Below are 71747 nucleotides of genomic sequence, written 5' to 3' on the forward strand. Positions count from 1 at the left end.
TTTAAAGCAATGGAAACGTACTACTAAGATATTGAGATAGATTCACCAACCTTTTTATTTTTTCCTGTAGTCTTTTTCCAAGCTGTCTACACAGCTTTTATAATTCTCACCACCGAATTCAGATCCTTTGACCTCACTCTATTGCCTTTCACTGCTTACACTGGGATCAGAGATGGTAACACCACTGTCACCTTGACAATATTACTTTAGATGCCTCTAGTAATCATCAAGTAGCGTCCAATATTTTAGCCCTGAGATTTAGATCATACAGATAATAAAGGCATGAAGAAAAGTTTGCAAAGACTCTTTAGCAGTGAGAAAACTTTTCATCGCTCCACCCACCGTTCTTAATCAAATAAAATTCCCAATTAAATACACAGATAAAAAGCTTGAGGGATATGTGATGTGAAAAGACTGGTGTTTAGCTAAAGAACAGCTCATATTTAAGAACTCCATACAGCAGTCAGTTTGCATTTATTCTTACTTGCCAAGTGTACCTTACAAATAGAACATTTTAGGCTTCAAGAGCCAAAGACAAATATCCAAACCCACTTAATGGATTAAATGCCTACAGAGGAACAACTGAATGGCAACAGAAGTAGCAAAGGCCACATGTTTTTCTCTATCTTACTAAAGCGGTCTGGATTTTACTAACCTAATCTTTTACAAAAATGACTTGAACAGTAAGTACTAAATGCAGCTACCCTAGCTGGCTGCGTACGAACACACATCTGTTTCAGTGACTGAGGTTCAAACTGCAGAGGGATACTGTCTACAAAAACAGAGTTCACTTATCCTTTAAATGGGTCAGGTTTTTTGAGTCAAGCCATCACAAAAGCCTTCGTAGAACCCCCCCCCAGTATTTGAAAGCAGTGAGATGTGTTGCTTGAGGAAAGGAGAAGCTGGACAACAATGGTACTTCACTTTATTTTATTGTTCAATTTTCATACTTGGGCAAGTCAGCATTCTTATTCAAAATGAAGTTGTACAGAAACTATTTAGAAACAAAGTTAACTAAAAAATCATTACGTTTGATTTAGGCCAATTCCTGACTTCAGTGGGATTATCTGCCTGAGTAAGGAACACAGGATATGGCCTTCTATTTGAAGGAATCTCATTTTCTCCAGCACACAGTCAACCAAGGAATCCCATTTCAGTTATTCTAAAGAGTTGCTTCTAAAATCACAATTAAAATCAGCCAGTATGAAGCTCACCGAAAGCTTGATCCTCTTAAATAACCTCTTTAACGTGCCACACAAATTCACACTAACAGTGAAGGCAGACTAACAGTGTATATCTTTTGCACAGAAGGAAAAAGAAAAAAAATCCCAAAAAATCCCAATCAGCCACATTTGTGTTTGTTTGTGAAATACTCCAATTGTACTACATGCAAAAAAAAATCGTTGTTGGTATTTCGTTTTGTTTTATACTTCCAAATGCTTGAAATGCTTAGGAAAACTGCAGGCTCGCTATACATATTGCACTTTCCTGGTGAGTTGGGCTTCTAGGCTTCAGGGCCAAAACCATCCAAGTACAGCTATTGAGTAAAACAAGCGTTTTTTCTAACCTCAAAAATGAACTGAATTCTTTCCCCGCAGTTTTCCTTAAAACACCGTTCTTTGCAAATTCTCCTATGCTTTGCTCCTGAAGGACTGTTTCACTTGTTAGAAAATCCAGATGCGTTAGGAAAAATAAATCACCAAAACGGTAAGCAATTAATAGGTTTAACATACAGTGCACTATCCGCCTTCAGTCACAAACAAAATGAAGACAACGCAGGTCATTAATATAGTTACACTTAGGCTTCAAGATTACTCTTCAAAATATAAAAATCACTTTTAATGGCAAGCCACAATTTACTCAAAGCAAACCAAACCAGTAATGAACTACTTGTTTTGAGTGGACAGTGTTACCCTTCTGCAGCTTGGTTTAACATTTGATTCCTTACACCGAGAAATCTTAGTACATTTGCTCCAGCGTCAGAGAAAATGATGCAGTTTTAAAGAATAAACTTCCAAAATGCTTGACACAAACAAGCTATTTACTCTTCAAGTTCTTTGTCAAAGATGGTCTTAAAAAAAATTCTGTCCATTTCATGAACACAGGAAAGATCCCAGGATGTCTTGAGTCAAAGTGGTCCGTAAAGAAGTTCTTTGGAATGTCTTAAGATTGGCTATAACTAGAGTTCTGGCTACCGTTTGGACCCTGTTCTCCTTCACTGTTTGAAAGGAAAACAAACACGTCTCAAAACAGCAGCACCTACTGCATTTCTGTCTGTTGCAAACGGAAAACATTTATTCATGTATTTGATCAGCGATTTCAAAATATCCCAATGCGGCTCCATTCTGAATTCACTCCTGAAATCAACGTTTCAAAGTTCCCATAACGGAAGCTCACGCATAGGAATTTGCATGTGCAGATTCCACATAGTGATATTTAATCACAGCAATTAAACATGACATCAAACAGGCACCGTTCTAAAGAATTGTGCCCTTTCATCGGGCCTCACACTGCTCTTTTTAAACTGTATCGATCAGATTCTAACCACATTACTGCTTTCCATGAAAGAACAAATATTCTCCTCCTGAGGAGCCTGACTGGGTACTTACAGGAAAGCCTGCAGCGCAGTCATACACTATGGCTCAAACTTAACATTGCACATAAGATAATACTTTATTTTTTCCCCATATGAAAGGTGCAGTAAATAACGGAGGTACGGTACCTGTTTGGAGGTGGTTTTGGTTTAGGCATTTTGCTAAGAATAGTAGCCATCTCTTTTCTCTCATCAAAGTTCTTCCACTGCTCATACAGCTTCAGAATAACCCTGATTATTTCTAAAATCTGATTTGAAAGAAAGTACATTTTAGGTCAATCACAAGAGTGATTTTTTGTATTTATATCATCATTTGCAGTGTACAGTTAATTATCCATTCCTCAAACTCAAATTAAGAAGCACAATTCTCATATTAGAAACAGAGCTGTCTCCTATATAATCCGGTCAGGCAATCAACCATTTCTGTAAAGAGTTTTTTGGCTTAACTGTTGAACTGAAACCTGAACAGAACCATTATCTCTCTCTCCCACTCCATTTCCCTCCCACTTTATCAACCATTTCTCCTCCCAGAGTCAAACAGCTGCTTATACTTGATGCTACTGGGAAAACAAGGACACTCGGCAACACGTTTGTAGCTAAATGATCATGGATTATGAATGAAGTAACTGATTATTGTCTGCATTCTATACCAGCCAGGGGGGCACAGTATTAAAAACAAATGAAACCAACCAACGCTGCTCTGAATTCTTTACTTCCAAAATAATAATAAAAATAAATTTAAAAAAAATCAAGAGCTAAGAAGTGTCTCAATATTTTATAATAAGAACTGTAGAACTTTCAAACTCAATTTCCAGGAGTATAAATATTCTCTACCAGTTTGGAGGCTACATTAATTTCCTGTTAATTTTCTAGCGCAATATTCTATGTAAAAGGTGGATAAATACTGAATAACCTCACTTGCAAGGAACCCAACATGGATCAGGTCCAACTCCAGCTTCACAAAGGTCCACCCAAAAATCAAACCATGTTTGCTTCATTATTTGTTTCACCACTTACTAAATTAATTAATGAAGTAAACTTCTTTCCAGTTTACGGACTTTGATCAAACGCTAGAACAATATACATCCTTGAAACAGCAGCTACGTTTGGCTATGAAGTTCCATGGTGTTAAAGGTTAAAAATAATAATAATAATCTAAAAATTAATTAAAAAAATCAAGCTTAGATGTAATCACTGGTAATGGGAACAGAGACATTTAAACATTCAAACACATTCAACACCAAACCTATGGTAACCTTACATGTCAAACACAGGTTGTTTCTCCTGCATCTAAGTTATTACTACTCTGCTCTTGCATGCCTGGCAGTGTAGTTCACAGAGATTTGATTCACCATAGCATTCACACTGTGCTTAGATACAAAACAAACTCTGGAATACAGTTCTGAAGCCAGAATACCACCAGTGGATGAAGGGCAATAACCAAAGGGCACAGAGAACAATCATAAACCTTATCTGAAATTTGCCATTCCATCTTGAACACTCATGATCAAAAAAGGTAAACTTAGACTGAAAAATACATGTAGAGTGACACAGTGTGATAAGGAGAATGAGAATGAGCATACAAATTGAGTATGACTTCTTTGCCTAAGCAAAACATGTTACAGGAAGTCAACTAAAGACTTAAAAGGAACTAGTGAAGCTGAAGAACATTTCTGGTATGAGAACAACTGCACTTTAAATATCTAATAAATTTATGAAGTGGATTATTTGACGTGCAACTCGCAGGGTCAGGGAACTCATCTGAACAACCTTGGAATACCTTTGCTTAACACTGAATAAAGTCAGTCCCTGTCATCCTGAAACTGTCAATGTTTTATACATACGATGAAAGGAAGAAAAGGACAATAGATAGGCACAATGCTGAACAGCAAATCAGAAAATTACGTGCATTAAAATTTAAAGATTAGAATACTGTTCAATCTTGAACAATAAATATTGGCAATTCTTTTTTCCTCTAGCAAAATAAATAAATAAATAAACAAAATACTGGTTTGCTATTTCAGTCTGTAAAATGGCAACACCAGCAATGCTCTGCCCTTATGTCTTGTCTTTCAGTGCAGGGTGATACCCAAATGCCCTGACGTTTCCTCTCTCCTACCTAATTTCAATAGTCCATAATGCGATTGCTGAATTAAGTTCAAATCGGTATTACACACATGCAAAACAGGTTCAAACCACAGCTAACATTTTTAGTCAGTCCATAGAAGAGAGCAGGAAGTAAAAAGAGAGTACCTTTTCCATATCAACAGATAGCTCAGCAAACCATTGCCTCGCATCCTTCTGCTGGACAACACAGGCCACATGTAGGCAAGCTGCAAAGATCAGGTGATAAGAGCAAATCATTGTTGAGTGTCTCTTAATACATTTAAAAATATTCTATTTTTTTTATAAGTCAGGCACTTTTCTATGGAGTTCAGAGTCCTTCACTTCCCCTGCAAACAATCTCAGCCAGTTTTCAATGAAGAAATCTGTGGATTAATTATCTGATTTTTCTTCAAGACTCTCTAAGTTGCAAGGTTATACTGTCAGTACTGTATGAAATACAAACTGGAGAAGCTTAAGAGAGGGTACTAAGGAATGCTTGTTGATGGGACAAAGTACAGAAGGCATCTATTTAAAGGTGACAGTGACGTTACTTGTGTTACTTACCTAGAGCTATCATGAAAGGAGGGTACAGCAGACAAAGATCAGTTCTATACGTGTCATTCACTATCCTCCTGTGCAAAACAAAGAGAGCAGAATAACTCCTTTAGAATAAACATTTTGCCAGTTACACACGTGGTAGAAACAGCGAGTCTGCAGGGCAAAATAGAGAAAGTGAGATCCCTCCCTCTTTAAAAGTCTATTAAAGACATTCATTGTTTTCCTTGCAATCACTGCAGGAGTCTGTTTGGAAACACTATTATAACATCATCAGTGCCATTCTACAGAGTGTGTTCACCTCTACCATAAAATAATTATCCCTGCTCCGCAAATAAGCAAGTTGAAGCAAAAATAACGGTAGTATTTTTACTGTCTGTATTCCAAAAACAAAGTGTTTAAGGAGTTCTGTTTAACCAATCTAAGAAACAAAACCACGTACTGCTTTTACTGAAAGCTGATGCTAACAGAAAGATAGCAGTGCCTACACAAAGTCACCGTTTAACAGTGTAAAAATGGTGCTTTTGGAGCTGTTCTAAAAATAAAAACCAGAGCATTTCAAAGTAAAAACCATTACAGGGTTAAAAACAATCATTTAAGCCAGTGACACGTGTGCATAGGTTAACTAGTATACCCTTTGTATTATTTAGCCTGCTAAGCCATCTCTGAGGCATAACTGTTAAACACTCGCTCTCTTGCTGAAAGGAAGCACTAAACTCAACCGCTGTCTTCATTACCAAGCAAGAGGTAGCAGCATGTCTTCTTGGCCCATATCTTGCACATATTGGAGCAAAGGTCTATAAGGATGATACACTATCAAACAGCAGTCCTAGGAAAAATGGCAACAGAATGAAACTTAAGATTACAATGCAGAACGTGTTGTCAGTTCACGTTAAAAACCATTTGATTTACAAATCAATTACTGTACTTTTAAAGCAGCATTATGACACCTAACCCTGCCATAATGAGGGCACTGCTCTCTCTAGAATACCATTATACAGCATGGATGCCAGTCTGTCAATGTCTTTTCCTCAAGAGACACAGAAAGCCACATCTGCAGCACAGTGAAACCTCATTTGCTTACAAACCCATAATTCCCACTTGGAAATACAAAACACTGCCAGAAAGCAGTCTGTCGATAAATACCATACATGGAAAGCATGCCAAAATAATTGACACTAGTTTGGAAAGCGGAAAAAAATTTTCCAGGTCTTTGAATTCCTCCTTTCCGAGCCCAGGTTGGTGTATGCAAGAAGGAACAACCCTCACTGAAAGCAGCCAACTGTATGTACGTTACAGGGAAAAGATGCATTCAAATACAACTGTGGAAACTTGGTGCTACTTTATCTGAGCTGCATCCCTTCAGCTTCCACATGAGAAAGAGCGATGGGATAGTAACCCTTATTAAAAGCAGGCATAGCTCCTTTCCTTTAAAGTGCCTGCAAGAAAACATAACATTGTACTCCTTTCATGCACTGCTCTAATAGGTACAGCACCACCTCAGAAAGCACGAGGACCTACATTCAGTTTCTTGCTCACAGCATTCAAACCCACATCTGACTTGCTAGCAGGGTACTCTGATTACCAAGTTACAGACCAGCCTGAGTGGCAACTGTCCACACCTTCTGCTGAAGCTGGACTCCTGCATAAGTCTTTTTTTTTTCCAAGCAAGAAGAGAGCACAGCAGGAATACAATACAATTACCACTCCTAAATAAAAAGCAGTTCTGGAAACAGAATTCATGCTTCACTCTTCCCAATAGCGAGCAATACATACTCCTATCCCCACTACTCCTGCAGTGCGTGTTATTTCTGTTGAGTGACTGTCGCATTCTGATTAAAATGTTACATGTAAGACTTTCATGAGCACCATTCTAAAATTAGAGCAGGGGAGAAAAAAAGATGACGACAGCATAATGCACATCCCATAGTAAAAAAATCCCATCTTCAATAAAGAGTAAACCGAGGTGTCAGTGAAAGTAAATAAACTCACCTACCATTAATTCTAAGAGATAGAATTCACATTCTAGTATCTGCAAAGAAATAAAATCACAATTAAACAGCAGCATCTCATAGACAGCAGCAAGAACAAACTGGCATCTGGCTTAACAACACGAATGCAAAGGAATTCTCAGCACCTGTAATTTCATATGAAATGCATTCAGGAGTCTTGGATGCACAAAAGCAAGCAAAATGAAATTATGAAGCACTGCCTTACCACCAATACAATTTAACCCCAGTCATAATAATAATCCATTTGAATTTTTTCACGTTAGGTCTCCTGTGAATGACTGTTTTATTGGCTGCAGTTGTCTGACTTGCTTTAACACCTTGCAGCAGACATTTGTTCACAGTTTATAAATACTTAACAGCAATACAAGAAGTTCTCTTATAGAATTAGAGTCTCCTCAGCAGGCTACTAATGTGCCAAATGGCCTTTTCATATTTAATTTCACGTGAAATATTCTGTCCGATTGTAGCAATTAAATTCATTAGTACTGAGACTGAAAATGCCTTGAAAACCACCAGTACATCTAAATTCTGAATAATAGATAAAAGTTACTTTTAAAAAAACATTTCACTTTACAAGCAAAAACAAAACAGTTGCCTGTAAGCCAAACATTCCTATGTGTAAGCTTGGAAGCATCTCCAGATGCAAGGACTATTTACCTTTCCTGAAGCAATATGTTTGTAAATAAGAATATTTTGGGGAGGCAAGGCTAAATATCTTTTATCATCGTACTATATAACACTGGTATTTTAAACACTAAGTCACTTCATGGCACTCCGTTCAGCAACTTAAAGAAGTTTCATACAGAATTGATTAGAGAATCTTTCTTGATAATCTACCCAAACTTAATTACAAGCAACTCCATATATCAGTGTAAAAATAGTTCCTTCACAGAATTTAAAGGGACAGGAGTTCCTCCTAAGAATTACTGGTCTTTTGATTTATTTTGATCAAGTTATAGTTTGTACAGCATACTTACATGGTTCATCCTATAAGGAAACTCCTTCGGGAAGGCGTATGAAAACCTAGTTTTCACTACAGTAAAGACAAAATATGTTAGAAATGATGCACTTCAACATCTTTCCCAATTTCATTAATCCACGTGCAGGGAGCCCTTCAAATCCACCTGGAAACACAACTGCTTGCAATATAAAAACATGCTTTTGAAAGAGAAACATTAAGTCATAAGATTTAAGGTTCTGAAAGGGAAAGAGAAATAGATCTCAAACCCACATTTTCATGGGTACTCAGCCAGACATTTGTCTAATGTTTGGGGCACAATTAAACCCTCTCATCAACCTCTGCTGGTTGTACGAGTTAATTAACTTCTGCCAAGTTACCATTCACAGGGCTGCCTGCTCCAAGACTAAATCCAAATGGAATTTTCCTGTGGGATTTTTTTGATCCTTCAACAAGCAAGATTGTAATCCACACGCCAAAGTCTTAAGGAAGTAAGACAGGGCATGGAAAAGGAAGAAGAGAGCCCAGCTGAGGGATCTTGCACAAGCTTAACAGAAAGACGTTCATATGCAAAAAAACAGGCTCAAATTCAAATCAAAAAGCCAATTAAACACACTGCAGATAAATGCCTTAGGCACTGGACTATCACTATTTAAGGGTGTTTTTCTCCTTGAGCTATCCCGCTCAAAAGCAGCTATTTAGGCATATAACACAATTCAAAAAGCTCTCGCCTTCAAGACAATATCCAAATAATATCCGTATCCTAAGTGTTCTAGCTGATGATGGTCCCCAATTAAGACATTAAGTAACCTCATGTATTTTACAAGAAGATATATACAAGGTATTCAGTGCACTATCAGGAATTATGCTAAATAGCAAAAACAGAGTAAAATCAGATTACTATGTAGAGAAAAGTAAGCACAGTTGAAGATGTAGATTTGAAATGTCAATAAATGAAACATCAAAACTATGTGAAGTCCCTATCCCTGACAGAAAAACAAGTAACATTTAACGTCCTGGGAATGGACAGTACTGCTTATGTTAATGACAGACAGTCAACTATGAATTGATGCTTCTTCCAGGGAATCCATACGCCAGTCACTTCAAAAGACAACATCAGTCCTCTGGATGGAAAGCTTCAATATGTAGATCTATGGTGGATTTCACTAGGAAAGTTGCTGCAGGGTAGTAAGACTAATCCACTGGTTGCAAATCTTAATTATCTCAAGATAACAGAAGAAGGAATCAAGCAGACATCTCGAGTCGCATACAAGTTAAAGAGATAAATAGTGAAAAAATAAACTACTTTGAAGGGGAAAAAATGGAAACATTTTTTCCCAATACAGCAAGCTGGAGACAACCATATGAAATTGGCCTCTCAGTCAGCTGTGCAAACAGAGGGAAAAGCTTCTGAAGAGCTTGCAAGTAATTTGAGATATCTTCCTTACAAAGGAAGCACGTGCTACTAGTTCCAATGTTCTTACTTAACAAAAAGCAAATTAACCACAACTACGCTATTTTCCCTTTTGCTAGCTTCCTTCAACTATTCTCATCTTCTTACTCCTTTTCTGTTCCAAATAAATGGATGTGTACTGAAGCAGCAGCTATTGTACAGAAAGAATAGGTAGAATAAAAGCATAAAAATGCAAGGAAAAAGCCTGTTGCTTTTTTGTCCCCCACTTCCAAGAAATACTGAGTGCCCATCAGGACACACAGGAACCCTAGGTATGAAGGAAGAACCATGAGGGTAAACTTCTACAGGACTCTGAGCCTTGGAATTTCCAGAAACAACACAACTCAACAGTAGACGACTAAGTAAAATCAACTAAAATCCATCTAAGTTTCTCATTCATGCATCAAAATAGCTACACAGATCTGTGCTTGGAGATGCTTCTGCTATAATAATAGCAACACTTACTGCTAAATCTAGTACTGGTCTTGGTCAGGCTGGCACTGAAGACGTGTTTTAGTTTCTGGTGGTGGAACTGTCATACAGCCAGCCCCTTGGACTGATATAGTTACCACATGTGCAGGCTACAGATGCAGCCAGTCACCTGTCCCCTCAGCAGCTAAGAGCTATTTTGAAAGCATTGACCTACATTTTGAAGAGCATAATGAGGAACTGCCTTTTGAGAGCAGCTGGACCTTCTGGGTCAAATTACAGCATTTAGATAAGGAAGCCATTGCTTTAAGACCTTGATGGTTGACATGAAATTTACAGTAGCAGGAAATATAAGGCAAGGGGGAAAGAGGGAAAATAAAGTAATTACAGTGTGATTTTGTTGCATCTTCGCTTGTGAACAATATGTAAGTTATAAAACATATATTTAGAAATAAATCATAGTACCATAGCATTACTTAGGTTGGAAAAGACCTCAAAGATCAAGTCCAACCGCAGCCTAACCATAGTACCCTAACTCTAATATCGTGGGAAAATTAATTTTATGATTGGGGGAAAAAAAGGATTAAAAAAAATCAGGAGGCATGAAGCCTACCAAAAATTCTACAAACAGGTACTTCCATGGAAATATACCTGATAGAATTAATAAATAAAGCCCTAAGTTCCAGCTCTATCTTTGAGTAGCTCAGAAGTCTATTTACTACTCTAGACTATGAATTAGCCTCGGTATCTAATTTTCATTTTTATTTGTGGTTCTTACAAGCTTCAATCAGAATCAACAAGAACTAATAAGGGATAGAGCCTTCTGTTTCCATATTTAAAAACAGAAGTTATTCATGCTAAATGGATTTAACTGGCTCCAAGCAGTCAACATGTAACCACCCGTGACTTAATAAAAATAGCTATCATAAAAAAGTCTAACTTCCCTCCAGAGATACTGAACTATGGTATAATGAAAACCACTAATACTTACACACAGAAGTAGCAGCAGAAATCAACCTTGTATTTGAAACAACACCAAACTCCTGAAGAAAAAGAGGGTTAAATGAGGTGAACCACCAGAAATACTGCTTATCCACACTATTATCAAATTAAAATAGCCTCTTACTTAAATGGAATTCTTTATGCAGCATTTCATTTTTTTCCCCACCCCCTTTTTTTTTTTATTACTATTATTTTTATAGGTAAACAGAGTAGATTACACAATTTAGGTAAAAAAGATTATTTTCTTTTTTTTATAACTTTGTTGTTTGAGTTATAAAGAATGAAGAATAGTCAATGTCCAAGAAAGGTACTACAGCCATAATACCTGAAGATTAGTTTGCTAACAACCTACAAGTAAAAGTCAAAAAAGCTTCACTAAGGTGTGCTGGTTTTTATCCTAGTTGGACAGAAAACCACATTAATAAAGCTGTCATTAACTAACTTTTAAAATTATGTTTCCATGAAGCCATCGGTTCTCCACTGAGGCAGCCAGCAAGTCAAAAATTTCTACTTAGAACTTCCTTTTGGAGATGCACATACCAGAATCATTACCGCTACATCTGCCTTCTGAAGATGCAGAAGCTTTAGCATCAGGAAGGCTGCACTGCCTTCTAACTCCTGCTCTAATATAGTGTGTAAGTGGACAGATTTTCCTGATATGAGTAGACTTCAAAGGCTTAATCAACAAGCTGATAAAAACCAAACTCTATCCAATGTCTTGTCTTTCTCCTTTCCTTTATCTCTTCCAAACACCGGAATGTATGAGAGCTTTAAGAGTATCACACATAAACATCAGTTCAGTAGGACTGCTTCTAGGTATTTAGGTTCCTCCCATAAAATTAATGAGCGCGAATATAGCACAGATTTGCCAATATGATTTTTCTTTCCCCCCCATTATGTAGATTTTCCTCAAACTACTGAAAAACTCCCATTTCTTAGAAAACTGGGAACAGGGCCTAGCTGACGGTAACTTTTAGCCACCTCCAAAGAGGACCTTCACCTCCACTTGTGGAGGACTCGGGCCTTCTCACCACTATCCCTAATGGACCAGTTCCTTCTCAAACACAGCACATGAGCTACAACATGCTTTTAATTCAAGTAATGAAAGTGTGGTAAACTCTGAGGATCCCTCACTATAAGAAAAGGAAAAAGACAATTAGGAAAAAAAAATCAGATTTGTTTTGAAATTTGAGTAAGCATAAGAAGGAAAAGCACACGAGAAAGGAGAATCAAGCAAAAACTGCACAATTTAAGATACATTGTATGTAAGTACGTAAACACTGTGACAGCAAAACAGACATTTAAAAGTAATCTTTCCAATTTCCAGAGGCTCTTCAGGGTTAGTAATTCAGACAAAAATGTGAAAGATCAAATATTAAATGTTTGAAGGCCTTCTGTCTCCTTCTCTTAAACTGTGATAGAAATCCATACCAAAAAAATACCCAGCAGGTTTAACCCCCACAGCATGAAGAATGACAAAAAATGTTCAAAGTCCTGAACGTTTTTCCACTCTCATACATCACATAATTTCACATTAAAAAATTGTAATACTTCATACCTCTACTTTGGATGCCAAAAACACACACGTAGGAGCCATTAATACTGGATCTATACTTTTTAGGGAATATCTGAAATGTTATAACAAAATTATAATATGTTGTTTCACACACGTAGAACGATTAAGCTATTAAGAGCACCACACTTCCTTTTGAAAACCAAAACTTAAGTTAACTTTTACTAACATAAAAGCTTTACACCATCCAGAAAACAAAAGTGGCACTATTTTTTTTTAATACGACATTTAAAAGGGCTACCAAAATGTGCCTGACACGTTTTATTCCTGTACCATCATAATAAACAGTCCTACCTGGCATAGAATCTCTTGAAGTAGACTGTAGCAGTGGCAATAACTTGTTGTCTTAATTTAAGATGTTCACCTAAAGCCTGGATAACTTAAAAGAAAAAAAAAGCTTGAGTTGTGTTTTTACAAAAATTTGACACCAAATAGCAAAGGATTTCAAAACATGGGGAGCACTGAGGATCCTAAGGAGCAGCAACACAGCTTTCTCCTTGTGTTCTGATACACTGCTCAGGTGAGGCAACATGTGGCTGCAAACCTACAGACCTGCAAGCAAAGAAGTACTACTGCATTGTGAAGCTTGTGGACACCTTTAAAGAAGAAAAAGCAACTTGACTTAAACATATACAAAGCGAGCATGAACTTTAAGTAGATGGCAATACAAATCTAAAAGGGCAAAATATTGAATATTTCATTTTATAGCAAGAGAAATCCAAATACTTGACATGTAAGTCTACGGCTTTTCAGGGCCATGCAAAATGGATGCGTTTTTCAAACAACTAAAGCTGCCAACACAAACATGGTCATTAAATTTGGCAGAGGCAGCAGGTGTTAAAGAAATGACATATTTAGTCTAGGGAGAGGGGGTGGGAGACCAGAGGATGCAGTCAGCTGCTCCATCACAGTGGTCCTCTGCCAGTTGGCCAAGAAACAACCCTGGTGTCATCTGTGCAGGTAGCTCTTGTTTGGCCTCCCAGGCAAAGGAAAGGTGCCAAGCAAATTAGATGCATCAAGCTGGGATTAAGAGCTGGGGCTGGATATAGAGAATGACAGAGAGAAACATCGACAAACATAAGGTTGGTACTTATTATTTTTCCCATACTTATTCACAGCCATTACTCTGAGAAAGGCTTGGCTCTGTCTAAAACCTCTTGTTTTCCTCCCTCACCAGAAATGTCCAAAAAGATCCTTGAATATACACTTAAGTACAAGTCATATACAAGTATACAAGCGTATATGCAAGCGTCTATCCAGGAAGCAACCACTGATGGAAAAAGCAACAATTCCATTATCAATAAACACTACAGTTAGTCTCCCCTTAAGCATACAAAAAACACCAAAAAGTCTTTTTTTCTCCCCCCATGCTACTACCCATTGTTTCCTCCTTGGGAATATCCAAGTACACACTGTGCTCTCATTTAATGAGCACTGCAGCAATTTAAAACATTCAAATACTGAGGGCACTGTTGGCTGGAAAATGGACCAACGTAGGAGAAGGACCACCTCGACCAACAGACTATTGGCAACATAGTTTGGGTTTTGTTTTGTTTTCTTAAACACAAAAATGAATTTGTTACCCATCACTATTACTCAAGGCCACTTAATTTAAGTTCCTTTCATTGTCATATCACTCTTCTCCTAAAAATAAAAGCCAAACTGAGACTAGCTTGCCACTGACAACAGGACTCAAAGCAATAACCTCCTTTCTGCGGTAAGTCCACTACAGAATGCCTGTACAAATATTAAAATATTTATCAGCATATTCTGGGAGGTCTTAAAGGATTTTCCACTTGGATTTGACCACAGGGCTACAAAGCTGTCCTACTAGGAGGGCATCAGAAAAATCCAAATACTAAGCTAAACAGAATTCTCCAAATATGTTTCTTGTTCCCATGGGATTTTCAGGAGCAGTTAGGCCATCTGCTGTCAGAGAAAAATCAAGTGAGGCTTAGGGGAAAAAAATGGGCAAAAGCCTAGAGAGATTTAATGAAATGGAAGCTTCTATATGCCAGGAAAAATTCCAGCACTTGTAATAAAATTTTGAAACAAAAATAAAGGAAGCTATCGGATTATTTATTCCCTTACGATTACCAAATAAGTCGTTTCAGGGTTTTTATTTGTTTGGTTCTTAAGTAAATAAAAACAAAATGTTGGCTTCAATCCAGAAGTCTTGAGTAACCCATAATGCAAACACTACAGCATCTGCACCAAACCAGAAAGTCATTTAATAGGCCTTTCACCCAAAAACTCAGTTAAAACTCTGTGATCCAAAGAAAGAAGTCAACATTAATTTCTCATGTTTGAATTGGTTTAGAAGATGATAGTTCTCCCTCTTAACAGCTCTAATGGCCACAGAACCAGTTATTGATCTACAGCAACTGCTTTCAAATGAGGAGGCAGCACAAAAATACCCCTTCAAATAATTCAGGTTGCTTTGGGAAACGACCATCTCCTGAGGCAAATACAGCATGTCACAGCCAAGTCTCAGAGCCATATCAAGATAGTGCAGAACACGGGAGAGGCTCAATATATCTAAAATAGGGTCCCCAATTCAGACGCAGGTAAAGGAACACAACACTCACCGAGGGCTCAAGTATGGCAACTGCTATTGAGTTCCCATCAGCACAGTACACCCCCAGACTGTCCTCTCCACAAAAGTATCCCTCTTGGCCACAGAAGGGGCAACATCCTAGCAACACCATCCCCTCCAGGGCATGCAATGTTCATACATGCACACACAGAGCAGACAGCAGCAAAGCCTTTTTCTAGCTACCATGGGTCAGGAACCCTTCCTTTACAGGAGGTGAGGAGAGCCAAGGAAAAAGATTCTGAGAACCACAAACTATTTATCTATGAGGGCTGCTTCTCCTATTTTATTATGTTGGCCTGTGACATCAAAGGTAGATACTAGTAGTATGATACCAGAGGTTGAACCTTCCCATCAATATTCCATTACATGTTGTTGCCACGTGACAGATGGCAGCAGAGAAACAATCTGACACAATGGCATCTGACATGGAAGTGTGTACGAAGCAAAGGTGGGGAACTGAATTCCTCCACAAAGAGAGCACGGCACCCACTGACATTCACTGACACTTGCTGAACATTTATGGAGAACAAATAGTGGATGTGAGTACAGTGTGGCAGTGGCTGGTGCATTTTAGCAGTGATGTGAAAGATCTACTGCTCGATTTAGCCACTGGCAGCCCTGCCCATGGCAGGGGGTTGGGAACTAGATGGTATCTGAAGTCCCTTCCAACCAAAGCCATTTTATGATAAGCCACATTCTAGACAGCCTTGTACAGCTGTCGCACCTAAAAACAAAAAGTATCTCTATCAGCTCACCCACATGAATTGACAGATTACAAAGGGGGAATGGTGTGCAAAGCTGAATACTGGCTTCAAGGCAACAGAAGCAATGGTGGCAACACTGCAATATCACAACATTAGTACCAGATAGGCCCCACAAATGTTCACACAAGAACAGAAAGACCACCATATACAAGTTTGTTAGGACCTACTGAATCAATATGAGGCTGAGGGTGACCATTTCCTGTATTGAATCATTACTGGTGACAAGATGTAGTGTCACCACAACAAGCCACAGTCAATAAGGGAGTCCATGGAGTGACGACTGTAACAATCAAAAAGATCAGCATGATGGAAAAGTGCTCACCTATCTCCAAAGATCTACGCTCACAAGAGAAACTCCACAAGTGAGGGATCTCCAACCAGAGATCCTTCCACAGTGGCAGTCAGCCCTTAAATGGGGTCTAAGAGAGGTGCAGCCAGGCTCCACCCCTTCCAGTCACACATATGAGTTGCCTTCACCTGTGCTCCCAGGGCTGACCGGTCCTTTCCCCAGGTGCTCCATAAATGGTTCAGGCTGTGACTCAATAGTTCCCATACAGTGACATATGAATTCCCCATCAAAGTTCAAGACACAGTGCCAATGGATAAAGAGACGTGCACTGCCTTTTGGAATAGTAAAAGGGGTAATCCCCATGGATTTCCTGGAACCCAAAGAAACCACCACCTTTGACTGCTATGTTGTGATGCTAGCTAAAGTGAAGGCTCAAATTTCCATAGTAAGGACAAAGAAATGAATCTTACTCTCACAACAAGACAATGCTAGGTCCCATACCAGTTTTGTGAAGCACGTTGCCAGTCTTGACTGGACAGTCCTACAACAGTCATTGTATATTCTGGACTTCATAGCTTCTGACTTCCACCTGTTTGAACTGATGAAAGATGAACTGCATGGGCAACCTTTTCCCTAGCAACAATGCCACCATAGCAGCTGTGAAACAGTGGGTCATCTCTGCTGGTGCAGGTTTTTACAAGTGTGACGATCTAGCTCTAGATGATAATGAAAATGCATAGCTAATAGTGATGAATGTTGAAAAACAATGTTTTATAGCTGAGAATTTGTTCTATCCAATAGGGCTACTGTGCTCTTTGTCATAGTTTCTGTGGAAACAAATAGGAGGAAGGTATCATTTTCAGAGCAACCTACGTAGTTTGTAAGTGTTTACTCAGGAAAAACACTGAAGTGGAACATAAAAAAGGGCACACTCCATAATTAATACTAGTGAAAATTAACACAAATACAGTTTTAAAAATATCAGTATCCTATTTGTTCTTTTTGCATTAGGAAGCTAGGAAACTATGAAAGGCTAAGTGCCTTTCACAGTTACAAGCCAGTATAAAGCTCTTCCAGTGGCTTTGGCAAAGTCATTTAACTTTTCTGTCTAAAGTATGCCTGACTAGACAGCTGAAATGATAAGTGTCCTGTACTTCCTATGTACAGCTATGAAAAATGTTCAAATAGCTGTCTGCAAGTAAATATCCCTCTCGTAAGGAGATTTTTTTTCCTTTCCTAAATGTCAGGCAATTGCTCAGGAAAGAGTTTAAGTGTCTGTGTAACCTGATAAACTCCAATGCAGTTATTCATAGGGTTAAATGCTTTGTAGGATCATATCTTAGATAACTTCACAAACAAGCCCCAAACTCTTTAGGAGAACAGGCTGCAGGCAACACTGCGCAATTTGAGAGCCAGCCACTGCTGGGGAATCAGCCACATGGGCCAAGCAAGATATGGGCCACTGTGCAAGTTTCTGAGAGTGTAACTGAACACAAATAACAAGATTCCGAGCTTTGCTTTTTAACAGGACTGCACACACTGGCTAAAATACTTACCACATAACCCACCAGAAGCTCACAGATCACAGTTTGACTATTGCTGTTTGTCAGTGAGCCTTTAATATGCTAGTTTAGCAGCTTCTCCTTGCTTCTCTTGTTTTGTTTTTCTTTAATAGAACCTCCTGTAAATCAGAAGTGCACTGTGTTTTGCCCTACCACAGGTTAACGCATTACATATGCAGCCAGGTTATATGTAATTTCTCCGGAGCTAATACGGTTAACTGAACAACAAATGCTGCAGGCATTCCAACTCATTGTTAAAACACATTGTGAAAGTATATGCAATGTAGTAAAGAAAACCACATCCTCTAAGCCACTTACATCTGGACACAGCAAATACTATACAATTACATGGCACAAAGAAAAGTAAAACAAGTTTACCATTAGTAAAAAATATCTGCAGCTTCCAATATTCTTCTTCAGTCAGAAATTTCAAGTCTTTTTGGCGCTCCTTCAGTAGATCTTGTTTATCCAAAATCCATTGTAAACTGAGGGGAAGGAAACTAACTTCAGTAACTCTTCATCAATGTTACACTTCCTCCTGCACCAACAGGCCACCACTGGGAGCTAATGCCCAGTGACCTTTAGCCAAGCCACGAGCAATCTGCTCAAGCAAATATTCTCTAGGGGTTTACAAGTTAGACATCTGCAAAAACACCAGCAGGGACTCAGACCATCCTTTAGCTCTAGAGAATCAAACTGACCGGAGAGAAGTTGTGCACTACTGATTACTTGAAAGCTTTATGCTATATTTAGTCCACCCCAGGCAGCCATTCAAAGCCCAGCATACTCCGAATGCTGGATTCTCACACGGCCCAACCCTCAACGTGCCACAGCTGAAGATAAATATATCCCACCCGCAATCTCCAGCCGCCCCGTGGCTGGCACCGAGCACCCGGGACACATGCACACGTACCGACCGCCACACCAACACCGCCCTCGCTGACTGCCACCCAGACAGGCCACCTCCGCCACCCCCATCCGAAGCCACTCACAGCCGCAGGCCGGGCCCACAGCCGCGCCCCAACAGCCGAGCTCGGCTCGGGGCTTCCACCCGGCCCGCACCGCAGGCCCCCAACGGCCCCGCACTCCCGAGCCGGTCAACGAAGGGCCGAAACGCGGTTCCGCGCAGCCCCCCAACCACCCCGCGGCCGCGGCACCCACTAGTGCGAGCTCTGCCAGAAGTTCCCGGCCATGAGGAGCCGTGGGAGGCGCCCGGGCCCTGCGCTACCCCGGCCCCGCAGCGCCGCCGCCCCCGCGCCGGCACCAGGAAGGAGGCGGCCGCTGCCGCCCCGTGCCCGCGCCGCCGCCGCCGGGCGGCAACACGCGGCGCTGCGGAGCGTTCCCCCGCACGCGGGTTCCGCCCGGCGGGTCAGCGCTGGGAGACCCTCAACCTGCCCGCCGGCACCGGGACGGCGTGGAGTATGGGTTTGGGCCTGGGCCTGCGCTTGGGCAGGGTGGTGGAGGCAGCAGGGGAAGGGAGCGATGATTTCAGGGTCTGGTAGGTGTTTAGAGGGTTATTTCCTGCACCCAGACAGTGTGCGGGTGTGCCTGCGTCCCTCATCCCTCCCGCAAGCCCGAGCATCAGGGCCGAGGGTGGGTGTCAAGGGGGAAGGATGCCTGGACACCAGACAGACGGGCAGCAGCCATGGGAGAGCCTCCCTTGTCCACTGGAAGCTGGCAGAATATCTGTCAGCAGGCACAGGGGACTCAGCAAGGTGTGCAGACTCCTGGCTGGTCCCATGTGCTGCTAACAGCTGTCAGCACCCACGAGCGTGTGAAGACTGTCTTTGTGTGGTCCGACAAGACTTGTTTGATCAAAAAATGAAGCGTGACTTGGCTGTGTGCGCACACAGGGTTCTCCTCATGCCGCACGCTCCCTCCATCTCCATCTACCCCTTCAAACACCTCTCCCAGCTGTGGCAGCCTGAGCTGAGAGGCTGTTTGCAGAGCCACAGCTGAACATGGCTGCACCACCACCCTTCATCAGGAAGCTGCTTCATTCAGTGAAATGTAGCAGAAACTTTCCACAATGAGCAAATTGTTGAGAGTATAATGAACGTGGCTCGGAGTATCTGGGGGGATCATCCTATCCATTCAAACTCAGTGTTTGTCCCCACGCTGACATAGTATCCCTGAAAACCCAGGCCCACCAGACCGTGCACTGCTCCATTTTTGGGTTTATAGCTGAGATGCTGAAGGTGCCTGAGGAGCTACCAAGTGCAGAGGGACAATGCATGTGTCACTGCAAGGACAGCGGTGTTTCCAAATTCAGGGCTTCTCTGGGGGAATTAGATACCTTTCTAGATATGTCAGAAAGACTCTGGAATTGAGATATTATTTATATGCAGAAATATGAGATGAGGGGTTAGGCAAGGAAGAAGAATTTGCATACAGCCCTGGCTATATTTCCCTTACCTCTCCCTTCACTGTGAAAGCAGACATGGTGGAAAGCTGAAGTTTGAGCTCCATAGGCTTTCTATCAAGTCCCTTTGACCTTACACCTTTCTTAAAAAAAGCCAGCCAGACACTGCAGAGCCTGCTGAGCATGTGAAAATGCAAATGGGAAAGCCCTTATTTCACTGTTCCAGCAACACAGCTACGAAGAGGGAAACCAGACTGCCAGCACCAGCACGTGCCTTTGATTGCAGCCACCTACAGCTGCATCATGCCTACCTTGCACAGCAGCCAGGAGACAGCACAGAGAGAAGATGCTACACAGCAGAGAAGCCTGCCATTGCTTCACTCAACACACTAAAGCAACAAAAATAGCAGCAGAACTCATGCTGCTGCTTCTCACATCAAGCAGGCATCCCTGTCTCACCATCCTCTACCTGCCTGGTTGCCTTTTTCTTACTCTGCTCCAATACCTGTGATTTGCCACTTCATGCTGGTGATTTGTGCTTCTGTGTGCTGCAGTGTTGCAGGAAATAAATAGTAGGGACTGCACAGAAGACTTACCACAGCTGTTATAAATATCACTGCTATGCTGCACCCCCAGGCATAGAGGACAACTTTGCTTACTCTGTATCTAGCTGCACAGGGGCTGCAGGAACAGGAGAGCTGCAGCACCTTGCCAGTCCTTCTACCAGTTTTCTTTTCTCAGCAGAACAGACATTGTATTGCCTGTCCCCATTTCACAGCACTGCAGCAAACCACACCAGCACCAAGGTATGAAGGAGCAAACCCTCCCTGCCCCACAGACCCAGAGGGCAGCCCCACTCAGCTTCCCTCTCAGTGCCCTGCAAAGGGACATCCCACCACAACAGAGCACAGCACCCAGGGTTCCCAGTGCTGAGGGGTGTCCTTCCAGCCTTCCAATGTGTCCCTCTCCAAAGGTGCAGGGGATCCCAAAAGGGCAACATGAGTGCTGTGGGGCCATGTAAAATGGTGCAGAGTCTCTGGATTGCCATATACAGTTTTCCATCCATGTTTCTTGGAGGAGATGGATGCTGCCGCTGCTCTGTGTGCCTGGAGGCCCAGTTGGGAAGTTCATGTCTGGATAGGGACGTAGTGAGAGGCAGACAGGACAATGCTTTGCAGCCTTTCTCTTCCAGGAGATCACATTATTTACCATGTCCTCTCCGTGTGTTTCTGTCAAAACAGGAAAACAAAGATTTCATGAAGCAGACATGCAGTGCTGCTGCATATGCTGATGTCTCCAGCTCAGCCCCTGACCTGGCTGCTGCTCTGAGGGACAGGCAGACATGGGATAAAAGAAAGCACAGCCAAGAACCTGCAGGTAAAATTATACTTTGTCATATTTGTGAGATGAAATTATCTGTCAGCTCTGGCTGATCTCTTCCCTGCCTTCCCACTGAATAAAGCCCATCACAAACACATTGCATATGCTTACTAGTCCATCACTGGATATAAAAATACACAGAACAGTTGGATAGATTCTTTTCTGACAAAATACACGCTCCTTCCAACCCATGTGTGATAAATAGCATAAAAATGAGTGAAGGATGATGCACTTCTTTCCATTCTATAGGTCCTCCACAATAAATAAAAGCACGGCATTTCCTTTAGCACTTTCCCTTAGTTGCACACACACAAAAACACTGTTGCCAACGCTCTCAGGATCTTCTACATGTTTATGTATTCATCTAATAACCAAAAACAGTCTGTATCTCCTCACAGATCTGACAATAAGCATTCGTGTCTGCCCTCTTCTGTTTAATACCCCCTCGGGAAATGGATGAGTGGTACTCAGATTTCCTGACTTTAATCAAGCTTCCACAGAACAAGCCGAGAATGTGAGACATTGCAGGGAAGGAGAGGGAAACTGCAAAATAAGTGTAACTGGAATTGAAAACCCCTTCCAGCTTCTGTTATGTCACTTCTCATGGAAGCCTTTGTTATGATTTCACTAAGTTAAATAATGTGACAGTTGTCTGCTATTTTTCCCAATAATGGTGGTCTTTTAGGCTATGTTTTGCAGTGAAGGAGGTGGACTTGAGGGGTGCTGGTTATGGATGTGACCCCGTGTCAAACCGGTAGTGAGTATCCATGAATAATGTTTATATATATATTTGCGAAACAAAAGTCCTCAGTTAACGCACATAACCGAAGATGTGTTCTGTTTTGTGTCATTCTGTTTTTTAATCGGCAGTTGTGGGGAAGAATGATTTATATTGGAGTCGCACGCAACACACAGGCACGGAGAGGGGAAAAAAAGAACCTTGCAAAGGCAATTATTTCATATTTCGCGTGGAAGACATTCAGAGTAAATGCATCAGATGATGAAAAGATCGGTTCGCCACCCAAGGGAAAAAAAACAAAGAGAGTCATGATTAAAAGCCTCAGCTTTGTGCTAAGAGCTCCTTGGTGAAGGCAGCTACTTTGGAGCCACCTGCGAGTAAAATTGTTTTAAAACCCATCCCGCACTCCCGAGCAGCAGCAGCAGCATCCTGTTATTGCAGTGGGATTCCATTTCTGGGTCACGAACGCGCGGCGTTTAACCCCACCTCCTCTCACTAACGCTCACACAGAGGGAACATATGCGGCGCGGAGCATCGCATCAGCCTTACGTCGGGCTGATGCTCGCCTGGGGACAGCTCTTCGGCCCGGCGGCTCGAGGGGATCTGTGCGAGGCCGCACACGGGGGTCGGGCTCGCGTGGGCTCCGGGGCTGCCCTAGCAGCGACGAGCGCGGGCTGCCGGCTGGGCACCCACCGGCCTTTCGCTCGCTGGGGCACCCGTCCCGTCGGGGAGGGCTTTCCCTCCTGGAAAGAGCAAGTTCCCGGCGCCAAACGCAGACCCGCTGAAGGAGTATTTAGCCGCTTGCCTCCTTCTGGCCCCAGATGATGCGCTATCCGCCTCCGAGGCCCCAGACGAGAGAAGGGACGGGACGGAGCGGCCGCTCCCCTCTCCCGGCCGGCAGCGCGCAGCCGCTCCGCGCAACGCATTTTCCCCCGGGGCTGAATGCCGATCACGTTGATCTTTATAGGAAATGAGGGCCGGGGGGAGCGGGGCTCGCCGCACAGCGGTGCGGGGTGACAGCTTCAGGTGTTCTGTGACGAAAACCCCGATATCGCCCCTCCCGGGAGCGCAGCCCTGGAGACAGGGATTTTTGCTCTCCCGGAATTTCTAAAGCGTGCTCGGCCTCGCGGTCTCTCAATCCCCGGCCTGCTCCCCCCCCCCTCCCCCCCATCCCCCTTTTTTATTCTTTTTGGCACCAGCGGTAAACCTCGGCACAGCACAAGCAGCAGGGAGAGCCGCAGTGGGTGCCAGGGGCTTCCCCCAGACCGGGCACGGCCCTGCGCGGAGCCGAGAGCGATATCCGTGCACCCAGGGCGAGACTCGAAGCCCGAGGGCTCCTCGGGAGAACGCGGCTGCGGGAAACCCTTCCCCGCAAGCAGCGGAATATCCGCGCCCGAGGTTGGCTTCAGACCCCTCGGTGTACTCATTTAAACACAGCGGTTACAAACGCCCTTTCTCGGGCAGAAGTAGCTCTGTAGTTTAACAAGAGGAGTTACCTCCATTCTGATATTTTGGATGCGGCTTACTTCAAATCCGATTTTATAGGAGAGTTCATTCTGAGAACCACGTAGAGAGGCTGGTTAATTAAAAAGACCCTTCTTTTTCCTGGTGAAAACTAAAAATAATAATCCGTGATACAAAGACTCAAATAGAAATAGTGTGTTTCCTGTTAGTTTGGGAAGAGATAACCTCTCCGTGTATGTGTGGCCTCATTTCTTCGTGCGAGAGAGAAACTCTGAGGTTAATCGCCTTCTCCCAAACGCAGTCTTGACTTTTCAGCCCTAAAGACGGTGACACCGAGGGAGCCGAAGGCAGAGCTCAGCGGCAGCGGCACAAAAATGCGGAATAATTTTATTTAGATTTGATTTTAATAGCACAAACAACGAAGAGGAAAACAAACCATAAAATAAACCTACAGACTGTAACGAAAAAATATGATTTCCGACAGCTGACACCTACACGTTTCTTTGGTTTCGTAACTCTGAAGCTGTCAGAGCTGACGCGTATTTCGGCATCACAGTATACGGTGCCGAAATGAAAGACTTCGTGATGTGTTTTAAAATCAGTCCCTGTGAGCTCCACTCTTCTGTATACACTTCCGAATATCTTTACAGGAAAGAAGAAGTCGTTTGAAACAGGCACCAGGGGAAGACCTTTCAGTCTGTCAGACGCACTAATTAGGAGCTGCACACACTGAGGGGGGGGGGGGGGGGGGGGGGGGGGGGGGGCAGATGGGCTCTCTTCCCCTGTCTCTCGCCCCCACCACCAACTTCACTACGAGGGGATGTTTATCAGAGTGTAACGAACACTTTCTGATGGGCACATTTTTGCTAAAGTTCTATTTTTTTCCTGCTCGGAGTCGTATCTCGAAATGCAGAAGATGACGAAACCATTTACAACGTTAGATGCTCTCATTAAGAAGTCCGTTCCCCCCCGCAGCCCTTCTCCTCTGCACGGGCAGAGCCCATCTCCCTCTCGCGTACATCGCTACCAGCCAGCCCTGCCCTGCTCCCTGGTGCCGCTGCGCTGATATCTTCCTCCCAGCAGCATGTCTCTCTCTCTTTGCTTCCTTGCCCATGGTGCCTCCGAGCAGCGTAGAGCCCCTTGGAGCTCCCATTTTAATAATAATAATTAATAACAATGATAATTATAACAATAATAATAATAATAGTAATGATATAGCCTATGCTGAAATGGAAGGTCATCACCTTCCCAGAGGCCGAAGAACGGTGTGATCTGTTCGGTGCCACCACCGCCCTTACCAAAGCGCACGGACCAGGAGCTCGTCTCCACGCGTTATGCCCCCCAGGGGATGGTTTCGATGCAGCAGGACGGGAGGGAGGGCCGGGGCGGTGCAGGCAGAGCCTCGCCGGGTCAGCTGCAACTTCACATCCATCCCGTGCCCAGCTCGGACGGAGGACGCTGCGCCATACCGCACAGCTGTGTCCGGCGGTGTGACGGGCGGCAGCTACGGGCGGCCACCGGCCCTGTGCCTCCCCGGGACCTTGAGAACAAAGGCCCTGCCGGCGGTGTGGGCTCCTCCTCTGCTTAGGGTTCTCTCCGCCTGGACTAAGGAAAAATTTTTTTATAAGCAACCTCCGTTTTAAAATCATTAACCCCAGTGATACTGGGAGCAGCAATGCCACGTTCAAGGCACAGCGGGCTGTTCATAAACGCTTACTGCTGCTTCTGCTGCTGCAGCTGGCATGGGGCACTTAGCGGCAGGGTCACTTGTGTGGAGTTGAGGGGGAGTGGGCACAGGCCTCGACATCTCTGGGTTTAGAACTGCATGGCATGTAGGGTGCTTCCCTTCCCTTCCCTTCCCTTCCCTTCCCTTCCCTTCCCTTCCCTTCCCTTCCCTTCCCTTCCCTTCCCTTCCCTTCCCTTCCCTTCCCTTCCCTTCCCTTCCCTTCCCTTCCCTTCCCTTCCCTTCCCTTCCCTTTCCCAGTTCCTCTCCTCAGCCCTCACAAACGCTACTTTTCCCGGGGCAGTGTCCAGGCGGGTGGAAGTCTGAGCACAATGAAACCTGAGAATTTCTGTCACTCTCTGCATATGGTCCGAAGTGCTTTAATCCCAATTAGGGGCGGCTGACACACGGTCCTATTCATCCCAATCAGCTCTTGAATACATTTGCCTAGAAATGAACTTCACAAATAGACCCTCTCCTAAATGTGCCCAGCAGCAAGGAAAATCGAATTGAGTCAGGGGCTCATTCTGAGGCGATCGAGGGAGAAAAGGTATGAATTTATAAGGTACACCGAAACATTGCAATTCAGCAACAAGTTGACTGACTTTTATTTGCACCATGTCAACCGAAAGAACCGAGAGATGCGCCGGGGGCTGCGGGGGGAGAGCCCGGTTAAAAGGCAGCTTCAGACGGCCCCTGAATGCGCCGTGCCGCGATCTGCGCCTCCGATTGAGGCCGGCCGAAAGGAAACAAAAATCTCGGCCCCTACGCAGGAATTTTTAAGTAGCACAAAACGTGTCTGAATCCGATCTCCGCTGCTGCTCGCCATTAACAATAAGAATACCAAATTGAGATCCTGTCATCTGCCGGGGTTCCCATAGAACCTCAATCACCATTCAGAAGCTGCTTTAATATCCCACCCGCATCCCGTCTGCACCGCACAGCTGGGCGGGGGCCGAGAGCGGCACGGAGCGGGGAGCCGCGTGCGGGAGGAAAGGCGGAACGGGGCCAGAGGGAGTGGGGTGGGCAGGGCTTGGGGGGAGCGGAGTGTGAGGGAGGGAGAGGGGATGGAGGGAGGGAAGGGGACGGGGACTGGGAGGGAAGAGAAGGGAAGGGGATAAGGAAGGGGAGAGGGGGAGAGGGGGAGAGGGGGAGAGAGGGAGAGGGGCGAAGGGGAAAAGGGGGGATGGAAAGGAAAGGAAAGGAAAGGAAAGGAAAGGAAAGGAAAGGAAAGGAAAGGAAAGGAAAGGAAAGGAAAGGAAAGGAAAGGAAAGGAAAGGAAAGGAAAGGGAAAGGGAAAGGGAAAGGGAAAGGGAAAGGGAAAGGGAAAGAGAAAGGGAAAGGGAAAGGGAAAAAGGATACAGGAAGAAGAAGTCTTAGCAGCAACAAGTTCGGGCTGCCCAGGCATGGGGCTGGTCCCGGCAGTTCCGTCGCACAGCCACCCCGCAGCCACCCGATCCGAGCCCGGGCACGGCCGCCCCGCAGGAAGGTCACCTCGGGACCGGCGCTGCGGGCCCGGAGCACCGCCTACGGATTGAACTTGCAGCATTTCGTTACAACCCGCGCCGCGCTGCTCGGCCGCATAATGAGCCGGGCCTGTATACAGGCATTCATTCCGGTCTGAATGTAGTGTTGAACCTTCTCTGTGCCGGAGCGGTTTGATGATTTGAATGGAGCTCCCTGGTGGGACATTGCTCTCCGCAACTGTGCCTCTTTGGATGACTGTTGTTCCTTAACATTCATGCCTCATTACGGGGCAACCTGTTAAATGGCGGAGAACAGTGTGCCAAAGTGTTCCGCCGGGGCACCGGCAGTTCAGCGCTGGGCATAAATAAGGGCCGCCGCGGAAAAGAACTTTCGCCGCGGCTCTGGGCAAAAGTGATTTCGCTTTAACGGCGTCTCCGGCAGCCCGGTTTGAGTATATAAAGAGCGATAGCGGAATGTTTTGATTGAGTCTAAACATTGTCTTTGAATAAAGCTGAAACCATGTAATTAATGTGTCTTTTTAATAAGGGACAATACGGCCGTTCAAGCTATTTAATTTCATTTAATTTTCCATCCCATTTGCTCCAAAGGCTGCCTTTACTTTTAACACCCGGCCTTTCATGCCGCAGCTTGCTCCAGTGGGCACATTAGATCGGTTTCACCCTTCCTTTTTAGGGAAGGAAAAATAAAAGAAAATGTGGTTCCTTTCCTCTTTTGTGGACAATTTATTTCACTTGGGGAACTTCAACTTTGAGCCACGGGACAGAATAAAAATCGGAGAACTGGTGTGAATGCTTCCCGAGCGAGGGCTTTTCTTTGCCGAGTGGATGGGAACCAGCCACAATCGGCTATATTAATAAATAACTTTCCTCACAGCCGGCCTTTACATGGTCCTATTGATAAAATTGTTCGCGTGTCGTTCACGCTCTTTGACTCATTAAGGCCCGGCCCGGCGGCTCCCGAGGCGCAGCAGTGGGGTCCCTCGGCCGCCCGGAGCCCTCCTCCGCCGCCGAGGCTCCGGGATTCGGCGAGGGTCTCATCCCAAAGCCGCTGGGCCAGAGGTTACGGGGACATGTTCATGGCTTAAATTTATCGCCCTCCACTTCTTGTTTATCCTTTTCGCCCCATTCACGCCGCTGATCAAAGGGGTCATCTTCAGTTCCCCACATCCTCTCCCCCCGCCGCCCATCCCCGCCGCACTGAAAAGGAATCCATCCCTTTCCCGGGACTGTCCCGGCGAGCCGCGATCGATAATCATCAGTGCCGCCGGGGACAGGAGCGACATTTATCTCGTGCGCGCGCAGATGGAGCGTTATTAAACGCACACCCACGGTCCTCGTTGATTAAGTGCTCGGAGCGGCGGTGGCAGCGTTTCGGTCTCGCGTCGCCTCGTCCCGTCCCATTTCTCCCCATCCTGACTCGTCCCGTGGAGTCCCAGTCCGTCCCGTCCCGTCTTTCTTCTCCTCCTCTCGCCTCGTCCAACACCATCCCGTCTCGTCCCGTTCCGTTCTGTTCCGCCCTGCTCCGTCCCGTTCTGTCCCGTCACACCCTGTCCCATCCAACCCCGTTACATACCGTCCAACCTCGTCCATTTCAACCTGTCCAACCCCATCCTATCTTATCCCATCCCATTCCGCCTCAACCTATCCCGTCCCGTCGGGCAACCCCCGCCGCAGCTCCGGGGAGCCCCGCTCTGTCCCGGTGCTCTCCAGTCCCCGCTCTCTGCTGCCACGGGGCTACGGGAGGCAGCGCCCGGCGGGATCAGCGCTCAGCACCGCCCCGCGTCCATCCCCGTCCGGCAGCTCGGAAGGGCAGGAGCGGGGAGCGCACAGCCCCTCGCTTCGGGGAATTGTCTGCATCGCGCTGTGGCCTCTGCTCTGAGAGGTGACGCCCGTGAGTGCGGTGAGCAAATTCCGATGGACGCCGCATAACGGGCGAGTGGGAAGCAGCTTGCCGGGCTGTATCTTGCAGAGAGTGGAGGTACCTGAGAGGAGCCAGCTCAGTTACCTATCCCCGAATACACCTCTAAGGGCCGCTTTTCCTTCCTTCCTTCCTTCCTTCCTTCCTTCCTTCCTTCCTTCCTTCCTTCCTTCCTTCCTTCCTTCCTTCCTTCCTTCCTTCCTTCCTTCCTTCCTTCCTTCCTTCCTTCCTTCCTTCCTTCCTTCCTTCCTTCCTTCCTTCCTTCCTTCCTTCCTTCCTTCCTTCCTTCCTTCCTTCCTTCCTTCCTTCCTTCTTATTCAGTGTGACTATTAAAAACACTGCAGGAAAGAACAAGAAAAGCTCAATATCTGCTGCAGCTTCTTCTGAAACCAATGGATCAAATCTGTGGCTGCGATTTCTCCGCCAGGAGAAATGCTCAGGACTTTCCCTTTGGGGAGAGAATGTGGAGAGAGAACATTCGCAGCCGTGAATTAGGCAGGGCTAAAAGAAGAAAAAGTGGGAACTCTCACTTTTCCTTTGACTCCTCACACCTGGGTGTCTACGTGTGCAAAACCCTGCAAAAATGGCTCATTTTCCCCTGCGATTTGCTCACCCCGAGCCATAACCCTACCTAATCTCAGCGCTTCTCTTTATCTTAATTAAAGCCCAGGTAAGAGCAGGAGGCTTTCCGACTGCTTCTTTCGGGCTGCATTCACAGCCGCTATTTGTCGGGTTTCACCTTCCAAGGCGATGCCGACTCAGGAGAACCGCAGTGCGGAAGGGACCTGTGGCTGCCTCACATTCTGTCCATGAGCTGCCCGCGGAGCTCCGCGCTGCCCTCGGGCCGGTCTCCTGGTGATGCCGGGTCTCTCCCCGGCGCAGCCCTTTCCCTATCTCAGCCCTCCGGTGCCCGCAGCGCAGCGAGTCGTGCCGCACAGGGCTACCATTTGGTGCCGTTCCCTTAAGGATCGAAGCTGCTCTAAAGGGATCATCGGCCTGAACCCGACTCACTGAAATGGTAATATGGTCGTCCTTAAAAAAAAAAAAAAAAAGAAAAAAGAAAGAAAAAAAAAAAAAAAAAGAAAAAAGAAAAGAAAAAGAAAGAAAGAAAAAAAGAAGTGTAGGTATTTTCTGGTGTTTTCCCATCAAGTACCTGCCCAACTTCTGTATGGCACACGCCGGGGATCAATAGAAGTTAACAAGTCCTCCAAACATTCCCCATCTCTTTGTTTAATCGCCTTTACAATAAAGCCGAGGGGAGAGAATTAAAAATCTTTGAAGTATATTAAACCTCAAAGGGCTCAGCCAAGTAGACTTAAAATAGTCACTTATTTTCCAAAACTGGTTTGTCGGGGAACAATAAAAGGAAGCAAAATTTATGGGGAAATTATACAGTGGATTTGTCACTTAAAATATCGTAACTGTCGCGGGGACAATACCCCATGCTGAGGATTAATGGTCCCTCCAGACCTTTGATTCATCAGCGCCTTTTCTTTGCCCTTGACAAATTGGATTTTTAGGAATGGGAAGGTCGCCCGGCCCATTGTTCGCCGCCCATTCACAGCGCCTGATTATGCGGGAGGGTGAGGGAACGGCTCCATGTGACCCTCGCGGATGGGACCCGCAGCTGCTCGAGGAGCCGACTCTCTCACCGCGGCCCCGCAGCACCCGCCCGCCGCGGGGTCCCCCTCCTGCGCCCATTGAAAAGCCGCCCCGCACGCGCGGCCGCGTCACTCTGCGGGCGGAGATACGCCGCGCTCGTCCTCCTCGGCCCCGGCCCCGCCGCCCCGTTAAGTGCTCGGGGTCCCCAGCGCTCGGCCCCACAGGCAGCGATGCACGCGAGCCGGGCTCCGGCCATCAGCGTGAGCGCCGAGAGCTGCATCCCCGCCGGGCTGCGCCTGGGGCCCGTGCCGGGCATCTTCAAACTGGGCAAGTACCTGTCCGACCGCCGGGAACCGGGACCCAAGAAAAAGGTATTTCCCTCCCGTCTGCCGCACCGCCGGACCTCGCTTTGCGCTCAGCTTGGGAGAAGAAGCTGCTTTCCCCTCTATGGAGCGTCCCTTCCCGCTCCACTGCCCGCCACCGCCAGACAGCCTCACCCCTTGCCCCTTAGCCCTTAGCCCTTAGCCCTTACCCTTTACCCCTCACCCGGCTTCGGAGCCGATCGGTGCCCGCCCCGTCCCACGGAGCTGCACTCCCCGGAGCCCACGGCACACGGCCGGGAGCGGGGGAGCTCCAGGGCCCAGCAGCACCGCTCAGAACCGCCCGGTGCTGGCCCCGGGCTCAGACCTACTGGGGATGCTCTTCCCACGCGGAAGATCTGCGGGGCTGTGGGTACGGGCGGACAGCCCAGACCGCCTCCCACCCCCTGCGCGTTCCGCTCGGGTTTTTAATGCCCTTTAATTGTTTTTAAACGCTCTGCCAGCCCGCTCAAATTTATTTCTCATCTGGCTCCCTCGGTTCGTCGCTTCAGAGCGCTTTGTTCCGATGACTTTTATTGCACGGTCATTCGGAGGATGGGCACTTTATTTTCCCTTTGTACGGGTAAGCAGGTTATGAAGGATGGCTCTGCCGGGACCTCGGCGCTGAGCAGCACCCGCTCGCCTTTCCCTTTGCCCCCTCCCCATCCCCGTGTGTTGCGCGATCGCTCTGCGTGGAGCCAGGGGCTGCACAAACCCAAAATAAAATAAAATAAAACAGAAAGAGAGAGGAGAGAAAGGAAAGAAGAAGAAAGAAAAGAGAGGGAAAAAAAAGAGGAGAAAAAGAAAGAGAAAAGGAAAAGAAAGGGAAAAAGGAAAAAAACGGGAAAAAAAAAAAGGATAAAGTGTCAGGTATCCGTTCTCACTGTACCTGGGGGCATTTAGAGCAGCGCTGCTACATGCAGCTGCTGACCAGCTCCAGGCCCGGCTCTGCCATCCCCAGAGCTCGCTCCGGGCCGGTCCCAGAGGTTCTATGGAGCTAAAGAAAACACCGACGGTGACCCGATGGGTAGGAACGGCAAATCCTAACGTGGCCTCTGCCGAGGCCGGGCCGCGGGGGCTCGGGGGGCACCTTTGGGCTCTTTCCGCCTGGAGGTTCGGGGGAAGTGACGGCGGTGACGCTGTGTTCCAGGTGCGGATGGTGAGAGGGGAGTTGGTGGATGAAGCCGGCAGCTCCGCTTTGGAGTGGATAGGGTTAATCCGGGCCGCCCGCAACGCCCAGGAGCAGACCCTGGAGGCCGTCGCGGACCTTCCGGGAGGACAGGTACACCCCGCCCGCCCCGCGCCTCTCCCTTCGCCGCCCCCGCAGCTCGCTGACCGAATGCCCCTTCTCCCCCCACGCAGATCTTCTACCGGGCTCTACGCGACGTGCAGCCCGGCGAGGAGCTCACCGTGTGGTACTCCAACCCCTTGGCGCAGTGGTTCGACATCCCGCTCACCGCCACCCCCACTCACGACGAGAAAGGTACGGGAAGCGTTGCCGGGCCCCCACGCACACGCGACGTGGGTGGGTGGATGCGAAGTATCCCCCCCGGAGCAGCATGCCGGCACGGGGACTTCTAACCTCTCCGTATGACCCTCAGTTGCCGATTTCCGAAGGGCGAGCCGTGGTAGCGTACGGTAGGGTCCCACCCCTCGGGCGCTCCGGTAACGGCGCAGTGTAATACCGCTAGGCGCACGCTGGGGCTGTAGGAAACAACTCTGGGGCTAAGTGACCCTGGGGGGTGGAAATATCGCTTCCCCTTCGCGTGTGCCGCGGCTGGGGCCTCGCACACGCGTGTCGGGGTGTAAGGTGGGCAGAACCGCGGTCAATGAGAACGTGGATGCATTCGGTGAAGCTCAGAGCGGCCCTAAATGGCCCTGAGATGAACATGTCCGAGGATATCGGGAAGGGGAGGACATCGGCCCTGGCTTCAGTGTGCAAACCGATTCTCAGTTGGAATGGTACTCCTCACCTTTACGCTGTGAAGAGCCGATCAGTGACAACGCAGTAATGCACGAAATGGGGGGAAAGAAGATGGAAAACTTCAGCGTCCACCCGCGTCTCGCCCGACGTGGCCACGGGCGATCAGGGACCGCTGGAAACTGCGCTGGGAAACCTCCTGCCGTCGGACACGCGCAGGAGCCTTCGAATCGCTCCTTGTGCCGAGGCGGTACCCGGAGAGGCAGCCCCGGCTCTGCACCTCCCACGGACAACAGCGGGACCGCCCCTCCCCACTCTCCCCATCGCCTCCTCAAGTCGGAGTGCCGCTGAGAACCGACCCCACGGCCCCGCCGTTCCCAGCCCGATCGGTCTGGGGTGGGTCCGGAATGCTGAAGATCTTCTGCTAAGGATGGAAAAGCGGGGAAAGAAGAAGAAAAGAAACACAACCAAAACACAAAGTGGAAGAAACTGTCGTTTTATTTGTAATACTTTTGAAACCTTGAACAAACGAAACCCAACCGGATTGGGTTAGGAGGCAGAGCCGGTGTTCTTTCTTTTTTTTTTCGAGACACTTTATTTAGTTTTAGGTTTTGTTTTTATCCCCTTCCCGCTCTGGGCTGGAACAGCCAACCATGCACCACGCCGCTGAGAAGCGCAGAGCCAACGGTGCGCATTGGGAGCGGGAGACGGAAAGCGCGTCAGGAGTCACTCCGCGCCCGCCCCGACGTTGCCGTCTTGACGCGACCCCGGGGGCTCCAGGGGGTGTCCGGCAATCGGCCCCTCGTTGATCGCTGCTGCGTGGAGCCTTGAGGGAGGAGCGGATGGGAACGTGCGGGGCGGGCAACAGCTGTGGGAACTTTGGGGATGTTGAAAATGTGTGAGCGGCGCGTGGGGTGGATGGTTCAGAGGGATGGGGAAATGGGTATGGGTGGTGGAGGGGAATAAGGGAAGGAAAGAGAGAGAAGGGGAAAGTGAAAGGTTTAGGGAGAGAGAGAAGGGAAAGGAAAGAGAGGGAAGGAAGGAAGGAAGGAAGGAAGGAAGGAAGGAAGGAAGGAAGGAAGGAAGGAAGGAAGGAAGGAAGGAAGGAAGGAAGGAAGGAAGGAAGGAAGGAAGGAAGGAAGGGACAAAGAGAGAAAGAGAGAAAAAAATGGAAGAAAGTGAATAAGGAAGGGGAAAGAAAGAATGAAAGGAGAGAAAGGAAGAAACAAAGAACGAAAAAAAGAACGAAAGGAAGGAAGAAAGGACACGTACAGAGACGATGAAGACGTCCGCACGGCCGGTGCCCCCCGCAGGCAGCACAGAACGGAGCGGCGCTCCGGGCCGGGCCGGCAGCGAACAGCCGCGGCCACCGGGGTCTCTTCCGCTTGAGAGGAGCCGAAATGTTCGGAGCCGGGGCACTAAGGGCATTGTCCTCTGAAAGGGAACGATTACATATGGCCCATACATATCGGATATTGTCTCGCCGCGTAATGAGGGGCTCACGATCATTAGATTGGCCTTTGTTCGGCGCGGCCGGCTCCCCGCCATACGCCGCCTCCGCGGCGAGCGCCAACAGATGGCCCCCACTCCCGACAGCCGACCCCGGCGGCAGCTGCTCCCCCCCGCGCCCGTCCGGGAGAGCTCCGGGGCCGTATCGCGCAGTGCCGCGGGGTGGGAGCGGGACCAGATCGGGAAGGGAGCGGGGCTGCGGACCGCGGGCTGACGGTTCTGCGCTTTCCCTCCGCAGGGGAGGAGCGCTACATCTGCTGGTACTGCTGGAGGACCTTCAAGTACCCCAACAGCCTCAAGGCCCACATCCACTTCCACTGCGCGTTGAGCCACGGGCGGCCCTTCCTTCACTCCGAGCACGGCCGCCCAGCCGCCGCCGCCGCCTTCGGCCTCGCCTCGAGGGCGGCCGGCCCCCCGCCGCCGGGCTGCGGCCCGCGGGACGGCGTCAAACGAGAGGCCGCCGCCGCCTCCCCGCCGCCGGTCAAGCCCCGACGTGCGGCGGGCAAGGAGGAGCAGGAGCGCGCTCTGGACATGAGCGTGGGCGCCGGCCGCGGCCCGGGCGCGCTGTCGGGTCCGGCGGGCGGCAACGGGCTGGCGCTGTGTCCGGGGGCGCGCTCCGCCTTCCGCCCCGCCGGACCGCTGCGGGAGGAGGCGCGGGCGGCCGCGGGCTTCCCCAAGCTGCTGGGGGGACTGAAGGCGGGCCGCGCCGCCGCCGAGCCGCCGCCCAAGTGCGGGGCGCTGCCGGCAGAGACCGCACCTCCGACGGCGGCCGCTGCCGCTGCGGCGGCCGCGGCGGCGGGGCTGGCGTGCGGTGGGGGGCTGCGGGCCTTCCCGCTGCTGTCGCCGCTGGAAGAAGCCTCGGCCTTCCGACCCCTGGAGCGCGGGCTGCCCGGAGCCTCTCTGCCGCCCGGCCGCTACCCGCCGCTGCCCGGAGGCGCGCTGGAGCGTTTCGCTCTGCCTCCCTTCGAGGGGCTGAAGGCGTACGCGGGCGAGTGCGGACTGCCCGTGATGCCGCTCACCGTGTACGGCGGGGAGCTGCTGTACGGCGCCGCGCCCTACTACCCGCTGAAGCTGCACCTGGGCGGGCTGCTCAAGTACCCCGAGGCCGTGCCGTACTTCGGCGGGCCGGCCGCCGGGCTGCACGCCGCAGAGCTGGGCTCGCTGGCCGGCATCGACCGCGAGATCGCCATGCACACGCAGCAGCTCTCCGAGCTGGCGGCCGAGAAGGGGCGCGGACGGTTGGAAGCGCTACCCGCGGGAGCGGCGGGGGCGGCGGGCGGCAAGGCCAAGGCCGGGCACCTGTGCCTATACTGCGGCAAGCTGTACTCCCGCAAGTACGGGCTGAAGATCCACATGCGGACTCACACCGGCTACAAGCCGCTCAAGTGCAAGGTGTGCCTGCGGCCCTTCGGGGACCCCAGCAACCTCAACAAGCACATCCGCCTGCACGCCGAGGGCAACACGCCCTACCGCTGCGAGTACTGCGGCAAGGTGCTGGTGCGGCGCCGCGACTTGGAGCGGCACGTCAAGTCCCGGCACCCGGGGCAGGGCCTCGGCAAAGCGGCCGAGGAGCGCAGTGACTCTGGCTACGCGCCCGCCGAGCGCGACCAAAAGACTGACAACGAGAGCGACGTGGACGTCTGCTTCACCGACGACCAGAGCGAGCCCGAGAGCGGCGGCAGGACCCGGCAGCAGTAGCGCCGACAGCCCCCGAAGCCGCGGGGCGGGGCCGAGCCCCGGCTCCCGGTGCAGCCCCGGTGCGCGGCCCGAGCGCCGCTCATCGCCTCTCGCTGCTGTACCGCCGCGTGGAGGAAATTGTGCCTTTGGGGAACGGCTCTTCTCTGCGTCCTCTCCTCCCGCGGGTGCCGGCGGCTGGAGCCTCAGTGCCGCTGTGGGCTCCGCCGCGCTGCTCGGGTCCCGATGGAGCGGCACTGCTGTGGTTACTGTGGGCAGCTGTTTGGGGAAAAAAACAGCAAAGGCGAAAGCTAGGGAGAAAAAAGGCAGCAAAAAACCCCGCTCGCAGCGCTGGAGAGGTCCGTACGTAGCAGGTGCACCATCTGATCGAGTGGCAATTATTTATAACAGATAATATTTGCGAAACAAATGTAAAATAAATATCGAGAAGCATGAATCTAAAGCACGCACTATACCATTTCAAAGGAAATACACTCTCTGTTTGGTAGAATACAACTGTGCTGTATGTTTGTTTTCTAACGAATGGTGTACAGTGGATGCAGTATTTCGGTTCTGGTTCCCGTTTGTCATGCCAGTATTTTTATTTCTATTTTATTTTATTATTATTATTATTTTTTAATAAAGTTGAAGGCAAAGTACTGTCGGTGCTGTCAGTGAGGTCTCTGTGTAACGCCCCGAGGGGGCAGCTCGGCTGAACCCCCGATCGCAGCCTCTTTGGGTCGGGCACTACACAATATATATATATATATATTGAGCAAAGTCTGTGCGGAGATGCTAAAGGCTCCGTGCCATCAGTTTGCTTTGCCCATTGGTGATGTGTAAAACCTGCAAAAAAACAAAGCAAACAAAACCAACCAACCAACTAAACAAAAAGCCACCCTAGAACCGCTGTTGCTATGATCATCCGAGGGAACGTCATCTTGTGCCTCCCTTGGGTGGGAATCCGGCAACGCACTCAGCTAAAATTGACGAGAAATCTCCGTTCTCTGTAAATCTCGCAGTCCCGCTGCTGACGAACCTCCGCAACCCATTTAGGACGTCATAAGTCTGTAAATTCCTGGCGCCGGGCCCTATTTCAGCCCAGGCTGAGGTGATGGCAAAGAGGAATTGCTCCCAGAGGATGAGTGAATCCCAGCTGCAGACGGACCCCCTTCTGCATACTGAGTGCTAAACGTGCCCAACAGCAACAGGAAATGAGAACTCACACTCCGGGTTTGGGTTCTATATAGAGGTTTTAGATAGAAAATCTGTAGGATTTAGGACTTTATTTGTTTGCTTGGGCTGGGCACCCGTCTAATCTGTATTTACCCACCGGGGCGCCCCCGACCCGGCCGAGCTCCGTGTCCCGCTATGGCACAGACGGCCGTACCCGCTCTCGGGCGGCCCGGGCTGCGTGCCGGTGTGAGCCTGCTACACCCCCGACGGGAGCACCCACGGCACTGGCCATGACGTCACACCGGTGACATCAGAGAAGCACCGTGCCCGGCTGCCCACGCTGCGAACAGGATCCGTCCAGCAAAAAATCGGTGCTGTCCGCGAGCTCAGGCGCAAAGCGGAGCGCAGCCGGTAACACCAACCACAACCACCCTGCGCGAGAGGGCGAGGAGAGACAAAGGTCCTTGCGGCCCGGGGAGAGTCCGTGCCGGAGAGGACATGCGGGTCGGTGACATCCTCCAAAACGGAGAAAAGAATTCTCTGCTTTCACGGGAAAAAGAAAGAGCTTTCGGAGTGAGAAATAAACGCTATTTTGATCCATTTGTTTTCTTCTTTATCAAGTCTAGGAGGAAAGAATGATGGGGAGACTGAGATAAATCCTCCTTTAAATATCACCGATTGAATATATCTCGTTTGTCTGCTCAAGGGCCGGAGGGATTAAATGTGGGGCTTCCATGTTTTGTTTTTCAATGGGAGGGCTCAGAGGTTCTCGGAGTACAATCGAACAAAGAACAACGCAGTGCTCCATTTTTCGAGTGAACCATGGAACATTATGTGCTTGTTGGATGCTGTGAGCAAGGAGGGGTGCACACACTGGGATGGCATTCAGACATAAATAGAAACAAATATAATGCTTTAGAAAACAGAGTTTCAGTGCTCCCCAAAATCATTTAAGATTTGTTGAACTCTTTGACAAACAGGTGGCAAAGTATAAGTGGCAGAAGAGGTGGATGTAGTCTGCTGGACTGCAGATGAGTTCAGGTGTGGGGCTGGGAGCTGGTGCAGCTCTCAGGGAGGACTTGGTCACTTCTGAGCAAGGCAGCAGCTTGGCACGCACAGAAGGATGTGTTTTCAAAGCCTTTTGCACTAAGTCCATGTCTAAATTCACCTGCATAGAAGAGATCTGATCAGGAAGCTCTGAGCCTTATGCTGCTGCAGGTGTGAAGATGTGAATGTCTTGAGGGGTGCCTTTCCAAGGATGCAGCTCTGAAGCGGCCAAGAAACAAAACGTAGGCTCAGAAAAATCTATAAGTTGATTTACGTACATAAATGCTGGCCTCATTTCCATGGAACCGTTTTCTGTTTTAACTGGAAGTTGAGTGCTTGGAAATGTGCTTTGAACCAGTTGCTTTATCTCTAGGCTCTATTTCCAATATTAAATAGAGCCTTCGAGTCTGCACCTGATGGACTGAGCAGAAAGTTGTGGGTTCAGACTGCCTGTGTGATAGGGAGACGTGGGGAAGGGAGAGAATCTGTGCTTGGCTTTAAGTCAGGGAACAGAGAAGCTCAGGGATTGTTTGTGATCTTCTTGTTTTCCTCCAAACTGTCTGAAAAGAATGATTTTAAACTTGTCTGAGAGCAGTTACCTCCCGAATTATCACCTGGAGGTAAAGAGCAGCATGTCAAGGCCAGGTTCAAGCTCGCTGGGGTTCATTGGACCATAGCAGATAAAATCTGGGAGCAGAAAAATGCTTTCAGGTATATTCAAAGTCAGTCCAATGAGGAATGATTCCCTACAGCATGTCGGATGCTATAACCATGTATTTTACTGGAAACAGGAGGTGGAAGATTCTTAGCAACTGAAAAACACAGTAGAAGAAATGATTACAAGATCTGAGGTGTGTATTCGGCTACGTTTAGCGCTGATATTATGAAATATTATGGAACACAGAGCAAAGTTCACAAGTTCTTTCTGTAGACCTGCAGCTGAACAGGTTATTTTTTATGTTCCACGTTTCACATGTACGTATATTTATCCTCCTTGTTCTACAACATACTGTTCTATTTCCAGGGTGATGTCAGGGCTTGGATCTGTATCCTTTTTTAGAAATTAAGGACTTCTTGCCCCCCATTAGAACCCTCCATTTGGAAGCAGGTGATTTGAAGTCCCATTTTGAAATGGGGAAAAAGTGAATTTGAAAAGCCACATCAACAAATTATGGTTGGTTCTGTGCTCTAAGAAGCAATCAATAGCTTTTGCCCCTCTCCCTCCCTCGCCCCCGTGGCTTCAGTTTGCGTCTTTTAGGCTCACTGCAAACAAATAAACAGTTTCAAGATGAAAGCATTAGGAAGGAAGGGCAGAGTTGGGGAAGAGGTGCTGTTCTGCACCCCTCACACAGCTGTGCGGGGTGTAAAACCTGCTGGGGAGGTTCACGTCGAAGCGTATCTTTGCTTCTTGTAGCGCGAGCGATGTGCTTTAGCTCTAGTCAGGAAACTGAAGTAGAAAAACCACATTTCAGCTCTGAGCCCTGCAGATCTGTGCTCTAAACTACACAGCAGCTCACAAAGCAAAACAAAGCAAAACAGAACAAGACAAAACAAAACAAAACAAAACAAACAAACAAACAAAAAGGAAGCGCATTTTTTGAGTATACTGATTGAAAAGCCAAAGAGGCTGGGTACTTCAGTGTTCTCAGAGGTACTTCACCTGCCAGCTACTGCTCAGGGCTAGAGAACCCTTCTAAGAATGCCCATTTGCAGCTAAGCAGCAACTTAAGATTGTGGTCAAATAGCTCTGCAATGATGACTGGCCTGCAGCCTGTGATTTTTTTTTGTTTTTATTTTTATTTTTTTTGTCCATAGAAAAGGCCTTCAGTGTAGAAATAAGCAAAACAGACATTTCTGGTGGTGAGAAAGGACGCCGGGGATAAAAAGCGCTTAGAATTTTAGCAACATTGTCTTTATTTGGGGCAATAAATCAGAAGAAAAGGCATAACTTTTCTTCCTGAATTAAAGGTATTTGAAGTAATATCTCACGCTTTTGTCATAGCTAATAATAATAAAAAAAATAACCTATTGTCAAGAGATTTGTATATAAACAGTGGAAAAATGTGATTAACAGATTAAAAACGAACCCTGAAACTCCGTACAACATGTAGGGAACTTTTTGTCTCAATTAGCAGATAAGAAGTTTATCTTAAACTGGAAGAACTTCTGTATAAAACATAACCCCTATATGTGGTTACGTGCATCCCTTCCATGTAGGTCCATCTGATTCACCACCCATCAGAGGAGGCCTTCCTGCTGCTTGTGCTCAGTCCTGTGTTTTGGAAGGAAGTGAATCTTAACTAAATGCAGAAAGTAGCAGTGAATGAGAATCTGCATTTAGAAGAGCTCCTGAAATGGTTCATTTGGAATGTTTGCTATGTTAAAGTCAAGCTAGGAATTTGTGAACGCAGAAACACATGTCGCTGATTAGGATGTATTCTGTAAGAAAGGGGAAAGATCCTTCTTACGCTTTTAAAATGTCTTTCCCTTTTACGCAGCAGATGGTGCTAGATTGTGAATACGTGTCAATTTGATGTATTTATAGTTTGAAGAATGCACGGTGAAAGACATGGCATGTACAGCATTCAAACAGACTATGTAGCAAAGTGATCTTTATAAACTCATCTGTTCTGGCACAGTCTTCTGTGGTCTGCATGCTTTGTCTGATGTCTCCTCTGCACCGTTCCAGCAGTCAGATTTGCCTCTATCTGCAGTGCTTCTGAAAGATGCCAAAACCAACGAGGAGCTGAGCGGCACAATGATAGTTACTTCCAAAGCATATCTTTTATCTAAGGAATATGGGTAGCAGAGAGAGAGGTAATAGGAATTTACACAAATTTCACATCTTTAGTGGTAGACACTTGATCTACAGCATACCTAAAGCATCATGATTTTCCTGCCCCAAGTCTGTGTATCAACAGCACTGGATGTAGTTTTGGCATGTAGAACTATGCTACCACAAGAGCGAGCCAGAGTCCAGCTGCCTATAAATCCATTCTGGCATGTGACAGGACCCTGTGCACAGTGGCTCTGGAGTGAATTTGCTGCTCAGACCCTGGCCATCTGGTGCTGTTCCAAGAAAAATAAGTATTTGAGCATCCATAGGGGAATGCTTATATAGACCTGAGATCAGACTTCCTCTGGGGTCTGAGGTCTCTGGGCTCACCTGAGGCATCCACTTGAAGTCTTGCACTTAAACTTGCTGGAGGTAGAAGGGCTGCAAATGTGGCCATCCATACAAAACAAAGCAGAGGTTGTCACATGGCTTCTAACATTATGCTGCCTTTGTGCTGTCCTGCCCAACATTCACAATGAGACACTGTCAGAGATCAGCCAGCTCTAGTTACATCAGCTACCTCTCAGCATAACTGAGCCTGCTGGCTGAGTCCTTATTGAAGGAGTTCCATGTCCAACTCTTGAGGGCTTGATTACAATGGGCATTTGGTGTATAGCTTTTCTGGGCTTTTTTGAAAATTCTGGATGTGATAATTTGCAAAATAGGCTGATTTTACACTTGATCGTAATAATCTTCCTTAAAGTCAGTTGGCTTAGATCCCTGGAGCTTTTAGGAAAGACCAAGAGAGATATGAAACTCATTTGCTTCATCCAAGACCTACAGAGAGAAGGAGGCAGTGTTACTCCAACCTTTCTAGAGGCTCTTTCTGGAATGGGAAGTGACCCTTTTGGGGTCCTTAGGTCCAAAAGAGAAAAAAATCTCGTTCAGATAGTGAGGATAACTAGGACATATTTGCAAAGACACATCAACTGTCACCTCATCTGCCACATCCTGTGGTCAGTGCTGTTGTTTGGTGGGTAGCACATCAGTAAGGATGGGTGTGGAGCAGAAAAGGAACTAAATTAAAGTTTAGTGAATCAGAGACCAGTGGAGTTGTCAAAAGAGTGTCTGTGGCAGAATTCTATCATCTTATCAAATAATTGATTACTAAAGCAGCCACAGAAAATTTAATGACTGAAGCACAGCTAATGCCAGTACGTCCAGGTGCGGCTGAAATTCTTAAGAAGTGAGATTTCAATCAAAATAATGGCAATAATTATTTAGCGACTCCTCAGATGGGGAAAAAAATATGAAGAACAGACCTCAGGCTTAGGTCACCTGAGTCATTCTCTCAGAAAGACAATAGAAGTGCTGTCCAAATTCAGATCTTGCTAAGGTTTTCAAATGTCACCTCCCTCAGTGTGGATGCTTATTGGAGAAATCCTGCAAATTTTAGTGTTCCGCATACAGTTCAGACTCATAATTCTTTCCTTCGAGGTCTTGTGCAAATTAACATCCATCTCTCTTTCTTTTCCATCTTCCAGTCAGTTCCTTGCCTGCTTTGCCTGGCTCAAGCTGCCCCCTTGTCCTGCTCCCCATTTCTGATTTCTTTCCTGGCTTTCTTTCTTTCTTTTTACTTTTGCAAGATGATAATTAAAAAGACTCATTGGACCACCAACCTCTCATTTTCTTTAGTGGAAAAGATTAGAGTGTAGAAAGAAAGAGATCAATCAGTGATAGTGTACCTGTTCTGTGTGCTCTCTATGACCATTACCTGGATAGAGAATGCACTATGTGTAAATAACAACACTCTACCTGGTAAAATAAACACTTTCAACAGCACAGCGCACTCCTGTTGGACAGCATGGATATTGTAGAGGAGTTACAGAATCTTTTCATTAGACAGGAATCTCACTGATAATGTGCTATAGCTACTTTTTTGGTCATAATTCTGTTTTTCCCAGATGCCTTCAAAATGAGCTTCCTCAGGAATGTGTTTGAAGGCGTCAGGTACTGTGCACAGCGATGAGCATTTCTTTACTTCATTGATTTGTCTTCTGGTCCTCCTTCAGCTCCAAACTTTGCTTTAGGACCATTCCTCCTTCCATGAAGAGATGCCCATTTTCCTTTGCAGGATCTATTGGAAATAATAGTCTGAAGGTCTTAGAAAATATTTTACTCAAAATGATTTTTTTTTTTTTCTTTTAGAATTATTTAAGAGGGAAGCCTGACTGAGGCTGTTCTAACAGGCTATTTTTCCTCCCCACCTAGGCAATTAGTCCTCAGTCTTACTGGCTCAGGATTAGTGGGGTCAGTTTTGTGGGTTTTGTGGGGTCAGTTTCCTTTGAAAAACATCTCTGGACATTGCTGTCTTCCTCTGAATCTCTTGTCCTCAGCCTAAAGCCTGACTCTGACCTCAGAGTATTTCAAATGGAGAGGCAGATCACCATCTATGAAATAAGTTAGATAACCAAAGAGTATTAAAAGGTTGTTAAGAGTGCCAGTTCTTTTCCTGTTATCGCTTTGAGGACAAATTATGGAATTAGACTATGGCAGAGGTTTCTAGCAAAAAAGCTCCCACATCTTACTTGTTGATGTGTGTCTTGTCTCTTGAAACAGTGCCCCAAGGAAGGACCTTAGCTTCAGGATTCAACTGAACACGCACTCATGAGAGAAGGCCCCTGATTCCCCACCAGCCTTGGCTGTGTCCCTGGGTAAAAGCAAACGCTCCCAATGCAGAGCCAGGCTCATGGGCTGCCTCCGAGGAAAGAGAGCCCAGGATTGAGGACACGTGGTGGGGAGATGGCAAAGGACAACATGAGATGTGACACTGTGCTGCATCCCTGGAGGCTCCTCCTGTGCTGAGATGAGCCGGTCCTACAGAGCAGATATTCTGTGCACTGTATTACACTTGCCAATAATCCAAAGCATGGAAAAGAAGTAGAAAAGGGTGATAACCCACTGAGCTGCCCTGTTTCTCATATTCTTCCCTACTAGCCCCTGGTTTACAAAGTAATGATGTACCTGTTAAAAAGGCTGTGGGGAGCTGTGAAGAATTCACAAGGTTCAGCAGGGTCCATGGAAAGCTCTGAAGAGGGCTTGTTGGATGTACAGCATCCACAGGACAGGTGAAACATGTTAAGGACAGTGCAGACATGACTGGGAGTCTACAAATATGCCAAAGGACCTGGAAGCATGGATGAAGATGTGTGACTTAGTCCTGGATCCATTCACAGGAACAATCAAATGAACAACTCACAATAATATTAAACTTGCCATCAGGATTTAACATCTGGTAACATCATTTTCAGCATGAAAGTAAATGCTCACATTCCTAAAATTCTTTCAAATACTATATTTTTGGGATTTTCACAGAATCACACAGAGTCACAGAATTGTAGGGGCTAGAAGGGACCTCTAGAGATCATCTAGTTTAACCCCCTGTTTTATTTTAGTATATCACGATAAGAAATGATTTTTTAACTGCTCTATTATCTGTCTTCTCTCTCTGCATTCAGCATTGCTTAGTCACATTGATGCTGACTTTTCCTCAGTGTCAGATACTGTCTTAACTTGTTCAACAGACAATGGATTTGCAGTGTGTAGACAGGGCAGTGCTTTCTCTTCCTTTTGTCTTTCTGTTCCCACTGTCTGTTCTCCTTCTAAAACTTACAGCCTGGTTCTGCAATCTTTAGAAATCTCAGTGAGGACTGCTTAGCAGTTACATTTCTATTTAGTGCTTCTGATCTCTGTTATAATGTGATTTAGAATTGAGGTTTCCAGTCCTGATAAATATGTGTCTTGCTCGCTGCCTTGCCCCATAGGTGAGACTTTCATCTCTTCTCCTCAGCTCTGGACCCAGTCTGTGTCTTCCTGCTGGAAGCGGAATGGGCACTGCTACAGGAGCAGAAGCACACAGCGGGCAGAGCGCAGGCTGGGAGACAGAAGACACAAGTCTGAAGGACTGCAATTGGGCCATGCAGTAGATTTCTCTCTGCTTTACCACATTTTCAGATATGTGACATTGTCTAAAAGCTCTCTGGGCTGTCGTTTACGGAGAAGAAAATATCGTCTAAGAAAGATTTATAATTTATTTTTCTATTCTTTCGCCGAGACGTTGCTTGTGGTTGCTTACACTCAAACATCTGATAGTTGCACATGTGGACGAGTACTTGACTAAACGTAATGAATAGCACTTATTTCATGGTGGACCGGCCTTTTCTGGAAATAAAAAACAGCAGTGACAGCAGGGAGCTGTTCCTATTCTTTCAGGATTTTTCTGCGGTCTTTCTACCTCTTATGTTAGGTTTACTGCTGGAGGTCGGGAGACATTTTGAGAACAAATGAGAAACAGAGAAATGGAGAGCTTGAAATAATGTGTCAGAGATAATAAGGATAATTTATTTCTTGATGGTAGAAAGATAGAAATTGATCCCTTTTCAACACCGAGAAAAAGTTCAGTTTTTAGTATTCAAGAAAAGATTCTTTTCTTGCCACTTGCTTCGTGCTGAACAACCAGCTCTAATAAAGAACTTCCACTATTTGCATCTTTATGATTATTTCAGAAACACTAGCTCATTTGTTCTTAATAATGTTGCTGAAAAATACCAGTAATTATATAATGACTGCAGAAATCACATTTTAGGTAAATGAAGAGAGAAATGATTTTTTTTTTTATTATTATTTTTTATTATAACTCTCCAATTTATATGTAATTACCAGCTATAAAAGAGCCTTCCTGGTATGTGTAATGACCACCTTTTGTCCTTACATGAAAAGTCGAGGTGTTTTCATTCAAGGTTTTGTTCTCTTCAGCTTATTCCTGGCTGGTTGGGGAGACAGAGGCAGCTGTTTTCATGACAAGTCACGCAGCCCTTCCTCAGACCATTGAAAATGTTGGTTTGAAAACCAGCTGGGTGTATTCTCAGTCTGTCAAGCCCAGGCCATAGAAGAAAGAATTCTCAGCAAGCTAGTTGAAATGTGCCACTGTTAAAAAGAGCAGTTCTTGACGTTGTATTTAATGTTAGTAGAAATGAGCGATTATTAATTACCTGTAACTGCTACGATTTAAAAGTAATACAATAGATAGCATGCAGATGACACAAAACAGCATGTGTTGTTTTGCCATTTACTTTGGACTCTACTGGAGATGCTCTGATGCCTTTTTGTGAAGGCATACTAAATGTTTTAAAAGAAAATACACAAAACTACTCTTCAGTCTCAATTATTACAATTATTAACTACTAACTTCCTATAACAGGAAGATTTATAATCAGAATGAGATATACTTTACATATATGCTGTATATGTGTGTTTATATACACAAAATGTATGTTTTTTTTGGACAGAAGGTAAAAGACTATGGTTGGGTAACACCGTAGCCACCTGTTTGATTGTATTTCAGTTACTGCTGGGGGAGAATGATACCTTTGGCCTTTTTGTTTTGTTTGCACTGGAAAAGTACTGTTGGAGGTGGAAAATCTATAAAAGATGTGGTTGTTGTAAATGGCACAGCTGTGGACTGCACCTAAATTGTAATTAATGGGGCAGAAGGAAAATGATCAACATAAACCTGGTGAAGATGTGGTTGCTGGTGCTCACCAGCAGTCTGGTACACCATCCCAAGGTGGAGGATTCTCAGATGGCTGAGCTTGAGCAGGAGGTAGCTGAGCTGCTCAGTATTAGTCTTCAGAGCCTACAGTAATCTTATATAACTCTATCACCCATAACATGCGAGAACAGCCAGAAACAGCAGTCTCTTCATTATCACTTTTGCGATGGCATGACATACAGGCAAAGTGAGTATCTGGTACAAAAAGACATCTTCATCTATCATACTGTCAGGATCCCAACAACATCTGAAATCAAGTGTCTGAAGAATTTAGAATATTAATTTAGTTTCTCCACAGTCACTCTCTGCTCCTTCTCCACGTGGGTCCCTTCCACAATGCCATCCTTCCCTAACTGATCCCACATGGCCTTTCAGTGCGGCCAAGTGCACCCTCCTTATAGTGGGGTTGAGTGAACCCTCAGCAAGTTTGCAGATGACACCAAGCTGTGTGGTGCAGTCGGCACACCGGAGGGACAAGATGCCATCCAGAGAGACTTAGACAGGCTTGAACAGTGGGCCCAGGTGAACCTTGTGAGGTTCAATAAATCCAAGTGCAAGGTCTTGTACCTGCAACGGATGCAACTGAGGCAACCAATACAAGCTGGAGGATGACAGACTGAGCACAGCCTTGCCAAAAAAGATTGGGTATAGGGGAAGCTGGACATAATGTTGGTCTGCATCAAAAGAAGCATGGCCAGCAGGTCAGGGAGGTGATCCTACCCCTCTGCTCTGCTCTGGTGAGGCCTCACCTGGAGTGCTGCATCCGGATGTGGAGTTATAGGATCAAGCATCATAGAAAGGTTTGGGTTGGAAGCGGCCATTCAGATAATCTAGTTTCATTCCCCTTCTATAGACATCTGTCTCTAGAACAGGCTGCTTTAAGCCTGATCCAGCCTGGTCTTGAGCACTTCCACAGGAAAGGAAGTAAAAGCCTCTGCGTGTAGGAGAGACGTGGATCTGTTGGAGTGAATACAGAGGAGGGCTACAAAAGTGATCCAAGGGGTGGAACACCTCTCCTATGAGGACAGGCTGAGAAAGCTGGGGCTGCTCAGCTTGGAGATACCTGAGAGCAGCCTTTCAGTACCTGAAAGGGGACTATAAGTAGGAAGGGGACAGACAGGACAACGAAAATGGTTTCAAGCTAAAGGAGGGGAGATTTAGATTGGATATAGGGAAGAAGCTCTTTCACAGTAAGGGTGATGAGGTGCTGGTACATATTGCCCAGTGATGAGGTGGATGGATGCCCTGTCCCTGGAGACTTTCAGTGTGAGGCTGGATCAGGCCTGGGGCAACCTGATCTATCTGTGGTGTCCCTGTTCATTGCAGGGGAGTTGGATTAGATGGCCTTCAAAGGTCCCTTCCAACCCTAAACCGTGACTCCCACAGGCTGCAGCTCTTCCAGCACCGCCCCAGTATGGCTCTGTATCACAGGGGCCACACTTTGGGCATTGTTCCACACTGTTCCCCACGGGTGCAGCTCTCCTGGCCTTCCCGCCCCACCAGGGGCCGCTCCCCACGGGCTGCAGCTCCGGCCCGAGCCGCTCCTGCGGGGGTATCCATGGGCTGCGTGGGGACGCTCCTGGGTGGGCTTCTCCCGTGCCGCAGGGAGCCGCTGCCGTGTGCCCGGAGCTCCTCCCGCACCGACCTCGGGGCCCGCAGGGCCGTTCTCTCCCATTCCTGGCTCCCCTCTCCCAGCTGCTGTTGCACAGCGGTTCGTCCCTTCCTTCCATCTGCTCTTGCGGAGCTCACCCAGCGTCACTCATGGCTCAGCGCTGGCAGCGGCTGTCCCTATGGAGCAGCTGGAGCTGGCTCTGCTCTCACATGGGTAGAGTTGTGCCCTACAACCCCGACTCCCCCACCAAACACTGATACATAAACCCAACACAGGAACAAAACAGATGTTTTCCATATTTGAGTGTTTTCACAGATTCGATTCTGTTTTGGCAGAAATATTCCTAAGAAGGCGGCCAACTGGAAAACAAAAGTCTTTCTACAGCATTATTTCTTCCAAGCTGTAAATAACTCATGTTTCAAATTAAGAACGTGAGTGAATAAATATCTGTGAAGCTTACCTTGACTGATCTGCTGTTCTCACGAAAATTTCTCAACATGTGTGCTCTGAAAATCGCCCTTTGAATTTCACAAGCTTTTTGCATACAGTGTGATTTTCCAATGGATAAATTGTGATAAATTCTGAATGCCGCAATAATGAACATTTGATTCTGGGTCCTAATCTGTCCCCATACAGGCACAGACTTGGAGGTTTTGAAGTTCTGTATTGTTTGGTTGAGGTGTCTATCAGGAAGGTTAAAGACAGCCGCTGCTCTGAAGCACTGTGGTCTGATAGGTGGAACAAACTCTCCCCTGCCTTGTCTGAACCTTTCTTGGAGGTGGTGAGAGCTGAAAGTCCAGACCAATGTGCAGACACCTGCCCTGAAATGAGCTCAGTGGGGAGATGCAACAATCTAAAGCAGTGGTTTGAACTATGTTGTGCAAAGGCATTTTTTGCGCGTGTGAAACTGGACTTGAACAGAAAAGTAAGGAAACATCAGCTAGTGGTACTGGCTTATTGTTTCTGCTACTGATGCAATTACCTCTACTAAGGCTAAAACTAAAACTGATCTTGCAATATAAAATATTACAGTACAAGTCACTAAAACTTTAACATTTCTACCTCAAATTGAGTTGAGAATCGCCTTTGTTGTCAGCAATCCACACTGTATATTTGTTTATGGCTTGAGAAATGGAACTGTGTAATGATCAGGGGACTTGTGAGACAGAATTTATTCCTAGTGATAATGTACATTTATCATGCAAGTAGCAGAATGTTCTCCTTCCAAATGAGCTACATGTATTATTTTGATAAATGTGTAAAGATAATTATTTGAGGCAAAAATTCTTACATAAATCTGAACTTGTGACAGCAAAAATGCCACTCAACTTCAATCAGAAGAAACTTATTAACATTTACATTTACTTTTGATGTTTACAATAACTCTTAACATTTTCTTTATTCCAAAATTCAATATAAATCCAACAGGATTTATAGCTGATTCTTGAAAAGCTCTGGCAATATTTTAGATTTCAAAGCTATCACATTTTAATAGATTCAAACTTTAAGGGTATTTATGCCAACATGAGTTATATTTCTGACTTGCCTTTGAGAAAAGCTGACAATTGTCTTCACTGAGCACTGCCAGATGTGCTGTGCTTCGCTCTTCTAACTTTGTAGACAAAGTCTTTTATATCTTCAGGGGAAATCATACTGCATTTCGTCTCAGCCTTTCACCCACTTTGTACAATACTGATTCCAGCTCTGGAAGAACAGAGTTTATCCCATGGAAACATACATCAATTTCTGCTTTTTTACATTTTGTTTTATTTTATTTTTAAATGCTGGGAAGACTTGCAGCATATTGCAATACGTGGAACAAGTTTTTCACTGCTTCCTGTCACTGTGCTCTGCCATGAGTACGCTAAGAAATTTGACTGGAGAAACGACGTGGATAAAAATAATGGCAGGAAAATCAGTCAGAATAAATGTGACACTTCTGACATCTCTATGTCACCTCTATCAAACACTTAGCTATTTGGTGACTCCTTAAGCTCTACTTCTTGAAAACAGAAGTCTTCCAATTGCTTTCTTTTAGCCTCTCTCCAGCTTCTTTGAGGAAAAATTACCTTAAAGGACTTCTGGGTGTTAAGTTAATGAAAACTTTTGTGTGTATATAAATATATATATATATATGTATATACATATATGTATATTTATGAAGAATCTTAATGAGGGAAAGCTAATCATATCATCATCATAGTATCATAGTATCGTGCGAGTTGGAAGGGACCTTAGAGATCATCGAGTCCAACTCCCGGGATTCGAGCCCTTCTATGTAGCAGAGCAGCATTTCTGCCACTTGCGCCACAGGGGGGATTCGAACCCCGGGCCTCTGGTGTTGCAAGCAGCAATTCTACCACTGTGCCACCGGAGAAGAAAGCAAAATCAATATATGCATTATTCTTGTCTTTTCAGTACCAGGTATTCTTCTCCCTGCACTACAAGCTTCATACTCTTGGTTCAAAGTTTCAGTGTTTTAGAAAACTATAGAAAATGAGAAAGCAGAGGTGATACACTTGCTGCTATACTTCTTCTCTTAGATTTTTTGTTTTTGTTTTGGATAGAATAAAATTTTATTTCTTAAATGCATCAAAATTGCCAGTTTTGGAAGCAGTTATTAAGTGGTTCATTTTGGCCTTTTGTAGCTTTGAAAAGATGTAAAACCCTCCAGTTTCCTAGCAGGTGCTTCGCACTGTTGCAAAGGATGTTTCACATGTTTCGCTCTCCACAATACTTTATCTGCTCTTAACACTGCCAACTCCATATTGCTTCTATTTCTATCCTTTTTGTGGTGGTAAAATTATTACTATTTGAGATTTGAGAAGTCTGTCTGAGAATTTTTTTCTAACTGGAAGAACATTCCCTTCAACTCAAAGCCTTCTGTGATTGTCTCCAACTCCCCTCTTCTGAGCTACGGTATCACTGTGTCCCACTCCTACAGGAACTAACAAGAGTCAGCTCTCCATGTTGCCATGCCATTCACTAATTCCTTGTTAAAAATGTGATGGCCAGCAAGCTGCTTAAGGAATCCATTCCTCTCAGGGTATCTGGCCTTTCTAGTATTGAAATGACTGTTTTTCCTTACTTTTCTTTTCTTTTTCAAACTGAAGGAGATACGGAGTTTACAGCACATGAAGACTACAGGTAAACTTGCAGTTTATTGTGTACAGTTTAGGACAGGTCAGACAGAAGCTTTATTAACTATCATCAGGCTGTTATCTTTTCACTGAAAGGTAAGATCTTTTATTTAGGACTACTACTTATCCAGACTTCTCCAACATGAAATATTAATAATTTCACTCTCAATTGGTTTTCAGTTATAGGGTGCTCTCCCTTAAGATACTGGGAAGGCTGCAGAATGGTTAATGTACAATATGAGGAGAGAATCTGAAAATATTACTATTGTCTGACTATGTTTGGTGCTTACAGAGCCTTGTCTCACCACCTCCTTCAGAGACTTTATCAGGATGATGCTGAGTATGAAATGATCCTTGTCTTGAAGAAACTTGCAGGTGTTGCCGCTTGTGATGACCCTCTGCTGAATGTGGGTGGGACGCATGGCAACTTTTTGGTTCATCATGAAGCCTTTGAACGTGCAACAGGAGCATTGGGCTATCACCAAACATCAAAACCGCCAGGAAATAACACCTCTAAATAGAGTTTAAGTAATACCTTCTTTTTATCACATTATTTACCTTAAATAGCAAGTGAATGGTGAATATAACATGCAGTAACTCATGATAAAGCCTGCAGGTAAATGACTGTCCTATTTGTAATAAACAGTTTTCTATTTAATATACTGGAGTTGTTCCAAGGACACCTTTTCATAGCAGAAGCAGATGTAGATGAAGTTTTACACAATTTAGGCTGTCATTTTTTTTTTTTTTTTTCATAAAACATTTAATTAGCAGCCAGACACTTGAAATGGCATTAAAACAATTGTTTGATATTAAACAGCACACACTTTCAATGTGTGAATGCGGTTATACTGAAAAGCTTGAAAATATCAACAAATTGTAGTGTGTTTAAAAAAGAAATTCTAATTTTCTCCCAAGGTTTTTTCTTATACATGTTGAAAGCTGGAAAAAAGTTCAAATGAACTAAAAAAAAAAAATAAAAGAAAGGGAAAGAAAGGGAAAAGATTGTTTCTTTAAATGCCAAGAGCTTATTAATGTTTCTCTCACTAATAAGAAAAGGCTGACCTATATTCTGACTACTGTATTGAACTGCTGTGCTCTTACCTGGAAAAGTTTGTTCACGTTATCTTCTTAAAATGTGAATACAACAAAATAAATAGCATTTGAAACCAGAAGTTGGTAAAAGGAGAAGGAAACTAAGTTTTACATCCATTTCTACCATAGATGGGGTGCTTAGGGCCAGAGCAAAAGGTGGATTGCAAAAGCAACTGTTAGATTTTTGGAACTGATCAATCGGTTGTATTGAAAACTTCTAAATCAATAAGATATGAGTCTTGAAGTCTTGATGCTTTGGGATGAAGTTCAAAGCATCCTTTGAAGACACTTCTTTTTAGAACCTTGAGGTGTAGCATTCTGGATGATATTGGAGCATAGTTATTTCCTAAAAATACAGTTTTCAGTTTTCAACTATCACATAGTCATAATCTCATCAGTCTTTCACTAGGGTGCACTTATATCCAATTGCTCTTTCTACACATTGTGATCATCATAGAAAATGACAGAATAAAAATGATTATATAAAAAATTGTAACAAATTTAATCCTATAGAATCAAAGTTCTCTTAAAATATGCAAAAAAAATCTAATTTGCAGCTGAATTCTCAGAGTCTTTGTGAAGGCCATAGATTTGCCCTAATAAAGTTTTTCATCTAATTGAACAAAAGAACACCAATCACCCTAAAAGGATACCTCCAGCTGAAGAATTTGGGTCTCTAACAGTGCCACCTATACACAGCATAGTAACAGTACCATAAAAAGCACCCTTCCCTAAGTCGTATATTCCTACTACTTACACACCATCATATATGGGATTTATATTGAAAATCATTTGCCCAGGCACAGCCTGTACTCCAAGAAGACTATGAATTGAAATATATTTTCTCAAACCCTCCTCCATCAGCTCTGGAACATCTCCTAATCTCACCAAACTCATCATCAAGAACAAACTTCCTGCAACCCAGCAAGTACTGAGTGAATCTATCATGGCACAACCATGCAATCCAAAACAAGAATTACATATATACAAGGTTTATTTCTCTAACTACCATGGTAAATGTGTCTCACCAAGTGTGTCTGTATCACTTGTACAACATTCCTATCCAGCAAGCCAAATATTTTAACAGAAATTATTTTAGTGAAATCAAGTGATCACGATAAATAGGAGCTTGTTAATACAGGATGCTGAAAAAAGCCCGGTTATTAAGGAATGACATTTTTCATGAAGCAATATTTGCATCTTTGACATGCTTTCAAAACATAAACCTGATTTACTATTATTATTATTATTATCTGCTGGGTTCTGGACATCATAAACATGTTAGAAATTACAATTATAGGGCGAGATAATACTACAACTTACACAGTTGGAGAGAATGAAAATGTTGGAAGTGATGAAGACTGTTGGTGTGTATTCTAGAAACAAAAAGAGCTAAGACTGTTAGAGAATGACTTGCCCAAATTTAACTTTATACTTTTAAGTAGTTAGACAAGTAGACAGATAATGTAAGTTTCTACCCTTGGAGCAGAGTGGTGATGTTAGCAACAGGAGAGAAAATTAGCTTTATAGACTCTGAAAGGCAGGATCATGGGCATGGTAACAGTTATTTGCCACTTGCAAAAGACTAGTGTTAGCCATCTTATGGGTAGAATTAGAATTTTTCTATAAAAACTGACTATTTTCTGGTAGCTTTTTAAATATAGAAGAGAAAACAAACAAGAAAGATTCCCACATAGACCATCTAATTGCTGAACCATGCTTTAAAGCAAGTGAGTAATACAATTTATACTTTATGTTTTTGAGATGAATAGTTGAGATAAAACCAATTAGCAAAGCAGGACATTCAAGTTTAGCAATGTGTTTTTAAAAAAGCTGCTAGTGAACAGTGCTTTCCAATTTCTGATTTTATAATGTGCACATGTACAGTCATAGATTGGTTATTGCAATGCAAATAAGGAGTGGTGGGAAGCACCAGCACTGAATCACAGTACGGAGGAGAGAACAGCAGAGCCTGTGTGAGATCACACAGCGTGGGATTTTCAATACAAAGCACTCATGTGGCAAAATAAAGGATTTAGAAGAGAATAGTTCATGCACATATTAGAGAAATTAGCATCCATAGTACCATTTCACACTCAACCCAGGGGTTTTAGAAAGAGCCAATTATTACCAACACCTGCTTTGGATAGCAGTTTTGTTTTGGCTGGCCAAGAGGTCGTGCAGATGAGTCAGAAAACATACGATTCTTTTCATGAGGTCTACCCCAGTGAGGTGGTGGTTGCCCACCAGCTGAGGTGAGGGACAAAATGGAAGAGGAAGTGTGGGTGCTTGGGAGGGTATCACGTATTGGAAGGAAGAAATGGGAAGTTGATCCGTTGAGCAGTTTTGTCTGTAGTTAGGGCCATGTGTTCCCTTGATTGTGGAGGTAACAGTGCCTCAGATAAGATTGTGCTGGGTGGTTTATGCAGTTTAGTTCAGGATACTGTCAGAACACTTGTCCATCTATCTGGCCTTTGCTTTTTCCTGCCTTAAGCCCCCTCAAACTGCTATTTTATCCTCAGGCAATTTGTTTTGCTCAACAGTGCACACCAGTGTGATGTAGAAGCCATGCCTGAAACAGTGTCTCCTGGTGACTTTATAGGAAGTTGGGTTTCTTACCTGATGTGACTTTCACATGTGGCCTTATTTTCACTTCACCAGCATCTAAACTCTGGTGGACTGTCAAGTCCCTAGCCTGGGGCCAGGACAGGAGCTGTCCATTGTCCTGCAAGCAAGTTCCCCTCTTCTTATGAACTCGCATAGAGTAAAAACAGCTACAAAAAAAGATGTTGCTGATTAAGGCTTGCATGCAAATGTCCTTCTTTCTTCTAGCACCTAATACATAGAAGAACATAACATTAATCAGACTGGCTGTAACAGAAGGAAAACACAACAACCAAACATATTCATCTTCTGAAGTACAGACTAACAGCAAATGACCCCATAACCACAACCCAATCTGGTAGTACTTTTTTTGCAGTATCATGTGTATTCATCATCATCTGGGAACTTGCTGGATATCTAATTGTCTTCTTCCCTTGTGGGTGCTCAGTCATTCTTTTTTCTTAAGTGTGGCTCCAGTTTTGACCAACCAATTTTTAAAACATATTGAGCTGTATGTATGAAGCTACGTACAATTCTTAATTTTCAGATACTGTTTATTAAGTGACGTTCTGTAAGTAATTACTCTCATTTTAGTATGTTGGTCCATAACACCACAGGTGGATGCCGGTTGTATGTCGGAAAAGGTAGAATCCTTTTGTTATTGTGTTATATATTGTTGCCATGTGACAGATGGCAGCAGAGGGGCAGTCTGACACAGTGGTGTCTGACATGAAAGTGTGTATGAAGCAAAGAAGTGGAACTGAATTCCTCAGTGCAGATAAAATTACACCCATTGATGTTCGTTGTCACTTGAATGTTTTCAGGGACCAAACAGTGGATGTGAGCACAGTGAGGTGGTGGGTGGTACAATTCAGCAGTGGCAACAGCAGTGTGAGAGACAAGCTATGTTTCAGTCAGCCATGCACAGCTCTCACACTAAAAAATGAAGAGCACCTTGATCAGCTCATCTGTGTGAATTGACAGATTATGAATAGGCAGTTCTGTACAGCACTGAATACCAGCTTCAGTACATTTGAAATTATGGTGGGAATGTTGGTATATCGCAAGGCTTGCACCAAGTAGATCTGACAAATGTTCACACAGGAATAGAAAGAACAAGTTTATCAGGACCTACTGAGTAAAAAAGTGGCTGAAGGTGGAAGTTTCTTTGATCTCATCATTATCAGTGATGACATGTAGTGTCTCAATGGGTTGGAGTCAAAATGGCAGTGCATAGAGTGATGACGTGAACTCTCCATTGAAGAACGAGTTCAAAATGCAGCCCTTAGTGGGTAAAGTGATGTGCACAATCTTATGATAGGAAAAAATAGTCTGAATTTGTCACCTTCTGACTTCCTTCTGTTTGGGCTGATGAAAATGAACCGCATGGGCAAACTTTTCCTACCAGTAATGCCATTATAGTGGCTGTGAAACAGTGGGTCACCTTCACTGGGGCAGATTTTTATAAAAGCAGATCTTTTTCACTGCTGGTGAAAACATATAGGTAATGGTGTTTGTGTTGAATAATTGTATTTTGTAGTTGAGAATTTGCTTTATCAAATTGTGTTATTGTACTTTTTGTATCCATTGTAGTTTCCATGGAAATAAATGGGAGGCATTACATCTGGGACAACCTAAGTAGTTCTTAGTTACATTCGCTTGAGTAGGAATATTTCAACAAAGAAACTCAGGTAGTCTCACCCAGGGCAACCCTTTTGTTCTGTCACATTTTTTTCTGTTGCAAAATTTGACATTGCAAAGTTTTCCAGCAAGAAAATTAAATGACCAATGCAGCCCATCTGCTTCTCAGAAGAAAAAAAAAAATGGGTAAGCAGGCAATGACAACATCTGGATTACAGGAAAAGAAGTCTTTTGAAATGATGAAGTGTAAGAAATTCACAATGTCTACATCAGTAAAACAAACAGGAGCAGGGTACACAGTCAGCTCCTGCTGTGCTGTCACCATCTGCAGTGAATCATCAGCCCATGAGTGCTGCCTTGTTGCAGAAGCCTTGAGAGGGTCAAAGCAGCTTTCCTCTGAGGAACCCACTGTCAGTCACCTGGGCAGCCTTTATCAGTCTGAGCAGACTCCTGAGATTCATCAGCACACTGAACTACCGTGGGGACACGTGGAAGATCAGGAACAATCAAATCTGAAATACTCCTCTACATGGGAGGGAGAAGGAGGAAACTCACTGGATGTGGGCTGGCACACCTTATACTGACAGAGTGTACATATATGTTTTCAAATACATACCAGGTCACTAATTATCTTGAATATTTCCTATCTTCTATAGCTAATTTTTGGATAGATATTGCAATTTTTAAGTTGTCTCACCACTTCGTTGTTTAACCTTGTTCTGTTCTACCTGAGGTTAAAAAGTCCAAATTGCACAGAAAAGTTGATTTGTCAAATAATTTAGTCACCTCTTCATATAATGATAGAGTACAATTGGCAGAAAAAACTTGTTATCAGCCTGAGGTACTGGTAAGCAGTAATTATATGTAATGAGGCTTTTGTCTTGCAGCATTCTGAAGATCATCTTGAACTGCTCCTCACGCTTTAGCAAAGGGACTGCCACGATAAATATTCCTTCAACATTTTCCCCACTCCCTGAGGAGAAATTATAGCTTGTTAGACGGAAGCTCATTTGAAGCCTCAATTTTCTTGAGTATCCTGCTCTTGTGGGGAGTACCAGGTGTGCTCAGAGACTGCGACCTTCAGATTCAAACTCAACTGGCATTCTACAAGTCTTTGATTTTTTTTGTCTTCTGCTGAAGAGGCAGTGGTTGTCTTGACAGCAGGAACAAAGCTTCATCCTTGTACTTTGATATGTAGCAAGGTTAAAATAAAACCAAAACAGGCTTTCAAGAAATGGAGCATCTGTAAGTACAAAGTTCTAGTAAAGGTCCTTGTGCTAAGATGTATTAAAAACTGTTGATTGTTTTCAGGGCACTTCATTACACTGTTACACTGTACACTGTAGCATATGAAGGTATTACAATAAGTTTGTGCTTTACAAGGCGATTTGTGAGATCTCACTTATTTCAAACTCAAAATAAAGTTATACTATCATATCCTAGAGAACTTAACAAATTCATTTTGCTGAAGATACCTCTAAAAGGAATCTTGGAGTGCTGAAGAGATCAAACAAGTAACTGAAAGGGGAAATAAGCACTTCATTTTTTATTGTTTTTTAGACATTCCCACATCAATGATTTCATAGTGCTGACTATCTTTGCTGGGACTCATGTTTTAGATGGTCAACATAACATAACATAACATAACAGTGTGGGTAACATTTTAAAACCTGTTTACTGCTGTAGAGTTTTGAGCTTTCTAACAAAACTGCAACACAACCTGCTGTTTTCTCAAATTGAGACATATTTGACTCTGCAGTGAAGCTGTATTTTACACTTAAAAGGTTTTGGTGAAGACAGAAGTTAGAAGTTGCTCAAGTTCACTTGCCCATATGAATTCTTGTTGCCACATTCTGTGTAAAGTAGGATTTTCTACTTTGCTTGCTATAGTTGTAAATGTGACAGAATCACAGAATGATTGAGTTTGGAAGGCACCTCTGGGCTCATTTGGCCCAACTTCTGCACATACAGCACATATAGCACATATAGCACATATAGCACATATAGCACATATAGCACATATAGCAGAGTGCCCGACAGGAGCACATATAGCAGAGTGCCCAGGCCCATGTCCAGGCAGCTTTTGGAGATCTCCAAGAGGGAGATCCCACAGCTCCTGAAAAGCCTGTGCCAGTGCTGTATCACAGCACAGAAATGCTTCCTGGTGTTCAGTAGGAATGTCCAGTGTTCCAGTTTGTGTCTGTCACTCTCTTCCAGGCACTGGGCACTGCTGAAAAGTAGCTGGTGCATTTGCAGTAACATTTTATTTTGTGAAAGATAGTGTAAAAATTCACAGACTGTATTTCTGGCTCACCTGTATGAAAAATATTTAACTAATTCCTATTGAGGTTTTAGTGGTCACAGGATGTTATTGAAAATGAATTGTCTAGTGCTCAAACAAAACATTATTGTCTCCACAGTCACAGAAATATGCGGCGCTGCTTGTGAATGATGCTGATTTTTGAAAATTCATTGCCCAGATACTGCAGCCTTACAGTCTTGCTGGATGAGAAGAGAGTTAAAATTTGTTGTGAATAGTAGATCTACATGGACCTGCATGCACCTCTGTGTTTGCATAGGAAGGTTTGATGAAAACTGGCAGAATTCTGCTTGTGTACAAATTTCTCAAGGAAGCTGATGCTTGACTTTATGAACCTACAGTTGGGAGGAATGGAGAAATAAGCAAAAAAAGCAACAGTGCTCATTGTTTCTGATTTATCTTCCTTTTAATCCTTAATGAAAGACCTGTCTTATGGTTATGGCTGAATTTTAATAGCACATTTAAATGATAAATTAAAAAGAAATACCTACAATAGTATCTTGATCCTCTCTAGAACAGAATTTCCCCATGCCTATCTGTGTACAGATGGGTCTCTTCTACCTTGCACTTCTGAAAACATCAGCCAAATTCAGGTCTTTTCTTCATCAATTTACCAGACAGGCCAAAGTAGGAGAAAACAGAATGAGAGCTCTTGAGATCCCCTGCTGATCTACTACTAAGACAAAATGAGCATGCAAGGAAATATGATCTTTAACCCTGTTGTGGTTTAACACAGCAGGTGACTAAGCACCACACAGTCATTTACTCACTTTTTACTCCCACCTTCCCAGTGGGTTGGGGGAGAGAACTGGAGAAAAAAGTAAAACTTGTGTGATGAGATCAAACTATTTACTAAGACGGAGAAAAGGAAAAATTTAATAGTTGTGATTATATGTACGTATATATACATGCATGAATGCATATAACAAATGACACACAAACAATTGCTCACCATTCCTGACTGATGCCCACCTAGACTCCTGAGCAGTGAAAGAGAAGAGATGGTCTCCCACTCCCTTCAAAACTCCTGCATATCAGATAGTATGGAATGTTTGTTTGGCCAGTTTAAGTCAGCAGTCCTAATTCTGTTTCCTCCCCCAACTGCTTGGGCGCTTTGCTGTGATTGGTCTTGGCTCTGTACAACTGTGCTTAGCTGCACCAACTATAAACAGTGGTGTGTTACTGATACTGTTTTTCTCCCAGAATCAAAACACAGCATCATACCAGATACTCTGAAGAAAACAATTTTGTCCCAGCTGAAACTAAGGCAAACCCATAATTAGAAATTATCATACTGGTGATACAATAACTGAGAAAAAAAATAATGTCTTAATGTCTATATTTATTACCTTCTGAAACAAGTAGGACTGCTTGTCAGAATCAAGATTATCCTTTGTTAGATAGAATTTCATTTAACAATTGCTGCTTAATCAGAACAGCATACTATTTATTTTAGTTAAACTCTATCAACCTCTTGGGAAACAAGGGCTTACGGATATTCAGCAGTTGTATGTCCAGTCATCAATTTTTTCCTGAGCCATATTTTCAGACGTGAAATTCGTATTATTTCAAAGAGTTTATGTGCCCTCTATGTAAATGTGAGTGATTATCTTTAAGAACATAAAGAGAGAATATAAGAAAGAGAACATTACAAGCTTCTTACATGCTCCATGGAGAACTGGTGTACTTTAGCACAGCTTTTTCTTCAAGACAGCCTTGTATATTGTCCATATAAGTATCTTAAAATCCACAACACTAATTTAAGGCATTAGTTACTTAGTTTTACACTGTTATATAATTAAAATATGAAGATCAAGCTCAGCTAAATAAAGTTTGCTTAGAGATGTGCAAATAACAAGAAGAAATGGCATAGATAAGAACATGCCAGTGGATACTCTGGTGTATAAAAATACTTTTGTTTCCTCTGAAGAAGAGTTCACTGTAACTTATCACCTGGTTCCATGAAAAAAACTCTTCTGTACTTCCCCATGTCCTAACAGTGCTATTTTACCCAACTATACATGGGAAAAATGTTCATACAATGATCTGAGCACATTTGTATGAACCTTCTCCCTCATGACTTTTGAACCTGTTAACTGATGGTAGCCAAATTTAGCTGGATAGGTAGATATCTAAATTTCTGAGTAATCTCTGGCAACAGAGAGTGGAACAAGAGAGAACATTTCTGAATGGGAAGAGGCTGAAGAATGATCCCATGTGTTTCTATGCACCAGGGATTCTGCTTGGGAAAGAGCTGCTCCCATTGCCTATGGCTGGCAGAGCTTCTGCTGAGCTGCCGGACATGGGGTTCTAATATCAGGGCAACTCATCTGCTCTGCTGTGTTCAGAAATGCTTTCTGTAACATCTCTGAGGTGGGAGGGCAGTGGGTGCAGTTCATAAGGCTCAGAGAATTAGTCTCTGCCATCCAGCTGTTCTACAAGGGACAGGGTGGGGAGGCCAGCTGTGATCATACCACTGGCTGTACTCACTCTTCTAGCTGTTCCCACCTCACAGCTGTGCCCACCTGTGGCTGAGCCTGTGCTCTAGGGCAGTGTGTGGTTGAAACCAGAAGGCTTTACCTCATGGGCTACCTGTCCGTGGGACTCTGGGCTGAGGGCTATTTTTGCCTGTAACTTTTATGCAGTTCAGGTTGTTCCTCTCTAATACTGCAGCTTGGAAGGTGCTATTTGCCCTTTTACTCTGCCTTTTTATTTTGGAATTGCATTGTCTTTCTGTTCTCCTTTTTTAGCACTCAGACCTTAGCAACTTGACTCCTGCAGTGGTTCTTGTTTGGGTTGGCTGGGCTCCCTCTTTGGGTTGTAGAGTGGCTCTCAAAGCCTCTGACAGTGGCTAGACACCACACAGAGTGAAGCTGCTGTCACAATACAGAGCGTGGTAGAGCATAAGCCCATCTCTCCATCTGCTCACCAGATCTTTCCTCGGGCAAAAGCAGGCCAAGCACAGCTCTTTCTGTAACTCAGCAGTAGATGGCTCAGCCATTGCTGCTGATCCCACTGCTTGGCACTCAGTTGTGACACAACTGCAGCACTCCCATGGTAGGTTTCCTTTAATTTCTTCCCATGCAGGATAATAAGCACACACGTGAATAAGTGAACAGTTGCCATTTGGCATCAATCTTAAAATTTCTGTCCGTGTTTTCTTGCTAGGCACCAGGACAGGCAAACAGATCTCTCTGCTTCTCTACAACCGCTTATGGAGGCCAACTTGCCTCTGAAAGCTGATTACTTTCACGACAGCTTTGAGAAACTGCCAGTGGACCAAATTCTCTTCACTTTCATTTCATGAAAGTGGTAGCATCTCCTCTGGCTCCAGTGGCTGCAGGTAGATGTAAAAGGAGGGATGTTCAGGCTCCTCAGCTGTCTGCATGTAAGCATCAGTGTGTACTTCATTTCTCCAGACACACAGGGAAAGACAAAATGAAGGGAAATTCTTTAACTTGATTGCTGTTTGCATTGCACATTAGTGATACAGAATGCAACACAGGTTGCATTTAGTAGTGAATATGCCTTGGATCCACACATGGGGTCAAGCAGTACATCCCTGGGCAAATCTAGGATGAAGATGTGTGTAGGTTGCTACTGAGTGCCCCACTGCAGACTGAGCACAATGTACCTCTGGCAGAAAGAGCACAAAGCATTTCCTGAATTGTCCAGGTATGTGCAGGGATACAACAGTACTGGTGGGGAGAGAGGACAATACCTATTGAGAATCCCTTTGAAACTGGTAGAGAAGAGGCAATCTTATAATACAGTCATGTATGTAGAAGTGCCTGCTTATGACTGTGAGTTATACAGTTTGGGTGCCTAACTGGGATGTAGGTGTTTAGAGGTGTGAGAGGTCTCAGGTTAGGTGACAGGAAGTCAGGCTAAGGTGCCTAACTATATTTTCCTGGTTATTTTTATTCTCTCTTCTATTTCTTTGGTTTGGGACCTAAAGGAGATTTAGTTCCTGTGTGTTGTCAACATTTGTTGTGGACAGTTGTCATGCTCTGAGCCTACTTCTCATACTGCTCTCCCTCCCCCAGGTTCTCTAGATGCTAGGGGACCATAGAAGGAGCAAACCAACACAACTGCCTACCCCCCACAGCTTACTACAGGAAGAGCTGTGCTCATTCTCACCTGTTCCTTCCCCAAAGCCCCAAGAAGTGTGCACTGCCCACAGGAAACCATAAAAGCAAGAGAATTTGAGATCAGTCTCAGCAAATTAAACTACTGATTCTGGCAGACAGAAAAGCCCCTTAGCAGTCAGCTGGAAAGAGGAGTCCTATATGCCTGTATTTATCTGTAAGGAGTTTACCTGAGACTCACTGAGCAGCCACAAGTTGCAGACAGTCTCTTGCTGCTACTTGTTTTGCTTCCCGTCCCATAATGTCATACTGGGGAAAGCTAAACGGAGGTAGAAGGAGCTCTGTTCTACAGAAGAACACCCTCCCCCCCTCATTCCTGCATTTGAGTTTTCAGGACATGAATTTGAGCAGTCTAACTTCACTTTTTGCCGTTAAAAATTACTGTGTTGCTTACAAATCGGAGAATGTAAAAATGAGTGCTCATTGTACACTACAAAAATTCCTTTTAAATCATTGTATCTCCCATATCTATATGAAAATCATAATAGAAATAGGCTTTGCAGGTCTGCAGCTACTTTCTCTGTGAGTGTTCTTGAGTTCTTGAACAAGTTTGCTAATTTCTCAGTGGTATATTCACAAGAAACAGAATAGAACAGAAGACTTTTAGCTGAAGCCTATTATATGCTTTTCCATCTGTTTGTGGTGAACCAGAAAGAGCTATGTGTTAGGTCTTGCCTTATGGCAAATTCTGATCTGCAGTTGCTGTTTTCCCACACTTACTTAAGCTTCTCTGCACATCCTCGCACACAAAGCAGATGCCAGTGCCACAACAGGGCTGAGAGGCTCCTTCTGAGTGTGAGACGCTTTTATACAGCCAGGTCCTTAGGACTAGCCTCCAGCAAAGCCAGCCAACCAAACAAAAAAGCTGCTCACAGTTGACATCAGATGATCTGAAACTGGTTTATTGATTGAAAAGGAAAAAAAAAACAAAAAACAAAAAACAAACAAACCCAAAAAATAAAAAGCAAAAAACCCAAACAACATCCCCAAAAACCAAACTCTAAATATATTAGATCTTTGGTAGCCTGCTGCAGCGCTTCTGACTCAACAGACTTTTGGGGAGGGAAAATAAATACATAAAGCACACAATACTTTTTCTATTTGCAAGAGCCTCGTATTGCAGTGAAGAGCAGTGGCACACTCACAGCAACTAAATAATATTTTCTTTTTTGAAAAAAAGGATAAAACAAGCAGTAAAATGTATCTTTTACTGCGGTGATGGCAATTGTTCTCTCTCCCCAGGGTTGAAATCTTGTTCTATTAAAGTAATTGGGAGTAATGTCAATAGGGCCAGGATTTCACCCCTGTTATTCATCCTGGCCTCTCTCTCTGGCAATTGGCCCCATCTCAAACTTTCCTCCAGGGAGCCATTGCCTTTGAATTATATCCCAGTTGCCATGCAGTGCTGCAAAATGTTTATTAGAATGAGACAGATTACTCACAAGAACAATAAAGTCGATTAATACACTTAAAAGACTAAAATGACCTTGTAATTTCTATTTATTTTTCTACAGATTTTGAAGACTGTCAGTTGTCATTTAGCAGTTCTCAAGTATGAGATGATTGAAATTGTTTTCACTTATAACGTTATGAAAATAAAACTCATGGTACATTTTGGAAATTACTCTTTTTACCTGTAGAAGATTATTGTACAGTCATTCATAAATTGTGCCTCTTTACAGCAGCACAATAAACTGTCATACCAGATTTTAATATAAAAGGTGTGTGAAATTTACATATTTTTCTTATATATTGCAATTATGAAGTAAATTGTGGATCTTTGTATTTCTACAGATGTACTATTTACAAACGTATTTTTGATTAAATTCTTCTTCCATTATTTCAGTGACTAAACTGATGTTAACAACTTCTTTGCATATAAAATAAAGATCTATATGACTACTCATCTTTTGGCATTTTATATCTCAAGTAACTCAATAGTCAGTAATAAGTTTTTACCAAAACAAGCTTGAGCTACTTTATTCCTATATTTATATATTCTTTAAGGACTTAATTTAGTAGCCTCAGTGTAATCATCAGCAAAATCCTAATATACATACTTATGTGGTGCAGGAGCATGTATGCATACAGCTGTGCAAGACTTCACTGAAAGGTCTCTGTGAGACAGCTTTTCATTTTAAATTGGGCTACCCATATTTCTGAATGGATGTTGATGTAATCTGGCAATATAATATTCTTTTTTCATTTTTAGAAATCTGCTCTTAGGTCTAGAAATCCTCTAAGTCAAAAATACACACCCAAATTATCATTTGCTTTGCATCTAGAGATTCTTGAATATTTGTTTTTTGTATTTACCAATTGCTTTATGTTATTGTTAAAGACAGCATCAAATCTTTCAATTTTCTGCTTAAAATACAGATACAAGAAGGAAACCACGACAAACATCTTGCCTTTGTGAACACATTACTAAAAGTCTAGCAGAGATCTGGATCTGCAGCCCTGAGAATTTGCTTTGCACCAAAAGCTCTTTGAATAGGTAATGAATACTCACAAATGAGAACCTATTCAGAAGGTGTGCTGTTAAGTTCATCGAAGTTAAAGCAGCACTCTTTTTCTGAAGGCTGCAGATGATTACATACTGGTCTAACTTCAATGAGTTCTGATAATCATAATTTCCTGCAGAAGAGTTAGTTAAATTATGCTATGCCTAGGCGTTTCTTTTCTTACACCATTATGGTTATAGAATACTATGTTGTGATCTCATTTAGGAGATTGTGCTTTAAAAAAGCCCAAGACATCTGCCATACTTATTAGATAGAAATAAGCTACTTCTGTTTTGTATCAACTGATTCCTTTAGTGCCTTCAATGTACCCACCAAAAGTGATTAAGAGGGACAGTCTAACTGCAGCCCACCTTATCTCCAGGGGAGCTCTGAGGGAGCCCTATTTACCTCACTTTTCCCAGCTCATGGCATGTGAACCACTTTGCAGTACAGAGAGGGAAACACAGCCTTTGCTTCTACTAAAGTTGATGGGAACCCAGAAAGTCCAGGGTTTAATGGAGAAATAGATTGTACCATCTTGGTGTAACTGTATCTGATGCATTGCTTGGCAATCCTTTCATCTCATTTTCAAGGCTTGGGGAGTTATGGTGCTTTTCAGATTTTAACTAATAGGAACAATGCAAGAGAAACTCTGTGTCTATGTTTGAAGTAATTTTCAACCCCACAGCCTAAGCAAAGATTCAGCTCAAGTTTTGAGCTAAAGGCTGATGAGTGAAATGTCTTGAAGATATTTTTTTTGGTGTAATAAATGTTCTAACACAGAACCTCAACCCTATTCATAGCAAATGGGAAGTTAAAGATCAGATTTCTCAGAGTGCATTTTGTCTGCAGGCTTTCTGCTACCATTAGAGAAGTTAAGGTCTCTTACCTATAACATCATTGGTGTTTTTTTTTTTTTTTTTTTTTTTTTTTTTTTTTTTTTTTTTTAAAGCATAAGCTGATTTTGTTTAGTACTATGTAACTTTCAGTAAGCAATCAACAAATTACGTCAATATTTGTTGTGAAGAGGCAAAGCAGCCTTCATGTTTCAGTGATGGGCTGAGTTTCAGCAAGTCCTGTGTTGGTGATAATGATTAATCTTTTGGTAGCAGTGTGATAGTTTTAGAACATGTTTGTAACATGTAATTAAACATTTTGTGCCAATGGGATTATACTAACACTACAAAGAGAACAAAGGATAAAGTCACGTGCATAACTAAATCTAAACAAGTTTCAACTTCTGATCTTGCTCAAACACTTGATCTTTGAACTTAAGGGTTATGAAATCTTTTGACAAAGCCCTTTGACTGATTTAGAATTCATCTTTCCCCGTCTGTTACACTTTGGAAGATCTCAAACTCAAGTGGCAGGGGAATACAGTACAATATTTGTTAATTTACAAACTCTGCGCTGTGCTCACCTGAAATTATTGTATGCTGGAGAAAAATGCAAATACCTTAGATATGTATGTGTAGTCCAGTCATTACAGCGTGGAGAGAAGAACTGCTTTACTTTCTAGGTGAATAAAATTTAGCAATAAGCCTGTGTCTGACTTATTGCTGAACCCTCCAGAACTCAGAAGCTCCACCACCTACCACTGCAGTGAAAATACATATATTGTAATATTTGTTTTGGAAATTTATATATTGGCTGACCATATGAACATGTTCTCATTGCCTACTCAGGCCTTTGAGCAATTTGCAGCCTTTTGTTAGCAAATAAAGGCTCTCTGAGCCTCCTGCTTGAGCACCGAGTTTACCAGCTGCTATCCACTACTAGACCTCATTAGGGGCCTGCTGTTCTGCTGAGAACCACACCACATGCTACACCCGGCGCTGTCTGCATATTAGCCTGTTGCTGCTCCTTAAATTACCAGGTACAAAAGGTTGCTCTATTTCTCCATAGAGAACTACCACTCTTATCCTCTTTGGAGAGGCTGTATATCATGATCTCTCTAACTAATTACGGTCTGCAGACAAGCCACAGGTTGTTACAGAAGAATTGTCCCCATGGTTGGTATCAGTGGGGATTTCTTTTTCTTTCTTTTCTTTATCTTTTGCTTGTGAAGGATTAAAAATACTGCTTCTCAGAATCAAGTCTCAGAAAAAACAAAACCCACACATTCTTATGAAAACAGTTAAAAAATTCTTAGCATCAACACCGCAAGAAGATTTAATGTAGTTTAATTCTACTTCAAGTATTCATGTGAGAAAATATTTTATAAATAAAAACAAGTAAATAAATATGAGGAAAGACAGAAATAAATTCTGTGTTTCTAGAAATAAATCTGTTCTAGTGGCAGTCAATTTCAGATTCATAAGAGTCTATTTGCACATGGGACATTTCCAGAAAAGAAAATGTTGACCAAGATGAGTCATTCAAGAAATACTCTATTTTGCTTCTCTGAGATATAGGTCTGTTGGACTTATGGGAACATGTGCATGATTTAGAGTGCCACCTGGGAGACAGACTGTAATTTACTGACCTTCTTTGAGTTCTGTGCGGTGCAGACCTCTGGTCCTGCAGCTTCCTTTGGAGCTTTCTAGTGAATTATCTCTCCTCACGCACTGGACCATGTTTGTGGCAGCCAGGGGGATTTCTTCCAGATTGTTTTTGTTTATGATGGAGTATGTCTTACCTGCTACTTAGTGATATTAGATATTTTTTATTTTCAGACATAAGATGTTGATGTCTGAATAAAAACTAGCTGCAGCTAATTAGGGCAACGTATGTTCCACGGATACCTCATATTGATCCTAAACCTTGTCCAGCAACTGAAACACTCAACTTTGAGTCTGGTATTTTGTACAAATGTATTATGCACTGATGCCAGAAAAGAGTTGCTGCCAGCCTATGATCATGAAAATATTTACATATAGAAAACATCAATCATGTGGCCTCTTCTGCTTTTTAATATGGATATGCATATGGGTGTATGGGTACAGTTCTCTATGGACCTGATCTAAAAATAGATAGTTTTCATTCAGTTCAGAATGGGAGAAAGACATTCTTGGATTCTTTTGAGAAAATCCATTTATATGATTTATTGACAGTTAATGGGTCTGTTACAAGTCTGGCCACCAGCTGAAGGCCTAAGAAAATCTAACCATCCTTTTCTCTGGGAGCTCACAGCAATATTATAGAGCATTTCTATAATACATGTGAGTATAATATACACAACAAATAAATTGGTGAGAAGTCACAGTTACAAGGACATATGCTCATTCTATGTGTTTAGCTGTGTAAATCTCATCTCTGTGGTCTTAAAATCTGGTGGTAATAGTGTGGTTTGACATATTGTGTACTTCATGCAGACATTCTCAACCAGTAGTCTGTAACTAAGCCTGTAATACCTGCTTGAGCTATGCCTTATTTCTGTAAAAGAAATACAGTTCTCATTTGAGGACTTCAAGGGATGAAATTTAACTACATGTATGCCTGTTTCAGGGCTTGGCATCTTTTGCTGTTAAAATTTTCTTCCCTAATTGTGATCGGAGTTGTAATGATTCACTGTACCTTGATATGTTCCATGTAGGAACTGCATCCTACCACATATTACTTCCCTGAGTACATTATTTCACTGTAGCAAGCAAATCGGTAATGCATGTGTGAGTTGTCCAAGCAATATTCACTTTGCAAAGTCTGTCATTGGTTATTTTATTATTTCTCCTCATGATTTTAGCTACTTTTAAGAATAAATCCCTGCAGTACATGAAAACAAACATTCTCTCTAGATTATGATTTCCTGTTATCAAATATTTTTTATGTTGTATTACTAGCATTTTGTTCACTTTACAGATTAATCTATTTTTTATGTAATCAAAGTGTCATGTTGGAATAAGTTAGATATCTTGTAGGAAAACTCAAAAAACATCTTACATAAAAACACTAGTGTACTTATGGGCATTGAGATCTACTGTTTCACAGAATCTTACTGACTATTCATTACTTTATGTTTTTTATGTTCCGATCTGGCTAGGAAAGAAAGTAGCATGGAATAGTATTCATGGTTACATTTGGCTATGTAAAAAAATATATATGTATGTATAAAAGTATAAATACATAGGTTATTTATTCTGTTTTATGTATAATGTCTCCAAAAATGCTTACATTGCCAGCTTAGGAACACTTATCTCAAAGCTAAATAAATCTAATTTGCAGTTCAACAAGTTACTACTACAAATAATATTTTGTTTTTCTAGCATTGCATAATTATTCCTCACTCATGCATCTTTCTTCCCTCTCTATCTCCTGACTTCACTACTAAAAAGAAAATCCTTTGAATTAAAACTCATCAAACAATGTTGCCTTGTGTTAGTATCTAATTGCTGCTGATGGAGAGCTTCTGCCTGACTTGCATCATTAGCTCAAGTTGTATCCAGGAGTTGCTGCTGAGTAGGCAAGGCTCTAACCCCAGAAGAAGAAATGCTGGCTAGGGCTCCAGGTCATACAGACTCCACTGTGGCTATGAGAAGACAAGCAACTTCAAGGCAGCTATCACAAAATCCTAGTAAGGGTCCCAATTACACAGCATTCTTTGTTTATGTATCAGTGTGGGTGCATCTTTTCTAAATAAATGCTAAAGCCAGGTTGTCAGCTGTGTGGTTACCTGTAGGTATCACATACTCTCTCTCAAGTCTAAAAATGAATCCAGAAATTAAAGGAAGATATTACATCAGGATCCATCTCAGTACTTAACAGGGAGCTCACGTGTGCTGCCCACCCTGCCCCTCACTTACAATATTCTCTAATCCACCTCCATACACTAATCAATCTTGCTTCACTACTGGAACCAAAATTCCATTGCATTTCAGTTTTAGCACTCCTCTCCTATGCATTCTTCTCTCCAAATACGAACAATATGAACTGCTGAAAGTGAGCACTGTGAAAAGAGTTAAGTTTAATCAGGCATTAGAATAAGGCAATATCATTGATGGAATGAATCATGTCAACAACCTGTGATACATGTGTGAACAACAGATTGGATGGGATGTAAGGGTGTAAAAACCATTACCACTGTCCTCTCTCTTTCCTGGCATTATTAAGAAAAGAGGCATGGGGATGCTGAGAGAAGTAAAATTGTCTGAGTTCCTGAAGTCAAGAATGAAAGGCCAGGTATGAGGCTTCACATGACAGGAGGAGTAGCAGCAGCAAGTTAATGTATGGGAATGACAGTCAAAGTGATAGAGAAGGCATCATTTCAGTTGCACCATTTTTCACATGTTGAGGGCATTTATTATAATTATTAAAATGAGATCCCAAATGAGATTTAAAGCCTGGACATGGTTTATCTCTGCATTGTTAAGCTGTGATCCAGAGCTTGTGTCCAGGAATTCAGCTTTGATTCTGTTAAACTTAGGACAGAGGACAAATATTGTGGATAGAATGCCACAGCAACAAGGTAGAATATTGTAACTCATGGAAACAGATAGATGTGGAGAGTCAGGCTGTACTTTCAATTGGAATTAACATAAGAAAAGCCACACTGAGTCAGACCTGGCCAAGTGTATTGGTTAGAACAACAGCCAAAAGAAGATGTCACCTGAGGAAAATAAACAACAATAGAGCAAGCATATCATGATGATTTGCTGGAGAAAAGTGGAAAACAAAGCAAAAGATCAATAAATCCTGGAGGGCAATTTAATAGACTGAGGGAGAAGAAAGGGATTCAACAGATGACATGATCCAACAACAGCTAGTTTGGAAGGTGAAGCAAGAGAAAATGTGTTTGAAAGTTTGAGGGAAATCAGAGGTTGAGGAAGTAGAGGTGCAGGTAGCTTAGGAGTGAGTTTCATGCCCAGTGATTGACAGGAAAAGAACAGTAGAAGATAAACGACTCCTTTTTGTTTTCTTTCACAGATTATTTCTCACTGAAATATAGAGTTGAGGAATGACTTAAGTGTCCACAAATTTACTGTCATTTCAAACAAACAAACAAACAAACATGATAAGGTATTTAGAGCATACCTAACAGCAGCTTAGAGATGTCTTGAATGTTTCACATTCTTTTACTTATGAGGAAGGAAGTAATAATCTTATCTCA

General features: G+C 44.1%; 2 protein-coding genes across 4 annotated transcripts; one reads left to right on the top strand and one right to left on the bottom strand.

Annotated features, from left to right (window-relative positions):
* Nucleotides 1-914: 914 nt before the first annotated feature.
* CCNC (cyclin C) lies at nt 915-19185 on the bottom strand. 3 transcript variants are annotated; one of them, XM_072331988.1, is made up of 12 exons: nt 19054-19185; nt 18271-18377; nt 12976-13060; nt 12667-12736; nt 11098-11149; nt 8244-8299; nt 7251-7286; nt 5992-6083; nt 5264-5331; nt 4847-4926; nt 2723-2841; nt 915-2218 (listed from the first exon to the last, which is right to left on the bottom strand). In XM_072331988.1, the coding sequence occupies exons 1-12, from the start codon at nt 19083-19085 to the stop codon at nt 2164-2166; spliced, it is 852 nt and encodes a 283-aa protein (XP_072188089.1). In that variant the 5' UTR covers nt 19086-19185; the 3' UTR covers nt 915-2163. The 3 variants fall into 3 exon arrangements, with proteins under 3 accessions (XP_072188089.1, XP_072188091.1, XP_072188090.1); XM_072331990.1 differs by lacking the exon at nt 12976-13060 and having other exon boundaries at nt 19054-19137; XM_072331989.1 differs by lacking the exons at nt 18271-18377; nt 19054-19185 and adding an exon at nt 16364-16418.
* Nucleotides 19186-30797: 11612 nt separating this feature from the next.
* PRDM13 (PR/SET domain 13) lies at nt 30798-36054 on the top strand. The gene is made up of 4 exons (XM_072333671.1): nt 30798-30938; nt 32077-32208; nt 32289-32409; nt 34595-36054. Exons 1-4 carry the CDS (start codon nt 30798-30800, stop codon nt 36052-36054), a joined length of 1854 nt encoding a protein of 617 aa, XP_072189772.1.
* The last annotated feature ends 35693 nt before the right edge of the window (nt 36055-71747 follow it).

Source organism: Excalfactoria chinensis, chromosome 3, assembly GCF_039878825.1.
Source record: "Excalfactoria chinensis isolate bCotChi1 chromosome 3, bCotChi1.hap2, whole genome shotgun sequence".
Taxonomy (NCBI): Eukaryota; Metazoa; Chordata; class Aves; order Galliformes; family Phasianidae; genus Excalfactoria; species Excalfactoria chinensis.

Coding starts and splice junctions, on each gene's coding strand:
- CCNC (XM_072331988.1), bottom strand. CDS start 19,085: ATGGCCGGGAACTTCTGGCAGAGCTCGCACTA. Junction 18,378..19,053: donor TTCTGGCAGAGCTCGCACTA/GTGGGTGCCGCG, acceptor CCTTCCCCTCAG/TTTACAATGGATTTTGGATA. Junction 5,332..5,991: donor ATGCTGCTACCTCTTGCTTG/GTAATGAAGACA, acceptor TGTTTTGCACAG/GAGGATAGTGAATGACACGT.
- PRDM13 (XM_072333671.1), top strand. CDS start 30,798: ATGCACGCGAGCCGGGCTCCGGCCATCAGCGTGAGCGCCGAGAGCTGC. Junction 32,209..32,288: donor CGGACCTTCCGGGAGGACAG/GTACACCCCGCC, acceptor CCCCCCACGCAG/ATCTTCTACCGGGCTCTACG. Junction 32,410..34,594: donor CCCCACTCACGACGAGAAAG/GTACGGGAAGCG, acceptor TTCCCTCCGCAG/GGGAGGAGCGCTACATCTGC.